Here is a 72,089-nt window from a genome sequence, read left to right as displayed (position 1 = left end):
TCTTTTTGTCAAAGGTTAGTATATTTTAGGCAATGGTGCCCTTGTGGGTAGTCAGAACCTCTTGGCATTCCTCCATCTCATCACTAAGAACTGGGTGATCAGTATGATTCACCCATCGATATAAAATAGCTTGATAGAGCTCGTTGTATGCTGACGTACACACGACCTTGAGGCCAAAGAAAAAGTCATCCATGACACAATCAACAGTATATGGGGCAATACCAATACGCAAGAATCACACACACACCCTCTCACACACGCGCACACGAAACAGAAAAAAGTGGAACTTTGAGCGTGCTTTGCCTTTTGGAGAACTTTTAAGTGTTTCCGGTGGCCTCAAAAGAGTGCGTTGTAGCTCTTTCCAGTTTTTTAATTGTTAATTTATATCGATAGTATCACCAGGGAAGTGTGAGTTCCCTGGTTTCCATCGTGTCCATGGCGCTCGCTCATTCTCAATGCCACCTGCTATGCCTTTGCAATTTAAAATTTTCCTGGGGCCATTTTATTTTACACACGACTGGTGACATGTTCTTGGGCAAAATGATACATCCCTATCATGTAGCTCACATAGCACATATTCCAGTCTCGCATGAAATCCCGCGTAACATTAAGAACAGCTTAATCAAACACCACCCCCATTGCTTAGGAGGGACATTACAACAGAATCATCAAACACAATTTCAAATACATGTTTTGTTTGTTAAATAGACTTGATTGTGACCTCCATTCATATCGATGGCCACCTATATGTGAATCACGTAATTCAATCTCAGATCGGAGACGAATTTGTAATAACTGATCATGTTTATCTCGAAAAAAGATTTTGTTTTCATTTTACCTCTTCCGGCAAAAGCGCAAAGAAATTTTATTTTCTATTTGAAAACATAACTTAACATAAAAACGGGCAGTGATTCATTGATCTGAAGGTTAAAATCTAAATAATCACTCAGATGATATGATCTGCCTATTTAATGTTTCTCAATATTGAGAGATATCATTTTAATAGTATGTATCATTATGTGTAACTTTTTATGCGATTTGTTTATAACCTGTAGAATAAATATGTAAATAGTGTCAAAATAATAAATCAAATTCAAATTAAAAAATCCCGGACCGAATGGGGCAAGATAACATTCAAAGTATGAACCTTTCCAAACTCCTTCATTAATCTGCAGAGTAATTTCAAATATTGATGAGATCTACAAGTTTGCTGCTATAGTGAATGGATCCAAACATAAATGCTTAATAAGAATGTCTCGAGATCCAGCCGGATGCCGCCGCATTAAAAGTCTTGAGGGTACTAGCGTAATGGTGATGAGTTAAGTGGGAGAGGCTAGGCCTACTGCCCCCTAGGAATTTTTTCAAATTTTCATGAACAATCTTAAAGCTCTGACTGATTTGAATGTTTTACGTACCAATTTTATTACAGCATTAATGAATTGATTTAAATATCATAGACTGTTTGGCTCGTTTGCATATTAGGTGAAATTTCATCTCAATTGTTATTATTCATCTTCAACCTGATTATTCTTCAGCTTTCTTCCTCTTTATCTTCTTCTTCTTCTTCTATCTAATTCTTCTTCTTTTTCTTCCTCGTCTTCTTCTTCTTTGTCTTCTTTTTCTTCCTTTTTTCCTCATCCTTCTTCCACTGAGCTAGCTCCATGATTCTTCTTCATCTTCTGATACTTCTTCTTCTTCTCTTTTCTAATTCTTCTTCTTTTTCTTCCTCGTTTTCTTCTTTCTCTTCTTCATCTTCTTCTTTTTTCCTCATTCTTTCTTCCATGGAGCTAGCACCATGCTTTTTCTTCTTCATCTTCTTTTCCTTCTTCTCAATCCTTATATCTTAACCGACTTTATACTTTTTCGTCTATTCTTATCATCTTATCCCATTTTCTTTTTCAACCCAATGAAAGGGTCACGTAACACAAAGGTTTAGCGATTAATCGTACGCTTGATTTTCACGATTAATTGTACATTGTAGTCAATGCAATCAGTCGTAAAAAAGTTCTACGACGATTGCTTAGCTTTGAGTAACGGGCCCTCGCTTTCATCTCTTCTTCCCTTCTCACTCTCGACGTCTTCTCCTTTTATATTAGCAATTTAAAGAGAAATTCCAGTAGTTGCAGTAAACACTGATTTCATGAGAAAGTCTGTAAAACCAGGCTTAATTGTCAGTATATCATCGAGGATCTAGATCTGGTACAGTTACATAAACTGAACTTTGTGAAATCTTGAAATCTACGCTGAAAAATGTTCAGACTGAACTTCCCCAACACAGATAAGCGCACGTGGGACAGTGTATAATTATTGCTTTGAGCGTCGGGCCCGACGCTCTACCCGAATCCTGTACTTATTTGCTGATTTCTCAGCAATTACACAATTTCTTCCAGAATCCTTTGGCACATGCGTTTTATTTATACAAACGGACACTTTGGTGGTCATTTCATTGGATTCTGTACGAACTCATTTTGATATCGTTACCAAAACTAGCATTTACCTTTAATCTTTGCTTTAATTCTGTACATGTTCTACATTATACTTTTATTCGTAAACATATGGCATAATAATTATACACGTGCAGTAGTAGCCGGAGTAGAAGGTTATTCATTGCGTTCAGTATTTGTGATATATACGTGTACCTATTAATTATGTGCACAATACCACTGCTAAGATACAGTACAATTTTTACTATGGTATTTTTATATTCATGTGCAATTCAGCATAGGTAACTACGATGCCAGATCTGATGAATACCATACCATTTCAAGAATGCTTCTGTTACTGAAAGGGACATAGTTTTCTTATCGGTTGAGTTACTCTTAATTTCCAACTAAAGCATAACTATGTTAATAAAAAATGCTGTGCAAACCCTTCACTCGAGTTTAGGGTCTGAATGTGCAGCCTATCAATACCTTGCGTACTGAAGGACCTCTCGTTCAGCAAGTTTTGTATGTGCTAGTCTTTGCGTGGAGACCCAATTGTTGATCAAAGATTCAATCAGGGTCTGTGCCTGCAGACTAAGCATATGCGGTGATGACATGTATTCTCAACGGATGTTAATGCTTCCACGATAAATTTCGATTTTGAAGATTAGACTAATTGAAAAAGGGAGAAAACTGCATCAATCACATCTTCTTCGTTTCTTTGCTATCTTGCTTCCATATACTCTTAAACAAAATCATACTAATTCAACCGAACGATGTATCACATATTATCATTTCAAATTGCCAGTAGCTATTGAAAAAAAAAACATTTATAACCCCCCCCCCCGCCCCCCCCCAAAAAAAAAAAAATAACCCCAACTAAAAACAGAATTGTGCTTGCAGCATAGAAGCATAGTTAGTTCGGAAATTATCTTAAAATGTAAATCCATCCACATTTTATTAGAATTTGTTTAATCTCGACTGATAATTTTAGGTCTACGTGAGACCCTAATAGTGTTTTTCCATCACGAATAAATAGGATTTTAACGCCAGGGGGTGTACCAATTTCTCCCAGAACGGCCATTCTTATATATGCAGAGATAGACATTCGGCAATGGCATCGTTTAAAATTGTTTGCCTGTGATTCACGAGTACGAATAAAATCTCATTTCTTGTTCTTTTAGAGGAAGTATTTGATTTGATTTGATTTGATTTGATTTGATTTGATTTATTGTTTTCGTCTGCATCCATGGAACATTCGTATAATACATTTTCCATAACATAATAAACATAATATGTTAGCATTTTTGGCATGAATCATAAATAAAGTGTACTAAAAAAATAAAAATAATTCTAGACAAAAATGAATAACTACCAAATCATTATATGATATTCACAATTTGCAGAAAAAGGATTGTCATCATAAGCAGATTGCTTGAAGAAAAATGACAATCCCAAACTAAAACTAATTAAATTAATTAATACGTTTATAAAGCAGAATGGGCATATATTTTCTTTCCTTAACAATGATTTAAATGAAGAAAAGTAAGAAGAGTCAGGAGGCATCTCGGTTTGAAAATGATAAAAGGCAAACTAAATGCATTCGACTGTACAAAATGGACAAAGAGCCATGAGAAAATGTAGAATTATAAATAGAGAAGATTTATCTTAATCAATTTTGCTACCAACCCCAGGCAGTCGAAAAATCTAGTTTGGCTCTCCATTAAACTTACAATGTTATAAGAACAACATCCTATAAAGATTAATCGATAAATAGATGTCACCAATCATGTTGCCTGCATTGAGCGAAAGGAAATTTATCTCCTCCTCTTTCTTCTTCTCCTTTTTTTAGTTTGGGTTTGGCTGGCAACCAGTCAAAAAATTGCTATGTTTGCCACTGCTTTTTGGAGCTTTTTGTTTTTTTCTTCCTTTTTTATAGAAGCTAGGCTCAAAGCAAGTTTTCTCTTCGGTTTTATTTCATACAGCAGGTTTAGAAAAAGGCATTTGAATTACCTTTCCGGGATATATCTCTGGATCTTTAGTAGGAAGGACCTATTCAAATAATAAATATGTAAGACAATTCAAACTATTCAAAAAAGGAGAAGATGAATTGTTAAAATAAAACTTATCAAACATTTAAGAACTAGAGGTACTCACATGGCAAGGGCGCGTGACCAGTAATGGTGGCGCCAGAATTATTAGTTGGGTTGTGTTGAGGGAGAATACATTCGATTTGAAATGAGAAAGAAATAATACGATATCTAAACAAATTATCCCGGCCAATTATATATCAGAGGGACACACTAAATGTATGGAAGCAAATCTTATCAAATCACTTTATTGGCGCCGCAATAGCACGTGACGGAATGAGTCTGCGGCTCTTATGAAAATGAAGGCTACTTACCTTGTAACGTAGGCAGCCATGGCCAGTGACATCACACCAAGTATATCAAGAAGCGACATGACAACAAGCTGAGCCTCTGAAAGCTTATCGATGTAACTGCTCGAAGACTCTTTGCTCAATGCATACTCATGCGTTTATATAGCGACCGAGTAGAAGAGCATAAAGCATGTTAGATCACACTTATCGATACCTGAGAGGTATAAGCTAACTCCACGGGGCGCCATACGGCCGCGCTGGTATCAAGGGACAAGTGCGTGTGCTTTTCCATCATCAGGGATCCTATCTATTTGTAGAGTACGTGTGAAGCACGGTTTGCTTTCCAGAGGAAAAGTGGGACCGGGACAGTAGCGGGAGTTAAAGGGGAAGTTCACCCTGACAAAAAGTTTATTGTAAAAATAGCAGAAAAAAATAATAAAAAATATTGCCGAAGGTTTGAGAAAAATTCATCAAATAATTAAAAAGTTATTAGAATTTCAATTATTTTATTTGTGACGTCATATGCGAGCAGCATTCCTACATAGCGAATGGTAAAAAAAATCAATGAAATGTCATTTTCTCAGAAAATTGAAAATAACTTTCACTGTACCTTTTGTACATCAATAGACAAATAATTCCACACCCGATCATGAATAGAAAACCAAATTAAATCAGGAACCATACAAAATTTGAAATTCGTGCATTTTATATTACATAACATATGAGGCAGCTGCTCGTTTATGACGTCACAAATCCAAAACTTTGACGGATTTTCCTCAAACCTTCACCAATATTTTTTACTATTTTTTCTGCTATTTTTACAACAAAGTTTTCTTCAGGGTGAGCTTCCCCTTTAAAAAGAATGAGATGACAGAGATTAGAGCTGGGTACAAACATGGGATACAGGCACACAATGTAGTCTACATATTACAGTGTGGAATAGAGACTATATTAAAGGGTGTATATTATGTGAGCTAAAATGTACCTTCTTGATCTTATCAAGCAGCGCATTGGGTGGCAAACATTGCAATTGTTTTCTTTTTTCCAATAGTATGATAATGTCGGTTAAAAAAAACAGTCATCGTTTATTTCAAGTTTAGCATGAATTTCAACCAAGGATGTGTCACTATTCCCATTCATTATTAGGCCTACTAAGTGGAGAGATGTATACATGGATTAGTTATGATCTGAATGATATGAAATACGAGTGTCGCTTATTGGATAATTTTTTTTAATTTCACGTGAAAGTTTATTTCAATCGAGAGCCCGCTCAAAATAAATATCTGGCTATATTCACATTATACACTGCAAAAATACCGGTGTTAATTTAACACCAGCTTGGTATCTAAATAGGAGAACACCAGAGAGGTGTTGAAACACGCACCACTTCGGCTTTAGGCTAACACCAGATAGGCGTTTAAACAACACTAATCAGTGTTAAACCAACATCGGTTTGATTCTTAACTGGTGTTATTTTCAACACTTCCCTGGTGTTTTCCGATATAAATACCGGGCTGGTGTTAAAACAACACCGGTGTTTTTTGCAGTGTACACACATAAATTATACATGTATAGTGTTTTTGAGCGGCACAGCGACTTCAACATGCGGCGTACGTGGGTAATACGAGAGAGGGTGAAACCGAAAGCAGTAGACGTTTCTTTAAGCCTACTTAATATGAAGAAATACAAATCAATGAGAATCCAAAATGATTAATGTACTTGCATGCTTTGTAATATTCATAACACGAGTATATCCATAGCATTAAGAAAGAATTAAACGTTGAAAATTATGATTAATTGATTGGTTTAAGCTGTTTTTTGCGGTTTAAACCTATTTAAACTGGTTATGGATGGGGTTCATACCTCGTCAAACTGGTGCTGGACGGTTTAAACCGCCCAAAAGCGTAAAATATAGTTTTAACCCCTTCCAAACCATTCAGAACCGATTTGAATCAATTTGAACCAGTTTAAAATCCCAACAGTTTAAACCGTCGCGAATTAAGACGATAAAATCTGAAATGCATTTTGACCATGACCTTGTAACCTTTATTCGTATTAGATTGAAAAGATATTCATCAGTCCTTGATAACTTATAATTTCGATATTATATATTGAAAGTTTAAATTTCAACCATGGTCACTTTTTTTTAAGTTGAAGTCAGTTTGTTGACCCCAAATTACTTTTTTACCTTGACCACGTTTCTAGATTTGCCGATACCTGATAACAATAATTATGTAAGCTGATCGGAATGTGACTTTAACATTCGATATAGTATTATCTTGAAAATTCGAAATATCTATCTTAGTTAAGTATTTTAAGGTGACACCACAGCATGGTCAACTTGAGTTCACGGGCGTCGATCCGAAGTTGAGAGTGAGGGGATATAACTGCTTGTCACGTGTCCAGCCCACTTTTTACTTTTAAAGTTATATACTGGTTGTATTGCTGTATCCCCCCTCTCTCTTTCTCTCTTGTTATGCTTGATACATTTAATTACATACCGCATCAAATTCTAATACATAACATTCAAATACAACAGGTAACTACAACAACATTTTTAGGTATTGATGGCCAACTTTCCTGGAAACATCACATTGACAATATAACCCCTCAAAAAAAGTTTGGAAATCTGAGTTTGGCCATTAATTTCCCCCAACTCCAAATGTTACACAATGCATACTTGACATCATATAAAAGATAATTTAATTCTCTTTAAAATGATACCATGCTTGTTATGATCGGTTACACTTCGTAATTCCGAAGGTTTTTTATTCCGAAGGTTCGTAATTCCGAAACACGTAAATTGCCTATACCTCCATGTTCGTTAATCCGAAAACGTAAAAGGGTTCGTTAATCCGAACATTTGTGGCGTTATTCCGAAGGTTCGTTATTCCGAAGGTTCGATAATCCGAAAACGAAATAAGGTTCGATGTTCCGAAGGTTCGTTAATCCGAAAACGAAATAAGGTTCGTTGTTCCGAAGGTTCGTTAGTCCGAAAACGAAATAAGGTTCGTTAATCATTTCGTTTTCGGACTAACGAACCTTCGGAATTACGAACCTCATTTCGTTTTCGGATTAACGAACCTTCGGAATTACGAACCTTCGGAAATACGAACCTTTGGAATAACGAACCTTCGGAATACCCGAACCTTCGGAATAACGAAGCTTCGGAATTACGAATGTATGCGGTTATGGTTATGCCATCACAAAAAGAGCAGGATTCAAAAGTGTTGGATGAGGTCTGAATTGAAAAGCTGCAAAACGAGCAATTTTTTGTTGGAAATCTGAGTTTGGCCGTTAATTTCTCCCAACTCCAAATTTTACACAATGCATATTTGATATTTTTCAAAAGATCATTTAATTTTCTTTAAAATGATACCATGCTTGTTATGATCATGCCATCACGAAAAGAGCAGGATTCAAAAGTGTTGGATGAGGTCTGAATTGAAAAGCTGCAAAACGAGCAGAAATAGTCATGAAGGGTCAATACAGAACATGATTCTTTTGTCTGTGTCAATATAGATGAAATCCATTCAAATCAAGCCCCTGCTTCTTCATATTCAATATTGTGTCATTTTGCAACTTTTGAATTTTGACCTTGCCCCACATTTCAAGGCACTGCACCTCCATGTGAACCATAATCATATCATGTAAAGTATAATTTTAAATAAAATTAAATGATCTATTCATTGATATTAATTACACATTGATATTTACTAAAAACCGACGAGGGATAATCGATCAAAGTAAAAAAAAAACGCTTAGAAACTCACACTCATCACCACGGAAAAAGAACAGTGACTTTTGATATTGTGTCATTTTGCAACTTTTGAATTTTGACCTTGCCCCACATTTCAAGGAACTGCAAATCCATGTGAACCATAATCATAACATGTATAGGGTATCATTTTAAAGAGAATTAAATTATCTATTTATTGATATTAATTACACATTGATATTTACTAAAACCGATGAGGGATTATCGATCAAAGTCCGATTTCCAAACTTTTTTTGAGGACTTTATATGATATTTATAAACGTTGGTATAATGAACAAACTCTAATGGATATTTCCCCTAACATTCTTAAATCGTTATCATTCAACGTTAGTTCTATCCCACTTAAAATATGGATTACTAGCCTGCATGGGGTAATAGTGCATCATATTACGTTAAATAAAGTATTACTGTTACAAAAAAAGCTATGCTGATTGTAAGTAAGGTTAATTTTAGACACCATACAGACGGCCTCTTTTTTACAAACAATATCCTAAAAATTAATGATATTTATCGATTAAATCTTGCGATGCTAATGTACCAGTATAAAAACCACGAAATACTTGCCGTTTTTAACGATTTCGAGCAAATGATTCACAATTACCCAATGAGACATATTAATTTGTACACCTGCCAAGGACTCGTACACCACTTTCACAGAAAGTCCCCTCTTTAACCGTTTCAAGACTTTAAAAATTTATGACATACATACATTTCAAACTGCTTTGTTTATGTTTAGGTTTCACTGTCGCCAATTACCAATATCATTTGAGCATATGTTCCTTTTGAATTCATTTATTCATAATTATCCTACGAGAACCTCAACAAATTTACATTTATCAAACCCGCTAACTGCCTTAGCCCATATAGGTCAATAAGACATACTGGTCCAGATACCTGGAATGATATACCTTTAACAATACGTGGTGCTCCTACATTGTACAAATTTAAGTTTGAGTTTAAGCATTCCATTATTAGCACTTATTTGAGTTGAGATATTGTTCTATTATTATTTCATCATACTGCTTACTGTATTTTTTTATTGTATTTATACGAATTATCTATGTTAAACATAGTAATATGAATCGATACGCGGCTGGTGTGTTATTATCATTAGAGTATTCTTGACATGCTTGATGTGTTTTCCTTTTGGCCCTAAATATGACTTATATTGATTTTATTCAGGGCCGTAGTCTTTCATGAGGGGCATCCCTTTTCAAGCCTTTGTGCTTATGACTGTCCCCTCGATCCCATGCAATGATTGTTTATTGTTATATACCGTGTAATATTGTCAATATATTTCATGTTGTATGATTAATTTTTTGCATGGAAATAAAGAATCAATCAATCAATCAATACTTCCATATTCACTGCCCCAAAATTTTGGAATTCTCTTCCTTTAAATATAAGAGAGAGTTTAAGCTTAAATACATTTAAACATAAAGTAAAAAAAAAATCATTTTTTGCCTCTTACTCCCAACAAACCTAGAATATTTAAAAATTACACAGATCTCACCTCTGATCTTTCCCCCCACTCCCCTTTTTCCTCTTTACGTTTTTATTATTTCTCCCCATTCCCCCGTAATATTCTGTTGTATCTTGTTCTTTCTTTTTCAGTTCAGTTTGCAGATGATACTACAATTTTCGCCGATTCTGTCAACTCTGTTAAAGAAATAATGAGAGAAGTAGAAAACTTTGGAAAAAATGCCGGTCCCAAAATTAATTGGTCAAAATCTAAGTTCATGAGATTATATATCAATGTCCAAAACACTGGGGAATTGAAATTTACAAAAAATGCTATAAAATGTCTCGGGGTTTATGTTGGAAAATTTCACAGAGAAGTTGAAAACTTAAATTAGAAAGGTAAAGTGAAGAAAATAAAAAGTACTTAAGATTTATGGAAAATGCGAAAACTAACTTTGTATGGGAAGGTGACTGTCATAAAGCATTTAGTCACTTCTCAATTATTATATACAGCCATAGCAGTCCCAGTACCCTTAAAATAATTAAATTGGTAAATAGATTAATATACTCTTTTTTATGGAATTCCAAAGCTGAAAAGGTCAAACGAAATGTATGCTGTAATTCTGAAATAGAAGGAGGCCTTAGAATGGTCAATTTACTTTACAAATGTTTTTCTCTTCATTTATCATGGATTCAAAAATATATCTCAAGTGAAAAAACACCATGGAAAATTTTATTCAATCATTGGATCACTAAAATTTCTGACATTCCTATGTGTAACTGCCAAAAAATGATATAATAAGAATATGCAAAAGAAAACAATTACCTGTGTTTTACATTGACCTTTTTAGATCGTGGTCTGAAATGAAGTATACACACATGTTTAATGTTTGCGATATAAACCAAGAAATTATATTGTATAATAGTAATATAAAACATGAGAAAGAAACGTTATTTGTTCAAAACTGGATCAAAGAGGGGATTTATACAGTGGGACAGATTATAGAAGGTGGGAATTGGAAAGATTTTTATGTATTAGCAACTATTTTAACCGCAGACAATTGCTTACTTCTTTCGAATTGTCAAAACTCAAAAAGGCATTCCCACACTTCTGGTTAGAGAAATTACGTAATACAAGAACCCCACAACGGCTACAAACAGAAGAAACCCAATGTGATTGAGTTAGCAACATGCGACTCAATAAATGCCGTGAAAATATCAGCTAAACACTATTATAGTTTGTTCGTGGATAAATATAAAGAAGAACCCGTTTGTTTACATTTTTGGCAAGATCGTTTAGACTTATCAAACGAAATTAATTGGAGTGAAGTATTTAAATTCAAATTTCAGCAAATTAATGACAATAAAATAAAACAATTTAATTTTAAACTTTTTCACAGAATATTGCGCAGTAAAGACAATTTATGCAAATGGGGAATTTCGAATGATAATTTATGTCGTACTTGCAATTGCAAAGAAACTATATGTCATTTTTTTATTGACATGCAAAAAAGTCAGGATATTTTGGAAAATAGTTTCGTGTCTTATTCGGAATATTTTTTACCTTGATATTGACATTAATGAAAAAACGATTATTATAGAATATGATATATAGGCAACCGAAAAACAAAACTCGTCAATTTCATCCTTAATTATGCCCAATATACTGTATATAAAAATTATGTCAAAGAATGTAATGATAAAAAGAAACACGTGTTACATGGAAACTATTTATTGAAAGATTTGAAAGCAGAAATAAGATTTTACATAAGTTTGAAGTATAATCAGAAAAGATTTAATGAAACTTAGTTGCAGAAGATGCGTTTTTACTTTGAGTGAATACACTACCGGTCATTTTTTTTTTTTGGTTCGCTGTTGGAGCCAGAGAACAATGGATTCAGTCCACTGAATTTATTGTTCTCTGGTTCTCGACGTGTGACAGCGGGCCGAGAAATTGTGACTGGTAGTGTAAGTAACATATTTTATTGTATTTGTGGTATTTTTTGTAAAATATTGTTGTGTGATATATGATATGAATTTTGTTGATGTAAAAACTTCTATCTTTTGACATTTTTATGGACAATAAAGTACCTCAATTGAGGATAAATAGAAAAAAATCTTATTCTTTCTTCGTGGATCCCCCACCCCATTCATCCTGTTCAGTCATATTTTTAAATCCCGGTTTAAATCACCCATGACCATGCATTTTACCTGCTTATACACTCCCTATAATCTCCTATTTACCATGTTTACGTTTTGCTTTCTGAGCCGCACAAGCATCGCTTTTCAGCTGGTCTCTTCTTTCATTTCTTTCCTTTTTTGTAGCACACAAAGACAACCATTTATATACTTTAATTATTTTTTAGAAGGTTTTGATTTATCAATGATATTTGTCATTGTTTGTATTGTTACTTTCAATTTGAAAGTGTAAGCTTGATTGATTTGTATATTGTTTTATGTAAGTTTATTGTATTTATATTTTGTATTTTTGATTTGTATGTTAAAAAAGTGAAGATATGAAATGAAATTAATGAATTCAATTCAATTAATTTCAAAACCGGTTCATTTGTTGACTATTATCATTATACAAGCATTTATAAATTTATCAATAATTTGATCACCTCTGCGAAACTTATCATGTTTATTTATCTCTTCTTCCAACTTAGTAGCATTTTTGCTATCAAGATAATTTGATAGTAATTCACGTACTGCCATTAGAATAGGCTCTAATTAATTTTCTTCACCCCAAGTAAGGTTTGAATTGGTTTGGTTTTTGTTCGATAGCGACGTTAAAAGTATTTGCATGAATGGAAACATATATCAAAATTTCTTTATAAATGAATAGGCCTAGCGCATATACCGGTATCAAAACTTCTTTATAAATGAATAGTTCTTTATAAATGAAACATATATTAAATGTTCTTTATAAATGAATAGGCCTAGCGCATATACCGGTATCAAAACTTCTTTATAAATGAATAGTTCTTTATAAATTAAACATATATCAAAAGTTCTTTATAAATGAATAGTGCAAACGCGAAGGCGAGCTGAACATTTGGTAGGCCAAATATTTTTTAGATTCTGTGTAGACCTACATTTTACATAGAATAGACACTTTTAATTTCATGTGGCCATGAATGCATTATAACTCTACTAAAGGGTACACTTTTGGTCGGCTTGCCAAAATGGCCTGAGGGGATTTGCTTATTTGGTTTTAAGTTTAATTGATCTGCCTTTTAGAATTCCATATAAAATGAATCGTTTATAAAGATGTAAGTGGGGAATAGTGTTTGGTAATCATACGTATATCATTCCTTTCCATCTTTATAAATTAGATAAACTAAGAATTTTTTTTTTCTTGCAATTGGACATTTCGGCGACACTATTGGTAGATTGCAAGGAGACGTAGCACAGTGCGGAAAAAAGAGAGAAAGATGACGACACTTACTTGTCTTGTAGCATGGTTATTTCTGTATCTTTTTGCAGTTTCGTCGTAAGTATAATTTCTTTGAGTTGAATTTGATAAACTGTTCTGTAAATTATGTCGTATACAATCATATATTTGGCTGAACATGGCATTTACACATCAAATACTAAGTTTAGTCCCACATGTTGTTAAATATGTGTGTGGTTGTACTCACTCTAGGCGACACCCCAATACTTACCCGTGTTAATAAACTGGGACTCCACTCACGCGCATTTGGGCCGCCCTAGCTTAGAACTAAGCAATATTATCTAGAAATTGTTAAACTGTAGTCATAAAATATGTTCTATTAAATAAATTGATAACGTTTAATCGGTACTCACCGGTTCTTGTTTTGTTGCATTTTCAGACCATTTCTCACAATTCTTCGTAAATATTTGCGGCAAATTTTGTCGCCATAGACAGCTATACTTCCATCTTTATTAATAAATGGAGCGCCCTTTACGATAGTTGTTAATGCCGCGGAGAAATCGTTAGGCATTTTAGCCTGTGTTCAAGGCGTTCTTTCTGTTTTATTTTTTATATTGAAGATTGTGCATTTGTTGAATAGCGCCGTCTACGTCAGGTATGAGATCGAGTGTATAAATACACTCTTCCAAAATAATTATGATTCCGACCTGGCGCTGTTTAACTTCAATCTCTTTCACCTAAATTAGCGATGAATGCTAGCATTATAAAATATATATTATTAACGTCTGACGAAAAGAATAATCAACCGATCAGCTGACGAGAACGCGAATCACGTGATCTTCATATCAGCTTCGATCGCAAGTCAGAAGTGAAGAGCAACTGCCCAGAAAATCAGGAAAAAGCCGTGAAAATGTAAGTTCGCCTTCATTTCTTTCATTTTTTTGTTGTTGCTAACGATGCATTTACACTATAAAATTATAATTTAAATAAGAGAAAGGAATATACATTGTAGCTTGTACTTGTGATATAATATAGAAATATCCTGTTCTCAGAGATTTCTAACCAAAAATACTACTGATGTCGCCTATGAGGTCCATACATGTAATGTTTGGACCTCATTGGTACTAGGAGTGGTTGTACTTCTTCGTTGCGCCTAACTTAAGCCAAGGCCCTAACCACTTGTTCACTGCAACCATCCTGCCTGTGGGGAATCTACAGGTAGGACTATGGCATGCCAATGCTGTACAGAGCACACACTTTAAAAAATCATTTAAATATCACTTTTATGACCAAAATTACTAATTTCCATACAGTTGCAATTTATTTTTCATTAAAAAGTCTTGGGAATAATTTTGTATTCACTAGAGCGCTCAAAAACTTGAATTTGGGCATATTTTTTAGTACGCCCTCTATTGGTGGAAAGTAATATGGCAAGAAAATTTTCATTTTTTATCTCTAGTTTTAAATAAGAAAAAAATAATTAAAAAAATCAAATATACTTAGGGCCAAGTTGTATGGCGAATAGGTGTAATGGAAACTGTCAGTGTAAAAAAATCAAGCATTTGTCCGAAAGAAAAAGAGAAAATAAGCCAAACTTTGCCACCCTTATTTTGCCACACATGGTCATGGAGATATTACTGAGAACAAGGTTATATCATAACCTTGTTCATTGAATGAGTGGGCCTAACCCAGGCCAGGGAGCTCCGGCCCGCTCGTCAATGTAATATGAGGCAGACATGGGAACTCTTCAAAATGGGGTCGCAAGAGCACTCCAAATAAAAGGGGGAAAAATAAATTATGGACTTACCTCGATTATGGATGAAGGTTTATCATTAGATAGACCACAACAAGCTTCAGTCTCTGTATTTTGGTTCCACTGAACTGCGTTGGCTCCACTCACCAATACATAGCCATAGACTGAAGAGTTGTTGGCCCGTACGTACAGCCAACATATTAGCATTAACGTTAGATGCAACATTCGGCGGAAACCCAATTTTTTTGTACTTAAAATGTCACATTATAAAAAAGAAATTACATCAAATTTACGAAAAATATATAAAATTCAGAAATATCGTACCCTAGATTGGAGTTACCGCTAATTACATTCATATGATGATGAAAACATAGTCATCTTCAATCCTTTCGTTGGTTAACGTAAGTTGCCATCTTGGATGACGTCATCATCCTTACAGACGTATTTACCAGTCGCTATATATATCGCGATTTGTGCCGCTGCTTTGCGCTTGTAGATGTGCGTGCGTTCGGAACTTGTCGCTCGCATTGATTGGCCAGGATATCGAAAATTCTAATCGGAAAGCCTTGATAAAAGCACAACTCGTTGAACGTAGAGGGCAGCAACACACGGCTGCCATTTTTTCCTCTCCGGCAGAAAAGTTCAAAAAATAAGGAATGAATCATCGGTAACAAATATTTTCGATATTTTCTTGCAATATGTATAGTATCAACAAAAAAAAAGAGTCTAACAAAAATAGTGGGCCTTCGTTTAAGATAATATAATGTCATTTAGAATTTAAAAAAATTAAAATCTAGACAAAACCCGGTCGCCCGAATTGGTGGTCCTGATTACACATGCAGGCTCGCACTAACACACTTCCGTCGGTGAATGGGGATGATAGTAAAATGTCAGAAATTGTTAAATAAATCCCCAGAAACGATGGTTTTCCTGTCTAATCGTTAGACAGCTGGCAGCCGTCTGTTTCGAGGAGTTTTTAAAACATTTTCAATTTTTTTTTTCTCGTACACAGACGGCTCGCTATCGTGCAGCCGCCATTAGGGGGGGTACAATGCAAAATAACCCCCGACAGGGGTCATCGATTTTTGTCTTTATTTTATAAAAATAAAGATTATTATTCCATTTTGGCCTGAAATGCACCAAAACGGGAAAAAATAAACTTAAAAGGGGGAAAAACAGTGACTTACTTCGGTTGTCGCACAACTCCAACTTCCTGGCCTGGTTTATCCGAACTTAATACATAAACATATATGGCCATTGAGTCCCTGTACAGATCGAGTTAGAACTTCGGTCTCTGTAATTGGTGAGTAGAGCCAACGTAGTTCAGCGGAACAACCAATATAACAGAGACCAAAGCTTTTGGTCTAGTTTATCTTGACACAGAATCCTGACATCGAGGCACAAACTGGACCCTCAAAAAAAGGAAAAGTTAGACCTCTATGTCGTGTTCGTTCTCGGTATCGATTGGCCATTTTGTTTTCAATTTTGAAAGAAGGAGAAGGAAGAGACAGAACTTTTCCTTTTTTGAGGGTCCAGTTTGTGCCTCGATGTCAGGATTCTGTGTCAAGATTAAAAACCCAAAAATATCAGAGCTGTGCACAGGTCAAGGAAGCTTAATAGCGAAGGTTGATTTAGTGTCTTGATTTAATAGTGACTTGAATAACTGATAAGTTTGTTATAAAATCATATTCATTAGAGACAGGATGACATGACATTTTTATACTGTTCATTCAGTTTATTAAGCTCTACCTATTCTAATTATCTACAGGTTATCACTGTGCAGTATTAACAGAGATTTGAGAGAGGATGCCAAGGATGGATTTGAAATTGGAGAGTCGGACCAGCCTCCTGCTAATATTAAGGTATCTTTGAAATGTGAAATGATTGAAATTAGATTTTAAGGAATAGGTATTGCTTGGTTGTTTTGCAGCATTGGTTCAGCTAGTCCTCTGCTAATTTAAATGCTAGTTGTGACGATTCCATAATGAGTTCAAAGAGAGTCCAATAAAGAAACCCAATTGTTTGTATAAATGAATTCAAATAATATGAGCCAGATGATTCTGTTAGAAAATGGGTAATTGCAGAGAAATGAATAGATTTTCCAATCAATTATAATTCATCGTCATACATGTGCCTATTTATTTTGTTGACGTACAGTGAAACCATTATTCATCTTGGATTTCATGATATCACGAAGTAAAATTTATGTTACTGTACCAAATCTAGATCTACAAAGATGTGGTGACAGTGAAACTTAATTATAAAGACTTTCATGAAATTATCGTTGGCAGCATGTAGGTTCCTTTACCTTCAATGGAGTACCCGTTGGAAAAAAATAAACATTAGGTACTGATTTCTTATTCAGTTGTGATAGGTTGGTGTAATTTTCCCCTCATTGTCATGTGATGCAAAGTTTTATTCCTCACTGAACATGTGGTATTACCATTGCTTAAACATTTTATGGTTCAGTCAAGATGGTCCTTAGTGTCAAATCTGTAAAAGTTGAAATATTGAATAGTTCAAACAATAAAAACAAAAGAAATAGTGAGGGACATCCTTGACTCTCTCATTTGCATCTCACTGAGTTGTGCGTATAACTGTTTTGTGAAAAATAAGCGAAACATTGAAATGTCCTAACTTTCTTACTTTACATCTGATTTGATTTTAAAAAATTCAGCATTATCCTTATTCTTTTTTTCTCTATTGATTCAAATCAACATATTTCTTGGGGGAATTGATCTTTAGGCATTCAGATGTGGATCACCTGCCTTGGGCATGATCAAACTGATGAATTAGCTGTGATCAAAAGTGTATGATGGGATTGATGATTAGAAAATTCAAGCCAATTGCCAAACTTTGTCTCACAAATTTCTTTCACTGTCTAGAACCCTAATGGTGAAATAGAAATGCATTTAAGCACTGATGAGGGCATGAAGGAAGAGAAGGATGGAGGCATAGCAGAGAATCAACATCAACAAGACTCCACTAAAGAAAAGGTACAATACAATATAAATGCCATTCAGTGTTAAAATACAGATCATTGTGATTACCTTGAAATTATCTTGTTAAATGCCCAGCCACATTAAAACAACACACACTGTACAGCCCATTTATTGTATGATTTGAAAATTATACTGATGAGGTCCTTTTTTATTTATTTTTTATTTCAGAATTCAGGTGTTTTGTCATCAGAAACCATTTATCAAGATTTGCAGAATGAACCATCAATAGAACCTAAACCATCACCGAGAGAGCAGAAACAGGATCAGGATGAGCGCAGGTATGTCACTTTTTTTTTCAAATTGGTCTCTATTTATAGAAAACTGCAGTATTAACATAATCTTATGGTAAGCTTTTTTCAGTGCTGCACTCAACACGAGTAAGGTGTATGTGTACCTGGCATAATGTTATCCATGAATGCATTGAGCATTGGCAATAGTAGTTCGAGCTAAAGCCGATGTAATAACAATATTACATAATATGTTAATTTACTTTTTATTTTTTCAAAAAGGTGCTGTACAAATCAAGTTTTATCATTATGAAAGGACAAGTCCACCCCAACAAAAAGTTGATTTGAATAAAAAGAGAAAAATCCAACAAGCATAACACTGAAAATTTCATCAAAATCGGATGTAAGATAAGAAAGTTATAACATTTTAAAGTCTCGCTTAATTTTACAAAAAAGTTATATTCACATCCTGGTCGGTATGCAAATAAGGAGACTGGTGACGTCATCCACTCACAATTTCTGTTGTATTATATGAAATATTGTAATTTTCTCATTGTCAAGTGAAACAACAATTAATTCCTCTATGAACATGTAGAATTAGCATTGTTTAATATTATATGGTTCAGTCAAGTTGGTCCTTATTGTCAAATCTGTAAAATAAGAAATATTGTATGATTCAAACAATAGAAAACAAAAGAAATAATGAGTTACATGTAGGAACATCATCGACCGTCTCATTTGCATGTCACTGAGTTGTGCATATCACTGTTTTGTGAAAAATAATCGAAACTTTAAAACGTCATAACTTTCTTATTTTACATTCGATTTTGATGAAATTTTCAGCATTATGCTAGTTTGATTTTTCTCTATTTATTCAAATAAACATTATTTTGGGATGGACTTGACCATTGATAAATTGCGTCGGCCAAATATTGCTTCTGATATTGTATGTGCAAAACCATTTTTTGTTAAGAAATTTCTGTTGCCCATCTTGAAGTTTAATTTCTCGAGAAAAATATATTAAAATCAACTTATGTGTATGGGTGGATGTAACCTTGGTTTCATGTTTCTACTCTTTTCCTCAGTCATCTTCCTATGAATGTTCTTATGTACTCCCGTATTTTATGTGCTATGGTATTTTTTGCATTTGAAAATATTCATCATCATATTTATTATTGTTGTTATTATTGTTATTTTTATTAATGTATTTTTCTTATTGTTGTTGTTATTATTATTATCATTATTAATATTGTTATTACAATTATTACATATTTTTAATCATCATTATTGTCATTATCATTAGTGTTATTGTTGTTGTTATTACTTTTACATGTATTTATATTTTGGTGTCGTAGAGAAAAAGACGTCATTCCAGATGATGATGACAGCCCCACCGATAATGACTCTTTGCCTGTTAACAATGATATGGATGGTTCGTCTAAGGATGGATTGATTAAACAGGATATATCTGGGTAAGATTTTGAGTGTTTTGGGGTCTTCACAACAAAGTACAACCAAGAAGTCTCGGTGAATCAAAATGGCAGTTTCATCCTGGACTCTGAACATAAGACACATTTGAAATTTCTTGTCAGCTCTGAGAATTGGGACGAAACTGTTGTTCTGGTTCACCAAGTTTTGACAGATCTTCCCAGCTGTTCTTTATCATTTGACAGGCATTTTCAATACAATTACTGTATTCTTGTGTCTTGGCTGAATCAAACCCTGGATACATGTGTTTTATAGTTAGTTCTTGAGACCATTTGGTCACAGTACTTCAGCTTGCTTTACATAGGGTGATATTTTGTTGGATACACTAAACATTGTATAGTGATTGCTTCAAATAGCATTGTATGGTCTGTTAGCACATGTAGTAAAAAGTGCAGAGCTACATGTAGATCTAGATTTTGGTCCAGATTTATTTATCAACTAGGACTAGCTTATTCGGGATCTGTCATTCTATCTTTAAAAAAAGGGTATAAAGCAAATGTACCAGAATTTGAGAAGTATGGAGTAAATTATATTTATTGGATGCAATTACTATTTTTCTTAGGGGCAAATTTCAAAAGAAATGTCTGGTATATTTGTTTTATGTCTATTCCTTAAGTTAGAACGATGGATCTTGGCAATCTACATCTAGATAATAAATCCCAGATCTGGACCAAAATATAGATATCGCTGCCCTTGCTGGGCTGATGTGTGTGCCAATTGACCTACTTCTTTGTTCAGTTGTAAGCGATTGGGTTAGCGTCTCTGCTGTCACATCTTGAGAGAGTGCACAAAAGATTGCATGATCTGTAACATTGATGATGGAATAGTGCACTTTTCCAATCAACAACGTAACAGCATCGCAAATTTTCATCATATATGCGTTTTGTTCTCACATCATAGCCAGAATATACTGGCTCACACAAACCAATCACTATACAGGAATTAATTTATGTAGAATATCAGGTGATATGTTACCCTGTGTAAAATTAACTTAAATGCTGTAACCAAAAATTCTAAAGCATTAATTGACTAGACAAATGAGAGTTCAGGGTACGACACCCAGCCAAGGCACTTGTGTCCCTGAGCAAGGCATTTTATCTGCATTGCTCTTTCTTGTATTTTCAGTTGATGACTTTGGGAATTATTAATCCTCAGTTGGACTGGCAATGTTACTATTTTTCTGGGCTTTACCCCTCAGATATAGTGATGCATTTTTGTTTAAAGTAAATGATAGAATCAGTTGCAAACAGCTTTTACCATGTATATACAATTAATTCATCTTCTGCACATTTCCAATATTCCTTATCCATATTCGTAGGGATAATGGAATCACAGAAGATGTCAAAGAGGACAGTCAACAAATGGAGCTTGCACAAGCAGAAGCAGAGGAAGAAGAAATAGACAAAAGTGAAGAAAAACATTTAGATGGAGATCCAAACCAGGATCAAGAATCGAGTGCGGAAGATATATCAACAGATGCCACAAAAGAGCTGGACCCTGGTGAGAAATCAGTTGATGCCAAGACAGAGGTAGTGGATGAAAAGACAGAGAAAGAAGGAGGATTAACCAATGACTCTGACTTAGCTGAACATCTGGAAGAAATAAGGGCTGATGATAAGAAAGATATTGTAAAAGAACAGCCCAGCACAGAAGCCATTGAAGAAACAGATGATAGCAAAATACAAGGGATTGGAGAAGACAAAGAAGAAGATACAGTGATTGATCAGCAGATAGATAAAGCAGAGGAAATTGCGGGGGATAATGTAGTGGAACAAAGAGACGAGGAGGAGAAAAAGACAAAGGAAAGGGGGAAGGAAGAGGAGACAATAACGGAAGAAAAAGGAGGTGCAAAAGCACTGGATATAAAGCGAGGCTCAGATGAGAAAGACAAAGGAACAATGGATGACAAAGATGAAGAAATAAAACAAGATCAAGAGGATAAGGCAGAAGAGAGGACAAAGCCTGAAACTGTTTCTGAAGCGGGGATCAAACCGACCGAGGAAGAGACCAAATCTAACGCGACAGATCACGATGTGATTAAAACTGATGAAATGCCATCCTATGATGAGTGGAGGGAAAAGAAATTACAACAAGCAAAGGAAGATTTTGATAGAGAATTAGGTGAGTATACCGTATGTATTCACTCTTTCTTGACTGAAAATAATGTTGCTATAGATAAATGAAATAGATTGTGTAATGAACCAAAAAATCTACCTCCAATGTTGAATGGATATTGTGGGTGAAGCAATTCAGTTTTAATCAACAACTATGTATGATAATCAGCTTTCAAGAAATTTTTAACAATAGTTCAGCTGAGATTTTCAAGATTACCATTTTTAGAACCAGGGCAGTTATACATTGACTTGAATGGGGCTAATTAGGTATTATTAGGGGCGGATCCAGGATTTTTCAAAGGGGGGGCACATTTTTCTGATGAAAATTTGACAAGCAAAAAAAAAAAAGAAGTTTTCACCTAAATTCGGAGGTCATTTCTTTCGTCCGAGAAAAATTTGAAAAGCAAAAAAGGTCTTCACTTTCAAAAGGGGGAGGGCACACTTGGGTAAAAATTTTAACTATGGCTCTCAAAAGGGGGGGGGGCATGGGCCGGTTGTGCCCCCCCCCCCCTGGATCCGCCAGTGGGTATTATCCATGTGATCATACAGTGAGAATTGTGAATAATTTATCATAACTTAATCACAAGTACAGTAGACAAACAAGTAATGGTGATGGGTGATGGTGATGCTATTGGTGATGATGATGATGGTGATAATTTAGATAATTGCAAATTATGGGTCTTTTTTTTACAATTGATTGCATTTTTTATCGTGTATGATCAATCATACAAATATCCCCATAATCAGTCGGTAAGCTTTGTACAGGGCCAAGGATGGTTAACATAATAAAATTCTTACTATGATCCTTTACAGGCCAAGGTGAGAGAAATCCTGCGCCCACTCCAAAGTTCAACTTGAATGAAAACAGTAAGAACCATGCATCGGCCGACTGCGGATCAAAGATACTCGGAACCAATCCGGAAGCCCAGAGCCCTTCGGCTATTCTCAACAGCAATAGGGACATCTATATGATCAACCCTTGCTCAGCCAAAAGTATATGGTAAGTATCTGTACTATACTGTATCCTAGGTGTGCCCTGTCTTCTCGTCTAGGCTTTTCTTTGTGACCGAATCACCTTCATAGATTGCTTGTTCCCATTCCTATTTTTTTTTAATCTAAGATTGCACTTAGCATGCTTTATCTTTGTATGTGTATATGTAAAATTCTTATGATTTGTTACAATATTTTGTTAATTAATTTTGGAAAATTAATTTCATGATGTGTTCATGCATTTCCAAAAAAATGGAATTTCAGCAATGGAAAATAAAACAATTAAAATCAAATTTTTATATTCTTATAACACAAAATAAAAGCAAATATAGTGCCACTATGATATTAAAGCTCTTATTATTATTTAAATTATTTATATAATCTATTCCTACTACATGTAATAAAAGGACATCTATTGTGGTATGGGTTTAGAAGAACATTAAGTTAAAAGAGGGAACATTTTCAAAGTTATATACATATAAATATCAATGAAAACTAATTATCTTCATGGATTTTTTTTGGTTTTGTTCCACAATATTGTCCCCTGTCGTTCTCGCTCTTTTTCTTTCTGTCTCTCTATCTATCTCCCTTGTTCTCTCTCTTTTTCACACACTCACACATCAGGTTTACTGTAGAGTTATGTGAGCCTATCCAGGTAAAGCTGATAGAGCTTGCCAACTATGAACTCTTTTCTTGTGTTCCTGAAAGCTTCAAAGTCTCAATAAGTGACAGGTAAGGCTTAGAAATTGAAATTGGAATTAGAAATTGGGAAAATGTGCTTTTATCCAGTTTTCCAAGGAAATGATGCTTTGAAAGTAAAATTCTCTTTTTAACTTTTTTACGTTCTTCAAACATGTCTTTCTTCAACTAAAACACAATAAGTATGTCATTCATTATTTTTATAAGTACATATTATATTCTGAAAACCATTTCTGTAAAATATTTTTCCAAAAATATATAAAAGTATTTGTGGTTGTCTTGAACTTTTATCCATCTTTGACCAGGTACCCAAGTGGCATCAACTATATTCTTTGGATAAAAAGAATAAACTGAAAAGGATAATGAAAATGATAAAAAAATTATGATTTTCCTAATTTACTTTATCAATCCGTATGACCAGGTACCTAGTGAGAGAGTGGCATCAACTCGGTAATTTTCAATAAAAAGAAATAAAGAATGAAAAAAATGCTAGTAAAAATTGTGGTTTTACTAATTTTCTTTTATCCATCCCTATGATCAGGTACCCAGTGAGAGAGTGGCACCAGCTTGGTACGTTCGTAGCTCGTGATGAACGATCTCTTCAGAACTTCCCACTCAACGAAGAAACCATGTTTGCCAAGTACATGAGGATTGAGATGCTTACTTTCTTTGGCTCGGAGCACTTCTGTCCTCTCAGTGTACTCAGGTGGGTGTCTCTATCCTTTTGTTTGTAAGTTATGAATGAATGTACTCACGACTGGTGACCTTTTCTTGTGCTAGATGATATATCCCTTTGTAGCTGAGTTAGCATCAAAGAACATGTTCCAGTCATGTGTAGTAAAGTCATTCGTAAAGTAATGCGTAATGTCTTGCATAACTTTACAAACAGTTTCCTCTCATTGAAGATATTCCATTACTTTCTTTGGCTCAGAACACTTTTGCCCTCTAAGTGTACTTAGTGTACTCGGGTGGGTGTTTCCGATAGCTGTTTGTAAGTTCTTGGTTTTTGTAAAGCTGACATAAAAACATAAATCTTGATCAATCATGATAAATCTTCAAATTTCAAAAGTAAAAAAACTATCATTCTTTTCAATTTCCATTCAAATGAAATGATTTTATTATAAAATAAACAATGAACATTCTAGGACCATTTCAAAGATGTGGGACATGAATTTTGTGATTATTTGGGTAATTTTAAGTCATTTTCTCATTCAAGTTTTCCCTATTTTATCATACGAGTTAATGGAACTGCCCGATTTTTAAAAACGCTTAAATATTTCGTGAAATAAACTTGAGTGCAGCCCTATTTGCAACGTATGCATGCAAATTTTCAATTGTAATGACCTCTTATTCAAGTTTATGTAAATGCCTTTTGGAGAATCTGGCATTCACCATGATATGCAAATTCCAGGGTCACATTGCATGAAAGATGATATTATGGCACCTTAAAAATCCAATGGTAACTTGCTTAGAATCCTTGATTTTGATTGGCTATCCAGCATTGTTACCATGGTACTTACCATTATGTAACTTTTATGCAACAGGACCCAGGTCTAGATTCTCATGCCCTATGGACTATATAAATATTAAAGCTTTCTTGCATCACATCCAAATGGGCCTTTATAAAATCAACATCACTTTTAGAATGTTTTGTGACCAGACCTTCACCTTATTCTTACAGAGTATTTGGTACAAGCATGGTGGAGGAAATTGACGATGCAGAAGGAGTCGACTCGGCATCTTCAACAGAACAAGGTCAGAATCTCAACTAAACCTGACCCCTGACCCTCTTATTTTAATCTAAGATTAATCAGTAGAACTATACGTTAGATAATTTGAAGACTGCAAAGTTGAAATGTGGTTTGTAATTACTTTGAAAGACAGACATTTTGATGACCTCATCTGTTTATAAGTGCGCTGTGGTTGACCAATCTCTCATGATTAATGCACATAAGTGACATCACAATGAGGGCATATCTTGAGCATTTTCTTCTGGGCATCATCGTTTATTTTTTCAATAAGCATTTTCCATCTTATAAAGGGTTACTTTCTCTCGCACCATGATGACACTCCCTCCTTCCACTTCTTTCTGTCTTGAGCATCCTCCTCATTCAGACCAGCCTTACCGCTTCCCTTCTCTCTTCTTCACATGGATTATGAAATGCATAAATTGTGCACAGTATGAAGGAAATATTGTTTGATTGACTTTCTTTTCTAATAGATGTGCTTCCCGTACATCCGACACCGTTACCTGAAGATCTCAAGGGTAATGGTATTCTGGACCACGCCAAGGATGCGGTCTTCAAGCTGGTAGAGAAAGCTGCTAAAGTTCTAACAGGCTCTAAGTCAGACGGGGAGGCGGACACTGATAAGAGTGCTGATGATATTGGGGAAGAGATGCTAATGGATAGGTATGTGCATGTTGATCGAAGATTTCTTTCCACTTAATGACATAGAGGGGACACACTACACATCATCAAAGGCATTAGTGAGATTTATACCCGCAAGGTATGTTTGGAACAGTCCAGACACACCTGTGGCTTTGCCGAGGTGATTGGACCATTTCTTAGGTGACCTTACCTTACTGCTGTTCCTTTTCTTTAAAGAGGTTGGATGTCATGGTTTTCCATCTTTTTCTCTCCAGTGCAATCTCACAACATTCATTTATCTTTCTGCCCATCATCTCCTTGATATTCCCAAGCCAGCTTTTTTTGTTTTCAACCTCTTCCTCTCCTTCCTTCAGTTTTTCTCTCCAGAATAGGTTACAAGTGTGGGTAATTATTCTAATGCCCATGCAACATTATGTGTATCATATTTTATTCAACAGTGATAAACCATCCTCATCTCAAAACCAAGCCATTACTGTATACTTTACTTATAACCGCTCGCTCACCACTGGTCATTAGTAAATCCACACGTTAGGCCAAATAGATGAATTTAATTAGGGGATGAAATCACTGACTCTATTCAGTTTGATTCTGGTCCTCCTCCCCCCACACTCCCCTGGTTGTGATAAGAAATCCCCCCCCCCCCCACCGAAACTCACAATATGGACACTCAAACATTCGGCGGTACCTATAACCTGAAAAAACAACTATTTGTAAGAGAGATTACTTCGATATCATATCCCCATCATGAGTTTGATATTTTTCATATTCATTGATCATTAACAGAAACTTTTCTGATGGCAAAGTGAAAGAAGATGGCACTCACGGCTCTGACAAGGAGAATGAAACTCATAATGACAGGTGTAACGGACAAGAAGTTTGTTTTCAAGAGAACTATGCCACAGCATCACAGCATTGCTGCTTCAGTCTCCTCGCCCAGGCTGCTGGATCAATTCTTTTATGTTGCAAGGCACTGAAACGAGGACCTAAACCTATCAAACCAGGAGGAGAGACTGTTGAGGAGACTAGCAATCTTCTTCTGCCTAGTCAGTTACCGATGGAAGTGATTCAGACCAAGATTGAAGATACGAGAGACAAGATAGAGGCCAGTATTCAGACGTCGATAGTCTTAGAACCAACCCCACCTGACATTTACCATGGAGAAGACAAGAAAATAGAATCCAGCTCTCCCCCTTTGATTGTCTTCCCTTCAACGGATGTTGCACAGCCTGTCAAAAGTTCACGTTCGGAGATATTAGCCACGAAGACCAAGACTAAACAGGTACTCCATACATCATTAGACCAAACACACAATATGATGGATGTTGGAGGTGAGATTAATAGGTTGCCGAGTGAAGATAAGGAGAATAAATCTGAGATAAGTGTTGAACCGAAACCAGTCCCTCTCCTTGGTGATTCTGTCACAGAGGAAAAAACAAAAGCGAAAAACAAGAGCATGGATGTCGACGTTGCAAGTGCTTCTGAGTCAAATAAATCAACTAATATCAGTCATGATGTTCCACCCATTGAAACCATCACAAGACCTGAATCGGAAGAAAAGGAACAGCCTCCAGTACAAACTTCTGACAAAGACGCCATCAAGGTGAATGCTGCAGTAGGAAGTACAAAATCATCCAGCCAGCGAATAGAGTCAGAAATCAATAGCAATGTCTCAGAAGAACTTGAGGATAAAAGTTCCCCACCTGTAGCTGATACCATCAAAGAAGAGAATGGTGCTAATACGACAAATAAACTTCAAAAATCGAAACAGGAAGTGAATGAATCAACAAAGGTAACCCAACCCAGCGCGCTTGGCGAGAAACCGTCTTTGGCTAATAACAGTAAGTCTACAGCACCGGCGGCAGATGTGGGAAATGGGTCGTTCTCTCCAAGTGCTTCAAGTTTAGGTTCCCTTCCCCATGGTGTTCAGAAGGAGTCCGTACTGATGAGGCTGAATAACCGTATCAAGACACTTGAGATCAATATGTCACTGAGTGGATTGTATCTCGAGGAACTCAGTCAGAGGTAAGCATTGAGCTAGATTTGCTTTTACAATACCTAAAATTATTGTCATTTTCCGTTATTAGGCAATTCCATAAAATATGAATCCTTTGGACATCCTACTTCAATTTTTGTCCAATCTTCAATTTGATAACTGCTCAAGCTATGATAGTTTAAGAAGATTACAACATTTGATATGAAGGAGAAAAATAGACAAATCATTTTCAAAAGTACCATAAATATGGGATCGGATATACATACTTTATGGAATTGCCCACTAGTAAAGATGATAACTACATTTCTACTGTACATATACAATGCATGAATTAGGATTGCATGAAATTACACTACACACCATCATATTTAAAATGTTGCCTTGATTGAACATTATCATCAAATGAAAGAGAACTAAAAAAAAAACAGAGGCCTAGTTATTGGCACAGTCACACCAACGAAACCGATACCAGACCGATCAAAGCAATTGCTGCAAGATGAATGGCAAACCATTTGTCTGCTTGGGTTTGATTCATTCGTATGACTGCACTATGAGAGTAGAATATTATTGTTAAGACATTGAGCTCGTACTATATGTTAAAATGAAATCATGAATGAGATTATCATTATTATTATTTGATGAAGGTATCGCAAGCAGATGGATGAAATGCAGAAGGCTTTTAATACGAAGATCAAAAATGTACAAGATAATGCCCAGAAAGCTCAGGAGCTTGTAAGTATAGTAAATATGACATCTGGTATACTTCTTCTGTTGTAATATTTAGAGGGCTCAGCATCTTGAGTATTAAATTCTATTTGCGTGCTTGTAGTGAGGAGTTAAGGGAATTATCTAAATGGATTCACAAGAGATTTTGGAAACCCTCAAGTGAAACTGCAATGACTGCTTGGTTTAGGAGCTTGTCCTAATCATGGACAGATCGTTGGGCATGCCCAAGTTTGGTAAAGACACCACTCCAAGAACTTTGACCCAACCCTCTGATATCTTTAGGCAGGAACTTATTAGACATTGCAAAAATCAGTCTTCCATCAGTCAAATAATCATTTAACTCGAAGCATTATTTAAGACCAGAATATGCACAACCTCTATTATTTACATTTCAATTTGAATTGATTTCTTTGGTCCCAAGATATTCAACTTTAGGCAACAAGTTTTGGAATGTGGCAATTTTTCTTGATTTTGATTGGCTGGGAAGCAATGTTACTATGGTAACTGTCAGATAAAACAGGACTTGTCGTATAAAACAACTTGATGAGTCCATTTATGAATTGCTTCCCAGTCTGGAGCCAACAAATGTTGACAGTCAATGTTCTCTCTGTCTCCACGTGATATCCATTTTCAGTAGCAAGCATAATGGAGTGTCTCAGACAAAGCCAGAAAATGAAGTTTAGAAAAAAGAAAAGGGATAGCATCCATATTTTGACATGTGACCTGCCCATAAGCAGCTCAAATATTTGAAAAGATTCCCCTTATCACTAGAGCTCCTCATTGATATGATGTCATATTGTTAAATGAAGTGAAATGGGATGAGTATATATGTAGTTTCATCTTTCAAAGTCTGAAGCAAAGTTCTTTCTATAATAATAATAATAATAGGCATTTATATAGCGCCATCTATCTAGAAATATTCTATTCTGAGGCGCCTTGTTTATTATTATTATTACCCCGGCTTTAGCTCGAGCTGCCTTTCAGCGCTCAGTGCATTCAAGGAATTAATCCTGCCGGGTACCCATTCACCTCACCTGGGTTGACTGCAGCACAATGTAGATAAATTTCTTGCTGAAGGAAATTACGCAATGGCTGGGATTCGAACCCACGACCCTCTGTTTCAAAGTCAGAAGACTAATCCACTGGGTCACAATGCTCTATCTTTGTATCTTTACAGAGACAACAGCAAGTAGAATACATTCAGCAGCTTGAGAAGAAATTGGAGAAGGTGACAACAGACCTCGAGAATGTGACTCACAGAATGGATGGAATCCTGAGAGAGGTTTGTCCACTTTTCGTTTTCCTTCATCCTTTGTCCTTCTCCCCGTCCCTTCCTAGGAATGTACTTATTGACCACATTACCTCCATGATATTGCTTGATTTGAGCATATTTGACCATTCAAAAAATATTATTATTAATGGCAAAGATTTTTTTGTGTGTGTAAGTGATATGCTTAAGGTATCAAATTCTAGCTAGATATTAACTACCCCAGGGTTGTTATCATTATTATTTATTTGGCCGTAAAAAAACATACAAAGTTGTACGAAAAAAAATTGAAATAGAATAATTAGATATGGATAAGTAGAAATGAAAGAAAAGAGTAAGAAAATGTTTATTCCATGGTCCAGGGCTCGCAATGGAAGATATGTTCATTTTAGACTCTTATTTTCTTGGGGCCCATTTCATAAAGGCTTACAATTAATGGTAACTTTGCTCTTATGGCAACTGCCATGGAAGCCTTGATAGTGATTTGCTTCTTCGTCCCTGTTACAGTGGTAGTTAACATATTGGCAAGGTTACCAAAATTGTAAGTCTTTTTGAAACAAGCACATCATCAGAGGTCAGTGAGGGTTTATTTTATGTTACCTTATTCTAACCTCATCTTACCAGGTTGTTGAGCGTCATCTCTTTTTGATGCTGTGTGAGGTAGTTGTCATGGTGATCGTCTTCAGCTACTGTCTACGAAGTTCTTCCTCACAATCGTCTCACAGCATCAACACATCTGTTGGCATGGCAACCAAGTCAAGTGGTAAGAAGCCTGTCAAGGAGACTGGGAGAAGGAACTCAGATGGTCTGCTCCATGTGCCTATGAGGGACAAGATCTCCTTGAGTCCTGGACTGGGACCAGGACTTGGCTTCATGAAAGATGTTGGAAAAACTGGTAACAAATTATTTCATGGAAATCACTTCTAGTTTAAAGAGTCAGGTTACTGGGCATTCTTCAATTCAGATTCAGATTTTCAGATCTAGAAGTCTTTTATTATGACAATATTTACAAAATGATACAAATGCAGATAATGTAGCTTCATGAAATAATGACTTAATAACTTGTAATGCATATAAATTGATAAAATTACATGGTAAACAACATAAAGTAACTAGGACACGTGTTTAAAAGAACATGAGATGAGAGGAACTTATAAGAATTTGGACCTTTGTAACATTTAGACTTACTCGTATTTGTCAACTGAACTCTCCTTTTTTAAACATTTTAAATTGCAATATCTGTTTCTGTTTATGGTAACTCCCGCAGGAACTCGGCAGGACAGCATTTTTTGCTGGTAAACGCCAAGCTGGTATATAACCAATTACATATAGGAAACATTTTACGTCTAGGTTAATCAGTCATAGTGGCTGACCTTATAGACGACAGATATTACTCTCGGGCTTTTTTTTATCAAAGTAGAGACAATGGCAGAGTAGGGATTCGAACTCACAACCTTGCGATTATGAGTCCAATGCTCTAACCACTGGACCACACGACCCGTGTACATTGCACATTGGATTTTACATTGTACATTGGATTTTATGTATGCATTGCTTGATGTCGCTCCTCACTACAGCATTGTATTTGTGTTTTGTGTACTAAGCTGAAACTGAATTAAATAATTGATATTTTATCCAATTTACAGGCAGCCTGGATGATTTGTTGATCATAGGACCCACCACCCCTCTCAGGGAGGCTCTTAGACAGGTATGAATGAGACCAAAGGAATTGACTGAAGCTAATCCCATTTTGAGGGCTAATTTTTGGAGATTAATGAATGTTATAGCTTAAATTTGCCTAAAAAATGAGTGGGAAACTCTTGAAATTTTATTGATAACCTACTTGTATCTCGTACACCACTCATGGCTTGACCAATTCATGCTGAAGACATCAGCTGCGAATCCTATTTTTCCAAATTTTGGGAAGTAGGGTCAAGATGAAATTTTCACTGATGACTCAGTTGAGTAAAAGAACTTAGTTAATGGACATGATCTGTTTGAATGTTAAAGATTAGGTATGAAAATAATTTTTGAAAAAAGACAACTTTACTTATACCTGTGTTGGACAAAATAATTGAGAATCCCAGTTTCCCTTTTTCCTCGGACACACTGTACTATCATTATAATTGCTCTCTCGATATCATTTTCCATAACAGGCATCTGAGCCATCCAAACAGAGAAACCGTCACAAGAACAAAGGGCGGAATAAAAACAGCCAGAGACCAGCTTCAGCAGCCTCTGCAACCTCCACGGAGAGTGTTCCTCAGGATCTTGTCTCCTCGTCTTCAAACTCCTCTATAGCCTCCAGCTTTTCATTGTCCTCGACATCAAGCACCAAGGGACTATCATCAACGGCAACCTCTAAGCAATCATCCTCAGGACCGTCCTCGACATTCGGCAACAAGGGATTGCCGTCGGCAGCAAACTCTAGGCATTCCACTGCGGGACTTCTATTTCGGGGTTCTGCTCCGGTGAAAAAGGGATCACAGGGGGGGATGGGTGGACACCAACAGCCACAGAGGGGTGTGCCCGAAAACGTTGGACAGATGAATGGAGAGTATCAGGGTCATGCAGGTGGAGGAGGAGGGGGTAAGAAAAACAACCAGTGCATTAATGGCTATAGCAAAAGGTGATGATTGAAAGAATTTACCAAAAAAATGTCCATGCCTGTCCTTAAACGGCTGTTATTCCTGGACGTTTCAGCCACCGTATGCCGACATACTGTATGTGCGGTCAGCCTTTTTCTCCTTGAAACCCATTTTTTTAATGTCAAGAATCGCATTTTATTGACAACATAAAATGTCAAGTAGTCAAGTGATTTCTTAGAAGAATCACTTGTTTTAACAAAAGGCAATTCTCTATATCAAGAAATGGCTTGCCGCAACCTGTGTATGTCGGCACACACTGGCTAAAACATTCGGGTGTGATGACCCTTTACCTGAGTTTTAGCGAGAGCAGTAAGCTAAGACCTTGCTAGTTCAATTTATTAGACAAGCTTTCAACAAATGCCTGCTTTCCATGGGTGTTACTTTGTGATTGGATCGAAATATAAAGCTGAAACATCGACAGTAAATGGAAAACTATTACATTTTTGTCTTATTAATTTAATAAATTTTTAAGGTACTGGGAAGCTATGTTCTTATTTGTACTTGTTCCGTTCCTGTAAACTAACAGCTGAAAAGATAACTAAACGTTCGGTGTGGAAATATAAAGCAAAAGTACTGTTAGGATCTCCAGATATTAGATTCTTTGAGCAACATTACTCTGGACAAAAATTAAATGTTAATGAGGTAATAATTCAGATGAAAGAGCTTGATAAAGTGTTTTATTTTGTACTAAAGTACTTGTGGTATCAAAAATATTTCTTAAGATTTTAGAATTTAGGTAAATGGGTCATGTTGCATCTGTCAAATTTTAACAATGCTCAACATCACCTAATGGCCAAACCAGAGTATGTTTCAGGTCATTTCAAGCATGTGTACCAAGGTCATAAACATAGAATCACCTTTTGTCTGTATCATGGCATTATAATTATTTTGCCGAGCAATTTCTACCTTGTTCAGCTCTCTTTGACCCTTCATTATGGAATAAGCGTCATGAATGAGCACGTATCATATGAGCACAAAATACATATATGTATATCTAGTGGAGCCAGTAGAGTGTATAGCCAGTCCTAGTGGAGTGTTTTGTAATTACAAGGAAAAGGTGGTTTACTCAATTGACTGGATTGGATACATACCTATTGCAGAATGGACAGTAACACTCAATTTTCTTTCATAATTGTATAGCGTATACATTGTAGATGCAATTTTATGTTTCATTTGACCCTTAACTGTGTATGGTGATGTCATCATAATGGCGTCTAAACTGAAAATTACCATTGTGAATTACATGATGCCTTTGAATTAATGAAATTTGCCTGTAACTCGGTGCATATTAAAATGTAGCATTTTCTGCAGAGTATTTTTTCTTTATACTAGGATGATAATTTCCTTTAACTTTATTTTTTTGCTCTATTTATCCAAAAGCATCAAAATTATTATTTATACTTCAACTGCAATACAAAGGTAGAAAAATATATATTTTGCAGACAGAATTGATCATTCATTAGTACAAACTTCACAAAGAATATATGGATCTCTTCATATCCTATGTTTATTAGTAATTTGCTATACAATATGTACTAAGCACATAATGTTATGTATATCTGCTTACATGGATGATAGCAGTCTTTTTATCTTTACCTTATTATATTTCTCAAAACAGTATTCATATAATATTATGCCTGTGCTTCAATGGTCCATGAAAACAATCAGTCATATATTTTTCTATTTATTTATGTTTTTTGTATTTATGTATGAGGTTTTGCTTTTTACATGCATACATCATGGAATTGTCATCTATGGGTTTTCTCGTACATGTAATTTGTTTTCCATGATGATATTTGGTATTGATATTGGTGGTGAATTTTTTTACCCGACTGCTAAGAAAGCATGAATGCTTGTAAGCAAGCAACCAGAGGACCGACGGCTTAAGGTCCTCTCCGAAGGACCTGGTACTGAGGATTAATGCCTTACCAAAGGGCACTAGCGCACCAAGTGGGAATCAAACCCAGGTCACCGGAATACGAATCCCCGCTCTACCGACTGATGGGGGATGTATTATCAATGTTATTTTGCATTCACAAAGGGGTTTGAAAACTTGTGCTCATGAAAATTTGAACTAGCACAAATTTGTTTATTGGCAATTTATGAACAGTGAAAATATTATACACATAGTACATGCCATTGAGGGCATTATTAAGAATTGTATGCACTTTGTACCTTTGGAATAGTTTTAACTATGCCTGAGGCATAGCCAAGGGCGTTTGGACTGTTTCAAAGGTAACAAGGGTGGGTGATTACTGTTGTGGCTGAGCTGAATGGTGTGTCTTCTGTTTTATAAGATGGTGAGCTGGATCCTTGTTATTTTGTTAAAATTAAAAACCCTTCTCATTCTCTGGGTTCGAATCCTAGCCGTGGTGTGTTTTCCTTCAGCAAGAAATTTATCCTCACTGTGCTGCACTCAACCCAGGTGAGGTAAATTGGTACCGGCAGGAAATAATTCCTCAAATTATTCCTTATTTCAAAACATTGACCGGTAAAAAGAACTAGTCATTAGCACCAGTCATCAAGACATTTTCCTATTAGCCAACATCAATTACAGGTCATGTGATAGATCTCAGCCAATCATTTGATTAGGATCCATATCACTATTTTATACAGGAAAAAAGGATGTCTTATTGTAGATGGTAGTTGATGCAGTTTTACCATTTAGTTAAAGGTCAAGTCCACCCCAGAAAAATGTTGATTTGAATCAATAGAGAAAAATCAAACTAGCAGAATGCTGAAAATTTCATCAAAATTGGATGTAAAATAAGAAAGTTATGACATTTTAAAGTTTTGCTTATTTTTCACAAAACAGTGATATGCACAACTCAAATGAGACAGTCGATGATGTCCCTCACTCACTATTTCTTTTGTTTTTTATCGTTTGAATTATACAATATTTCATTTTTTATAGATTTGACAATAAGGGCCAACTTGACTGAATCATATAGTATAAGCAATGCTCATTCCACATGTTCAGGGAGGAATTAATTATTGTTTTACTTGACAATGAGGAGAAAAACAGAATATTCCCTATTTCATATAATAAAATACATAAGAAATAGTAAGTGGATGATGTCACCAGTCTCCTCATTTGCATACCCAACAGGATGTGCATATACTGTTTTGTGAAATTAAGCAAAACTTTAAAATGTCATAGCTTTCTTATTTTACATCCGATTTTGATGAAATTTTCAGTGTTCTGCTGGTTGGATTTTTCTCTTTTTATTCAAATCAACTTTTTGTTTGGGTGGACTTGTCCTTTAAATACTGTATTCAGATTTTCTTTATCTGATTTGAAAAATGAATTTCCATTTCATGTACCACTTTGAATTTGCCACTCTGTACTCAGGTGAAGTAAATTTGTATCCACTGATATGCCCTGAAGATAATAATACTAATTCTTATTTATCCAAGGAAGCCACTTCAATGTTCAAATAGTCTAATGTGTCAAGGTTGGATGAAGTCTCGAATTCTAGTAATTTTAACCCTCACGTTGCACTCACACCAATGAAAACTAATTCCAACTATCGATTATAACCAAAAGTTCCTGGATGTAGCTCACAACGCTTACTTGTGTGACCTAATAACTTCTGAGACCTTGAAGATACCAACGATATACAGCAAGAGGGGTAACACAAGTAGCAAGCTTTACGATGATTCCTCCTCGAAATGTAAGAAGGAATTGAGCCCACGGTGTAAAGGCGGACCGAACTAGACTAGCGCTAGCTATGGTACGAGCAGACCGGAAGTTGTCGGGTCACGCATCTCTGAACAAGAAGTAGAATGTCTAGTTAAGTCCACAAAGGGAATGGTAAATTCATGCCATGCGCTTCATCCTGGAACTTTTGGTTATTGTCAAAAACAAGAAATTTCAATGACCTACCAATTACCATCCGTTGGTTTGGAATTGGATTACCTTGGTGCGACAGTGGCATCACCATTCTGTGCCAAAATTTTGCCAAATTTTTTTGCTACAATCAAAACTGTTTCCTGATTCTCAGTATATTCACATAGTGAGAGGATGGCTAAGTTGAAAAATATTCAAGCCTTTATGGTCATGATTATACATGTTATATCTTTTAATAGTTCATGATGGTTTGGGCCTGGACCCTACTGGGATAGGATTTTTACAAACAGGGTAGTGTTTATTGATATATGTTGATGTTATTTAGTAAGGTTTTGTTTTTATTATTGTATGCTATTTATACCGTCCTTCATAAAACATGGCAGAACAACTCCCCACAATAGTGCTTGTGCCAAGTGTCTACTTCTGTTAGAGTTCATACAATGCTACTCTCAGCAGAGTTTTGTGCATAATGGAAGTGTCAATGTGGGTTCTAATCCCAATTCCTTCAACAAGAATTTTACCATATTGTGCTGCACCCAACCCAGGTGAGGTAAACAGGTACTTGCAAAGAATTGCGTTCCTTGAAAAGCAGCGCATGTAACAGCTGCTTTGCCAAAGCCAGGGTAATTACGCTGTATTTATTGTAGAGCACTTCGGATAAAGTAAGCATTAGGCATTTTATTGCAAATTATGACAATATATAGAAATGGTTGTATTTGAAGCACAATTTATATAGTTATCAATATTTATTCTTTTAAACTTATCCATGCCAATGATAAAAAAAAAAGAATCGTAATAATCCTGAATTTCAAATTTCATATTTGTCATTTCACCTTGCTTAGTTAATATATGTATATTGTGTACTTCATATCCATTACAGTATGTGTTTGATATTATTAATTGTAAGTGATTTACCTGGACCTGTTTTTAAAAAACTCTAGGTTTCCAGTTGATGTGTCAGTGTGTTTAAATTTCACTCATGATTGTTATACTGTATGAAGAGTATTATGAACTAATAAAACGCTTTCAATTATATCTTTGATATCTTATAGAAAAATATTAACTGCTTTTGTGGACTATTATTATTTTTGTTTTGACATATGATTATACTTCAATTGCAATCAATCATAAATATTCATATATATATATATATATGTGTGTGTGTGTGTGTGGGTGCATCGGGGTCTAGTGGTTCTGACTCTCGCCTTTCAAACAGAGGGTTGTGGGTTTGAATCCTAGCCATGGCGTGTTTTCCTTCAGCAAGAAATTTATCCACACTGTGCTGCACTCGACCCAGGTGAGGTAAATGGGTACCGGCAGGAAGTAATTCCTCAAAAAGCTGTGTGCACCAGAATCAGTAGACTAGCTTAGCCGGGGTAATATAGGAGTGCCTTGAGCACCTAGCAAGGTGGATATGTGCGCTATACAAATCCTATATTATTTATATATATAACTAGCTTATTACAAAACTGACACTGACATGAACTATCAATATGATGCAACTTCTGATATAGTTGAAATAAGGGAAATCTCTTTCTTGATGGTTTGTATTTTCTTCCATAAAAAACACAAATTTATATGTTCAAATTAAAGGGAAAGTCCACTCCAATTAAAAGTTTATTTCAATAGAAAAATAAAATAAACGCTGAACTATTCGTCAAATTTGATATGTATTGAGAAAACTATGACATTAATTCTTTGGTATTTCATTACATGTAATATGACACATCTTGATTTCTTCCTTATAATATGAAGTGAGGTTTAATATCCCTTTGACTCTGTGGGATTGCCATTGTTGCTACTTATAGTAATTTAGTGAAGATGCTACCTTATTTATTGTCAAACTTGCAAAAATAAAAATGTGCTATATTTCATAAGAAATAGTGAGTGTGAGACATCATGGACCCTCTTATTTGCATATCACTCATGGTGTGCATATAACTGTTATGTGAAAATAAGCAAAACTTAAATTTCCCAATGCTCTTATTTACTTCTGCTTTTGATGAACTTTTCAATGTTATGAATCTTTGATTTTTCTCGTTATATTCAAACCAACTATTTCTTGGGGTAGACTTCTTCTTTAACAATCAATACATACATGTAATATGATGAATAGCCCCTTTCAGTGGCAATAATATTACATGTATGTCACTTTTCTTCCATGGGGTCCTTTGACATACACGCAATCACATGCACAATAAAACAATACATCGTTACAATGAATGAAAACCATACTTCATCAAATACATTACAACCCTAGGCACACCAAAGTAGAAATACAATGACCCCACCCCTAACTAAAAAATATTGTTAGTATGTAAGGGATGTCAGTGTTTGATTTTATGATAACCACCCAATTGATAGTCAGTTTATCTGACCCAATTTCCTCCTCATCTGATTCTGATAAGAGCCATCATTTTCTTTTAAGATTGAATTGAACTAATTACCAAATTTTACCAATATGAATTAATTTCTTATAATTTTGATATCACATATATTATGTGCCAATTTGAGCAAACAAATTAGCAACATACTAATAGAATTACGCTCCAAGCAAATCATCTAGATTAACAATTAATGAACATCAATAGTTAATATCAATTCTACTTGTGAAACATTACTTCATCGTTGTAAGAAACATATGCACACTATAGAAACAAACAACATTAATATATTTAAAAAAAACCACACATTTACAATGACGTTGAAGATGCATATCAACTTTATCAAACCTGGGGCCCGGTTCAAAAAGAGTTACAACTGTTGTAACTTTGCCATTATGGCAACTACCATGGTAACATGACTCAGCAGCCAATCACAATCAAGGTTTCCCTGGTAGTTGCCATAATGGCAAAGTTACAACAATTGCAACTCTTAATGAAACGGGTCCCAGGTAACCTTGGTAACCTGTAACTTTTTTTTCAAATGCTCTGACGTGGGTCCGCATTATACAAATCTTGGACTGTACAATGTTTATTAAAACAAATACAGATTTATAAAACAGGTCACTATATAATTTCTAATTTAATCAGTTAATAATGGTAAAGAAATGCCGTGTATTTACCTAGCTCATGAGAGACATGGCAAAACTTGCGCCAACCCATGGGAATACCCAAACAATAAATGTGGATAAAATATCTTACCACAGGTTTGCTATATCCTGTATTTAAGGAAGGAGGTGAAACATAATTATGACAGGCCATCAGCTTGGTTATACTAAAAAGAAGACAAAAAAGATCAAATTCACATCATTTATCTCTTACTTCAGAATGGATGAATATGTGCATTGTATTTAGGTGTCCTCCAAAGTGAAATAAACAGACAGTGCAGTCAGTAGGCCGACCCCGCAATAAATACATATACATAAATAATTCACATTTTTCTACAATATTGAGTTAAGCTTTCTTTTTGAGCATGGAACCAAGAAAATTGAATGCTTTGAAACATTTATTTGTCGTGCATCCGATGAGGTTCTAAAATGTCACGTTTTGAACGTGTTTTATTTGGTTTCAATTAACCATAATTATTATAGAATACATCTCTTATCAGAGATCCCTTTGGTTTCAACTTTCAAACTGTGTTTATTGATGACGAGCATTAATGGCTTTAATGCCTTACACAATCAAACTCTTTTGAGAAAAAGGTTTTAATACGCCGAGGCATAACAGGTACTCAAAATGTCTTGTGAAACAGTCATTTTGTTGTAGTGCAAAGGGGTTTATCTCACAAATTGGTCTGCGAGCAATGGAGGCAGGTGGGGGCACATAATCCTCAAAATATTTTTGTTTTCTCTCTCTCTTTCAATTTCTGAATTTTTAGAGTTCTGGAATTTCTGCGGCTCCACAAAATTGTGGTATTCCGCTAAAAACATTTGAAAAAAAAAAATTCTGATCCATTTTGACATGCGTATTATAAAGTTTCTAATTTTTCTTCATTTTCCCATTGTTCTCTCTATTGTGAGAAAGGTCTGAGCGCCCCCTCAAATTATTTCTACAAATGCCATGTATTATGGATCCGATAATGCCTCTAAAAAGTAGTTTCAGAACTATGCAAACATCAGAAGAATCTAGCGAGGAACCAAAGCAATCGAGCTTTACAACCAAGTCCGTCTTTTGATGCCTCTAAATATTTGTTTCGATGCACTTTTGGCAATTGGCATGGACGCAAAATCCTCAAAATTCATATATTTTGTTTTTCCTCCTCTTTTTTTTCTTTTGCGTTGATTTTGTGCCTCTCAAAGTGCCACCTGGTGGCACGGGTCACGTACACCAACCTCCCTTAGATGGTCCACATTATGTATCGTTACAAAATGAAATGTTTCGAATACTATAAGTGGAAATAGGAACCATGAAAGATATCACTAATTAATTGGTTTCAATGCGAGATCTTCCCAGGAGAAAAAAAGAAGGGGGAGGCAAATAGAAGAATGGAAAGAGAGGTATTGGTTGTGTCTCTTCAAATTGCCCCTGTAATTCAATCGAGAGCTGTCTTATACCCCTCTTAGTTTCTGACATAAGCGATTAATCTACACATTTAAAAAAAAGATTGGTAAAAAATTTCCATTCTCTTGGTAAATATGTGTCCAACTGAACCCCCCCCCCCCAAAAAAAAAAAAAAAAAAAAAAAAAAAAAAAAAATCAATATTCATCGGTCGGACAGAGAATGATCATTTTGAAAAATCCTTTTATGGCATTTTCTTTCTTTTTTTAAAGTATTTCTTCTTGTCATTAGCCATAAGGTAGATCAAATCGATTAATTCCATGTCATATAATACCAATGTGGGGGGGGGGGGCTCCGATTTGAGCCATGTTGAGTTCAAAATTTCGATTCTGTTTTGAATTTCAGATCATCTTCCGAAAACTGATTTATAAACCGAAACAAGTTATATCGAAGATAAACTGAATCATTAAGGTCACCAAGTTAAAAATCATTCGACAGTGAAAAGGCATCGGATTGCATATAGCACCAATCCGGGCACCAATCCCGAGCTCATGAATGGTAGTCCACAAAATTATTGAGAGGTAAAGGAAATCCCCGGAGGAAATCTCAAACATACGATAATAAGAGTACATCAACCAAGTATAAAAACAGACAGTTGTTGAAGAGAAACAATGTAAACATGTGAGTATGGAAGTTTAAAGGAATTAGCGCCAGAAGAGGGGAGAAAATCCCTGAGAAAAAAATTAACACAAATAACAGGTATAACCTCGGTATATAAGAAGTTGGAAGATGGGGTCTTTAAACCAGTCTTTAACATCAAGTTCAATTTAAAGTGATCTGATGATGTCGTGGGTCAATGTGGTCATTGGACAAGAAAGGTGAATAAAGCAGATTGGTATAGCAAAATAGGAAACTTTGAAAGCATTCAAAGATGAACTTGTAGGCCCATAGGTCTTAAATGAGGAAATCAATGAATCCCGAATAGCATAAAAGGATAAGGGTCAAGAACATGAAGTTCGATGTCCTGGCCACTTATAAAGCTGGAAAGTAACATGAATGGAGTGGAACACTTGAACAGGGAATAACTTTTTAAATCCTTTGTTAGGTTTTCTTTTCTAAGGTTCTTTTGAATTGAGTTACGAAAAGCCTGTTCTGCAGTCAAAGTAATCGATGGGAAATAAATACAATTTTTAGGAAAGCAAAATTGAAATAAAGTTTCCGGCTTCAAAATAGTAATTGTCATGTTTTATTCATAAGGGAATCAAAATACATTTATATTATATTTTCATTCATCAACTGCTTACAAACCCCATTCAAACCCTGCTTTGCTATAATTATTTCAACCAGTGAAAAAAAATCTTCAGTGTCACATTTGTATCCTTTTCCAAAGAGTTTCTTTTTACCTCCATGCCTTTTCTTATGAAGGTTTACGTACTTAATTGACATCCCCATCACACTGACTGAACTCATGATGAGGCCCTCTATTGACAACTTGACAACCCTGTGAATTTGCCGCATGCCTTGACAGAGAGCAGACGACAGGACTGGTTTTGGGCCAGCACAAGCGCTCAGCAAGGGTGAACATATTATGACTCACTCAGGTGTACAGGTGGTGGGGGAAAATTCAGCCAAGGTTCGGTAAAAGTTAGCAGAACTGCAGTTTCTGCACCGTCAGTGCTTGGCTGTGTAGCGATGCATCCAAGTTCGCCTCTACGCATGCTGACTGTGACTAAAAACTAGGCTCGGAGCTCGGAGAGCTGGTGGGCGATACCGTACCGGTACTTGGTTTTGGAGGGCCCTTTTGCAGTACCGACTTTAGAAGCAGGTCTTCTTGAGGGAGCCAGCCATCTGGTTCTCTGGATTCTTAATGTGGAGTTCCTCCCTCGACCCTGACTGCAAGGTGGTGATCAGATCAAGTTATTTAATCCTTTCTTTAATTGTCTTTTATCTTGTGACTTGGTCTTAAGTTAATAAGAGGAGGTCATTTTTTTTTTGTGGTGCTGCTTATCCATGTGCCGTCTTTGGCCGGATGTTAAGTCTGTTAGCGGAATACTCTTGATTTGCATGTACTGATTATCCAGAGAGATGGTTCCATTATTTAGATTTTTTTAGATGGAAGTAGTTTTCCTTGACAGTCTGTAGCTCTTCTTGTAGACTGCTTTCACTCTTCAGCTGACTTTCTATAAATCTTTATGGAGGTTATATATTAATTTCATTGCTTATAATTGTATAATGTCCTATAAGTTCAAATACTATTAACATTGTTCTTCAATTTAGGTTTGTTATTTTCTTTTCCTTTTGATTACTAGTTATGTAATTCTCTGCTTGAAAAATATTGATAAAGCTGACTTTACTGCATTTCCTCTTATCTTGTGTACATTCTGTTTTCAGAGGCATTTAGATGGATTAAAAAAAAAATATATATATAGACAAATATTCTGAGAGATTGCCAATGGAAAACAAATATTGAATCAACTTATTGTTTTCTGCTCTTTCCCTCCAGACATCAACACCTTGTCTAAATGTTAGGAACCATACCAGTCATGGATGATGAGCCTGTTGTTGGATTACCGTGTGGTGCTACGTCAGGAGAGTGCACCGTAGTGGATGCTACCCCAGAGAGAGATAAGATACCCACCCTGGAACATTCTAAGGAGCAGGGCGGTGAGAGTCAAAAGGAAATGGGAAATGTGATGAATGATGTTGATGATGTTTCATCCGCTGGACCTAATAGGGATCGGATTGATACGGCATCTAGTGGTACAAGCGAAGGATCGTTGGGTAGTGGGTGGTGTGTCATGTCGGAGGCATCCATCAATCGGGAGATTTTTCAAGATCTTCAATCTCATGATGAGGTGAGGGAAATTTGTGTTTTAAAAATGTTTCAAGTTAAGTTCTAAATGTTTCAAGTTACTTGTGAGTTGTTCAAGAATCATATCATAATGCACAGAAATAGCCTCAGGTTTGATTGTGATGGAAATTTTCTTCTGAAAATTTTTAGTTTTAAGGTTTTTCTTGTAGCCTGCCTATACCTACCACACAATCATTTTGGAAACATTTTTGTTGTTTGATAATATTGAGCAAATATAGGGGTAGTAAGTGGTATCAGATGTGCCCTTTTCAAAAAGAGGGATTTCAAAGTTTAATTGGGCATCCTAATGGTGTTGTATGTGTAAGAGGAATACAGGACAATATACTCTAATGGAATAGCGAGCAAAGAAAAATGATGTTGTAGAGACATTTATATTCACAAACTGATGATTAAAAAAGACGCCTTTTACAGATTTCATAGATCTATTCTGAAACTAGAAAAGTAGTTAATATATTTCAAGTTTATTCAAATTTCTATACCTTTTCAAATTTTAAGTTATTCTGCAGAAGGTCATTTTGAAATATTTTAAGTATTATTTTCATTTACTCAAGTTGCAGTTATGGTTGTTGAAGATTGATCAATATTCAATAGAATACCCATGATAGTTTTTCTTTTTGTATTTGTTTGTTTGTGTATTTTTTTCAATGATTGATAATCTGAAGTGCTGTCAAGAAGTCATATCGTCTTGTTGAAGAGAATTCCAAGCTCTTTTTTTTTTTACTTAAATGAAACAGTTGGATGGAATTATATGACTCTGTTGGGTCCCATTATGTTAAAGACAGGTGCTTCATCTTCACACTTTGTAACAGCAGGTCTAATTAGTGACAGCGTTTGAACAGGAGATGCTTGGTAGCTTGCTCACAGGAGGGGTGAAATCATTAACATAAGGATTTTCAAGGGGGGCTAACAAGACTGACGAGGAGACAATATCATTAATCAGAAATTAACGTCATGGGTGTTGGCACTGTGACTCACTGAATTTGACACTGGTTGGAATTGTAAGAAGAGCCTTAGAAGTTCTTTCAGAGTGTTCTCTATATATCTCAAGTCTAGATCAAACAACATCTTAAAATGGAAGACCAATTTCATTTGTGTGGACAACTTAGGAATGTTTTAATTATGCACATTCTTTAAAGAAAAAATTAAGATTGTTTTTGGCATTTCATAATATTCATTTATTGAAGTTCTAAAGTGATATTAAGTTGTAAATTTTTATTCTTTTGAAGTATTTGGAAAAAAAAAGGTTTTACCCCCAGGTAGAGGAGGAAAAGGACATCCTAGTTGATTAAAAATTGCAATATGCAACATTGATATAGTGCTATGTTTCTTAGTGCTGTACATACTATTACTCCAGCTTTAGATTAGACAGATGATTTTGATTTGAGAGCCCATTTTCTTTATGTAAATTTTTGATAGATGAATTCCAGATTAGTCACCTACTTTCCAGAGGTGACTAATTCCCATAGTAAAGGTGTAAACTTGAACTATTGTAGTTTTGTTAATACCTAAACACGACCCAATGCAGCTACTGCAGCGGCAACAGCAGCAACACAGCATGGGTTGGAGTATGGCACGGCAAGGGCAGAGTTTCAAAAGCGAACGGCGGGGGATTAAAAGCTGTAATGGGATATTTCCTCTGAGTGTGATTACGGGGACTTACGCTGCAAAAATAGCCAATGTCAAGGCACATCTGACTGAAACAGAGACACATGAGCAAAACATGACTTCTTGTGTTTCAATCTGGTGCTGCCAGATTGTCAGAGTATCGGTAGAAACATACACAGCCCGCTGCTTTATGCATGTTCCGATACTTTGATTGCAGTTGTAGAAGAATCGCTTTGGAAAGTCTTAATTTCCTTGATTTCCAGAGTGATCCTGCTTATCCCACTTTAATTCAAGGAAAGGTCTTTACAGTAAATGCGTAGGCTATACCCTTTTTGACCTGGCCTTGAGTGTGTACACAGTATGAATTTGAAGAAAAAAACACAACGTAGCTGGTTATTTTTTATGTTCTGTACACAGTAAAAATGAAGAAAAAAAATATACAACCTGGGCCCTTTACTTTAAAAAGTGCAATCAATTTTGCAATTAAATGTAACTGTAAGTGTATGGCAATCCCTGCACCATAGTTAGAATCAATTGTGAATTATCAGTCATATTTCTTTATATTACACCCCATTTGTTTGCACAAATGTTTTAACAAAACTTTTTAAAAGTTTGAACAACTGAGTTTAACTTTTAAGCAATAGGAACAACTTGAGCACTTAACAAGGTTGATATATGATATACCCTATATTTTTATTTGTTAAATATTATTATGAATATTCTAAAAATTGAACATTGCTCTTTGAATTTTAAACTTTTTTTTTAATTCATACAATACCTAATGATCAATTCATAATTTCATGTAGTAAAGTTAGTTGTATACCGAAAGCATTGTTGTGTATGGAAGAGCTTTATGGAGATTTTCTTTTGTTGACAATTAAAATGATAGTTTTGGGGAAATGTCTTTTGCAGGAAGCTCAAATTTTGACAATAACATTTTGTTATTCATCCTTCACATAAAACTGCTTCAATCAAAAGCATGAAAAGGTTGTGGGGAATTTCTGCATTAATCATCAGATTTCCACATTTGACAGGACATTCTTTCACTTTCATTTTTTATGAATAAAGCTGCCATATTACCCTTGATACTATTTAACTGGTTAGAACATGGTTTCACTCTATTTTATATTCATATATGATTGTAATTTGTCTAGTGTTAGATATTTTTTAATTATTAAATGCCTTTAGCATTCACATAGTGAATATATGCACAATTAAAGAATTATCATCAATTTTGATATCATCATCATTATTGAAATCATAATTGTCATTATCATCATCATCATCATCATCATCATTATCATCATCATCATTAACAACAACAACATCATCATAAATTTATCAATATCATCATCATTATTATTATAATAATCATATATCATTATATCAATTTTTTTTCTTCAAATCATTTCATTGTTCAAATATACTAGTAAATTGTCATGCAGGCTTTAAGTAAGGAAATTGAAAATATTGCTTTTAATCTTTTACTAGTAAGCTTCTTTCATTATTCATGATCACTTTTCATTGAAAGGAGTATTGACCTCTAATGTTTCAACTCTAGTTTGTTTACATTTGCAAATTATACAACATGTCAATCCCCATAAATTGAATATGAAAAGATGAAGAAGATTTTTTTTTTTGTATTGATTAAAAGCATGTGTATCTTCCAAAAAATATCTGATAAATAGTTGGTGGAACAAGATTTCTGCCTTATTTATGGGGCGGGGTAGACTGTTGAATGAAAGAGGACAGGACGTTTCAAAAGTAGGGTAATATGGATCAGGTGTTTCTATCAGGATTCTGATATGGGTGTATAAGTTACATCTGGTGAAATCATGATACAGAGAATGAGCTTTAGACATAGAAATCTGTTATTTCATAGGCTGAATTGTTTGTAACCCCATTTGCATACTGACCAGAATGTGCATAGAAGGTTTTGAGAAATGAGGTTAAGTGTCATAACTTTCTTAAGCACTGCAAATCCAATTCTGATGAAATTTGGAGCATTATTTTTATATGAATTTTCCATTTTATTTATAAACTTTTTATTGGGGTGGTCTTGACATTTAATAGTGATTAAGAATGACCAGTGGTTTCAAGTGACTTGAAATGCTTTTGGAACATGAAAAATTTATCAGATTTAATTCCATCATTTTGATCTGCCGTGCTCTATGCATTTCACATTTGGATATTTTCATGTGATGATGGACCGAGAAGAAGCACGCAGGTTTGGTCTATTAAAGTGTGTGTTCAAAATAAGATTTAATCGTTTGAAGAAAAAAATTGGGGGGAGTTTAATACCCCTTTCATAAACCCAATAAAACCCAATTATGCGGCTAATAGCAGCATAATTTGGTCGTAAAATCAGAGGAGGACAAGAGTTATCCGCATTATTCTGATGCTGCTATTATCCGCATAATAGCGGCATCGGGACAAGATTTTGAGTTTATGAACGTATTTCCAAATAATGCGGATAATTGCCATGGTGCGGTCACAAGGTCACCCTTTTCCAACACAATAGGGGGCGTGTCCAGTTGTCATGATGATTATCCGCCTTTTTCAGGACGGGCGCTCGTAAAAATAATGCGGATAATTTTCGGAGTTTGTGAACGCAATTTTTATTGAATTATCCGCATTACTCTTAGGCGGCTAATTGGAGGATAGGTTTTATTGGGTTTATGAAAGGGGTATAAGAAGCACACATGTTGAATCTGTGAAAGAAATGAGGAGGGTACACGACCTGGCTAGAAGGCTTTGATGGGATGTAGAGTTAAGAGGTGAAAAGAAGTGCTCCTGCAGTGAAAAAAGGAAACAGGATGTTTAGTAAGGGAGGATAGAGGATCACCAAAGGGCCTTGAAAGAGGACCTAGGGTGTTCCATTTTGAAAGAAAAAAAAAAATCATCTGTCTCCTTGGAAGTTGAATTTGAAACTTGTACTTGGCTGAAGACTTAAGTGTAGTATTGCTTTTGCTGTGGGTAGGCTATTATCACTTGATATGGTTAAATATTTTCATCAGGTTGAGTTTTGAATGATTAGAATAAAAATGAAATTCAGATGTATGTACATAATTTTTTTTTGAGACATTCAGTTCTATTTAATTCAAGACTCCAATCAAGACTTAACTGCATAATTCAGCAGCCCATAGCAAGTTTACAAAACATGAAGTAACAAACAACCTGTCAAAACATATGAAAAAAAAAGAAAAGCTAAAAAGTTATAGTAAACAATCTAAATAACATGAAGGTATTGTAAGTTACATTTTAAGAAAAGAAATTGATCACATTTATGTTCATGGTTCTGATCATGAACAGTATATGATTTCGTATTGGGCATGATATTCCATCATAAAGTCAATATGTATAGGCTACATGTAAGCTACTGCGCTGTATTGCATAAAAACAAACACTGGATACAAAGTCCAACAAGGGTATATTTGCTTACAAATAAAATATTGTCCTTCGAATACAGTCTTTGGTATTTTCCATCAACCAACATCCTCTGTGTGTACATGTATTTGGTCATGTGTCTTCATGATGCAATATCTATTTTTAACTTTGATAGAAATGTTGGGATTTACCATATTGTTTTCTTGTCAAGATATGTGGTTTATTTTTATTTTGTGGGATTTTTCATGTTTGTATGGTAGTGGTAACAGAGTATTTCCTTTTTTACCTCAGAGTTTCCGATTATTTTTGTATTATTTCCTGTTCAGGGAAAGAAAAAAAGAAAGCTAAATAAAAGCTAATGTGATCCATTAGTTTTTGGCTGGGGTAAAAAATTCCATATTAACCTACATACCTATACTTGTATAGCCTACATATAAATATTTATTGACAAATCTGTAGTTTTTGTCTCGCCTGCATAGCAGAGCGAGACTATAGGCGCCGCTTTTCCGACGGCGACGGCGGCGGCGGCGGCGGCGTCAACATCAAATCTTAACCTAAGGTTAAGTTTTTGAAATGACATCATAACTTAGAAAGTATATGGACCTAGTTCATGAAACTTGGACATAAGGTTAATCAAGTATTACTGAACATCCTGCCTGAGTTTCAGGTCACGTGACCAAGGTCAAAGGTCATTTAGGGTCAATGAACTTTGGTCAAGTTGGGGGTATTTGTTGAATTACTATCATAACCAAAGGTTAAGTTTTTGAAATGACATCATAACTTAGAAAGTATGTGGACCTAGTTCATGAAACTTGGGCATAAGGTTAATCAAGTATTAGTGAACATCCTGCTCGAGTTTCAGGTCACGTGACCAAGGTCAAAGGTCATTTAGGGTCAATGAACTTTGGTCAAGTTGGGGGTATTTGTTGAATTACTATCATAACTTTGAAAATATATGGATCTAGTCCATGAAACTTGGACATAAGGTTAATCAAGTATTAGTGAACATCCTGCTTGAGTTTCAGGTCACATGACCAAGGTCAAAGGTCATTTAGGGTCAATGAACTTTGGCCAAGTTGGGGGTATTTGTTGAATTACCATCATAACTTTGAAAATTTATGGATCTAGTTTATGAAACTTGGACATTAGGTTAATCAAGTACCACTGAATATCCTGTGCGAGTTTCAGGTCACATGACCATGATCAATGGTCATTTAAGGTAAATGAACTTTGGCCGTGTTGGGGGTATTTGTTAAATTACCATCCTAACTCTGAAAGTTTATGGATTTAGTTCATAAAACTTGGACATAAGAGTAATCAAGTATCACTGAACATCCTGTACGAGTTTCAGGTCACATGACCATGGTCAAAGGTCATTAAAGGTCAATGAACTATGGCCGTGTTGGGGGTATTTGTTGAATTACCATCCTAACTCTGAAAGTTTATGGATCTAGTTCATAAAACTTGGGATATAAGAGTAATCAAGCATCACTGAACATCCCCTGTGAGTTTCAGGTCACAAAACCAAGTCAAAGGTCAGTTAAGGTCAATAAACTTAGGCCATGTTGGGGTAATTGTTGAAGTGCCATCATAACTTTGAAAGTTTATGGATAGAGTGAATGAAATGTGGACATGGGTGTAGTTGACAGTCTTAAGTCTCCGTTCAAATGTCATTTATGGTCAATGAACGTGGTATTATGTCATTATATGAATAATGTTTTTGTAAATGATTATTTTATAGTAGTTTTCAAAGTTAGCACTGCTGCTATATTAAATTGCGTAATGCAGGCGAGACTGCCAGAGGCGTTCCACTTGTTGAGAGAAATCTTTCAATTTGCATTCTGAGATCAGCAAAGTAATGATTCTGTCATCTACATGAATTTTGGATTCATTTCCTAATGAAAAAAATTGTATGAATTAATAAATGAATTATGTATTCATTTTATAAATACATTTTGTATTCATTTTATAATTATTCTCACTCTATTTGTAACACAATTACATATAAGGAATCATATTGTAACATAATTTGATCAGTTTTAATTTGTTTGGTTCCCTTGAAGTAAAAACCTGAAACTTATTAATCCATTTTCTTCCTGAAATTGTAATAAGTATCAAATTCTAAATAGTTGTTGATATTAGCAAGAAGTTACAAGCTCTGCCTTATGTTTGATCACTGTAAAAAGTTTTTTAATTAATCTGAAAACCATAATTATATAGTACTAGTAAAAAACAATTTAAAATCACTCACCCTTACATACCTCTCAGATATAATAGCCAGCCAGGTTTTGATTCAAACAATAGGCATGTGTAAGTTGGGAATATCTCACTCTTTAATATTGGCTTGAAGTATCCAGTCATACATTTTGATCTGAGATTATTGATTGTGATTAAATAGTAAGATCTACAGGGAGTGAGCTACATTGAATGTGGGTATGTGAAGTGTTTCAATTTTCCTTTTTAAATGAATTTTTAAAACTCTGTAAGTGTTCATTTTATTTCTGTAGAGAATAGCCTACTACAGATAAATAATTAACTATTAAATGTAATAAGAATTTTGCATGATCATTGTTACTAATTCTCTTACAATATTTCAAATTAGAATAATTTTTTGATGTAATTTGGTCTAAATGCTATGCTATCATTTCACATGGATTAAATAAAGCGGTTTAGATGTTCATGAAGGGCAAGTCAGATATTCTTCAATGGGACAGTTTGCTAAATATTATAAATGACTGCGATAAAGACATGACATGGTATAAGCTATGAAGTAAAATCACTTTACATTACAAAAATTATTGAGATGTATACACAAAAATTCGAAAGTGCAAAGTTCCTATTGACCTTCACCACAACAATATTTGATTTTCAAGTCATGAGTGTGGCTTATGGTGCTAAAGTTGATTCCAGCAATGATATGTATGAATGATTTGAAAAAAAAATTCTTTGAAGAAAAAAAATTAAATCTTTTTTACATCTGTTATGCCAGTGTTACAACTTAATACCTTGATTAATTCATGTGGGATTTGCTACTAAAATGTAAAAATGCTGTTTAAAATTTCAAGCATGTTGCTTAAGTCCATCACTCTAACAATCATTGTTTACAGTTTTAAGCAAATTGTTTAAAGTTATAAACAATTGTTTTAAAATCTTTAACAACTTGATGTTAGAGTGATAGGCTTAAACAATGTGCTTAAAACTTGAAACAGTGTTTTTACCATGTAGTGTAGAGGCCAAATGTGAGATACATGCAGCACCCCATGGCTGGGACTAGTTCCTATAAACAACGGGTTAACTGTCATTTTGCCTGCTGTCTTCATGTAGTCATTCATTATAACGTAATTAAGATTATTTCCTGGTCAGGAAGAACAGGAATTTCACACCCGTCACTCAATCACATGCAGAGTTACTGGCCGGAGAGCATGCCTTTTACCTCAACTCATACAATAAACATGAAGTGGACATAACTCAGTGACTGATGGTCATTGGTGAATAGATGGGGGCCTAAGGGGGTCCTGGACTCCCCACCTGAGGAAAAATTAAGAGATCAAGAAAGGAAAGAAAAGATGTATTTTATTATTAAATAATGTGTTGAAATCTATTCCCAAATTAGATTTTTTATTTGAGAAAGGTAAATATCTGCACTTGCTTGCCATTTAAAAAAAATAATAATTACCCCATATGAATGTTGCATCCCCCAATACATTTGGCTCATTATGCCTCTGCTGGTGGTCAACATCGTGTTAGAAAATTATTTTTGAAAATAGTTTGAACAATAATGAAAACAGAGTGTGAAATGAAATCATTGAGTTTATTTGTTTGTATTAGTTTTATTAAAGATTCAGTATATTCCCTCCTTTTCTTGAATTAATGTATGGTTCCTCTTTGGGAGTACTTGGTCATTGTTACTTTACATGTATACTAGATTAGATATAGATGATATTAAAAAAAACTTTTTATCTTGTACATGCACATGTAGGATTGTATGCCTATTACCTGCAAACAAACTGTAAAGAACAGTGTCAAACAGTGGGTTCATGTGATGGAATATGTAAAGATGTAATTCACACTGCTAAAGGGCTCAAATGTAATAGTGTGGAGAACATTCCACACTGGACACCTCAAGCAGTAGCGTGTGTTCACAGTGTGTTTATACTGTGGATTATTTGAAGATGTGATTCACTCTGTTATAAGATGTACTCTTATTCAACAGTGTGAAGACAGTTCCACACTTGTACAGTGAGAGTTCAGTGTTTTCACTGTATGTTCACATGTATACATCATTGGATTGTGTAAAAATGTGATACGCACTGTTAAATCATAGAGCTAATAGCTCCATGGTTAAATCATGTGATTTTAGATTGTGTTTTCGCTGTGAACACACTGTAAATACTCAATGGAGCACACTGTGAACACACTGTAACTCTATGGGATACACTGTGAACACACTGTGAACATAATGTGAACACACTGTGATCATGCTGAGGACACACTGCTCTTTCCAACAGGGTTATGTGTAATGAGTCTTTCAGTCAACAATGCTTTCATCCCAATCTTACAAAAGTTTAATTTTACACCAAGCTTGAATTCATGTTGACAAGAACTATCATTAACCCCCTCTCTAGCTAATTCGCCAGCCATTGTATTAAGTTTTTTCTTTTTGTTTTCTGGAGCCATTCCCAGCAGTGAGTAAGTCTTGACAACAGAAGTGTATGGCCTTCGGGGAAGCTCAAATTTGCTCAGTCATTACTGAAAATGTTGGAAATTATGATCCATATCCCACGCTGAAATGTCAGAGATCATACTGGAGATTTTAGGAGTTATAAGTATTTGAATTTTTTTTAGTGAAATCATGATTTGAAGTAAATGCTTTCATATGAAGATATTAACTTATAATTTACAATTTATTGTAGATCATCTATTGGGAAGAAGGGTGACAGTGAACAAAATTTAAACCAGAGAATATTACTTTCTTAATGAGGAAGTAGTAAAAAGTGAAATAAAATATTTAAAAAAACAGAAGGTAGGCTCTTAAAAGAATATGAAAGATTTAGAAGTTTAGCATAGAGGGGGGGGGGGGGGGTTATAAAATCGAAAAAGAAAATGGGGAGAATGAATCAATGAATTAATGAAAGGAAAAAATATATAAGTGTTATTTATAGTATACTGTCCATGGTTATGAAGTTATGATGTTTTCCTTTTCAGCATGACTCTAGTCAAACGTCTGTTAATGATAAGTGTATGCTCATTAAGTCATTATTGAAAGTGGTTTTATGAAGCTCATCGTTGCTGTCCAATGTTTTATCAATCAATTCAAGCTGAAAACAAATAAGTACGTGCGTAATCCTTTCACATACATTCATGTCATTGTGCTGCCATTTGATCGGATAATCTGATCTAATCCGAATTAACACAATTTGTGGTTTTGCAATTGAAATAAACATGGCAATAATTATGACATGATTTGCAGAAATGTTGGATGGTTACATGTATAATCTGTTTCCTGTTGCTTTAATCAGTTGATTAACATTAAAGGATCATATACAAATAACATCTGTAAATCATAAGTGCAGACATTTTATATTTATATTCTCTGATAAATTATCATGCATGCCAGTAACAGTGAATATTGATGGAATGTTTTGTTGTGGAAGTGAAAGCTATTTTGTTGGCTACTCTCCTGTCTTGCCTCTGGAAGTTTAAATCATGGATAGACTACGCTGTACTTGTTTAGAGACGGTGAGATGTATATTATTTTTTGCAGGAATTTGATATCAAAACATATTTTTATCATTTGTGATCGATCAATGTGCTGCACTCGACCCAAGTGAATTAATTTCGTACCTGGGGCCCGTAACACAATAGTTAGCAATGATCATTTTTCTACGATTGATTGCATTGACTACATTGTACAATCAATCGTGAAATCAAATGTACAATTAATCGCTAACCTTTGTGTTACGGGACCCAGGCCAGTATATTTATTCCAAATTCTTGTGCACCATGGGATGGCAAGCCAGGGTAAAGACGGGGTGATAGTATTGACAGTGCCCTTAGCACTCTTGAGAGTGCTAACAACATATATATTGTGCTTAAGGCAATATTTCTATTAAAGCGCTGCATACTATTACCCTATAGCTTTAGCAAAGCTTCCCTGATTGGGCACTCAAGCATTAAAGGAATTCCTTCCTGCTCGGTTTGTCTGGGTACCCATTTACTACACCTGGGTAGAGAGTGGAAATGTAGATGAATGCCTTGCCAAAGGACATGAGTGCTGTGGTGGGGTTATCATCATCATCTGACAGTTACAAGATTCATCCTCATATTGATAAGGATTTCATTTATCAGTCTGAAATTCAACATTTAGTACATGCATTTTCTTGTTATGATATTTCCTTCAACTTCACGATTTCTGTTCAGTCTGGTTAAAAGTCTGCTCGTGTTGAGTTTTTGCTAAACCCGATTTTTCTGTAAAAATGTGATTGTTTTAAAGGATAATTAGTCTGATTTTTTGGCGGTCAAGAGGTTGGTATCTCTGATGGACCATTTGATATTAATGTTAAATAATATACCATTTGATTTGTATTTTCTGCTGAAGATTGGGCATGAAAATTATAAATTATAACATGTTTCTCAAGAACAAAACAATATTATTTGATGTTTGTAACATACTTGGGCAGCTTGAAGCTGTCAAGGATGTAAGTCAAAGGATTTCTTTTTCCTTGAGGTGTCGGTGTCATGAGTCTTTTATTGATTGTCCTTCCTTTTTGGATTCTATTTTCAGATATCCCAGCTTGCCTCATCCCTTGTCACAAGAGATTTACTCAAGCAAGCGGAGGACCAGATCTCCACCAAACTAGTCGATCAAATCTTCAGAAGTATCCAGGTAAGGAGTGCTGACAATAAATTACTAATTTTCTTATGAAAATAACCCTGGTTATAAACACTTGATTTTACAATAAACCCAATTTTAATGTGAGAATGCCATAACCCTGAATATATTATAGCATATTACAAAAACTCTAAAATGTACAGTGGGAAAATAAAATCAAAGTGAATTTCTATCAACTTGCTTCATGACCTTCCTTCGTGATTTTAAGGGTTTCTTGCGAATTGCTAATTTTTTAATTTTTTTTTTTTGGGGGGGTCGAATTGGGTCTTTCTTGAATTTTATGCTATTTTCTCGGTCATCAAATGAAAAAACAAAGCAATCAGTCCTAAGAATTCTTTTTTTTTGTAAAAATTGGCAATGCAGCCAGTGTGAGGTCATGTAATGAAAAATATTAATCACTCATTGATACTCATTGATAGTTTGATGAAGGTTGATAGAATAGGCCCGTCTTCTACAGAAGTGCACTATCCAGATAGTCATGAAAGGGGGGGGGGGGATATGCATACATAAGCTGGATCTAAAGAATAGGATTTAAAGGGTTTTATTCCGCATGGAACTTGAAAGAGACAGGGTAAGCTGATAATGAACAGACTCTTTTATTCAACTGTAACCGACTTCAAGTTACACTCCATTCATACTGGACAAAAAGGCTTCTTTTCATTGAAGTCCTTCAAGTAAGTACCATGATAATATGTCAGAATCTCTTCAGAAAAGTTATTCAAATATGGCTATAAAAACCAGAGGCAGTATCTCCTCTTAACTTTGCAAAGTCCAAGAATCATTTACTAGTTGGCATTAGTGTGGAAAAGGTTTAATCAGTGGAAGCAAAATAACTCTTAAACGATCGTTATTGCATACAGTATATGGCTGAATCAGATGATAATTCCAAGTTCTGGGGGTGATTCACAAAGATTTATGGTGCAACTTAGAGTATGTACTACAGCACTAGCATACCTAAGGGGGGCAGACTGCCCCCCCCCCCCCCCGAGTCACAACTCATGCAGGGGACGTACCCCTGCCCCCCCTGACGAGTCACAACTGATCCAGGGGACATTCCCCCCCCCCCCTTTTGAGAAGCAAAATTAATAATTTGTAATGTAAATATGCAAAGAAAACCGACGTGTGCCCCCTCTTTTGAACTTGAAGACCTTTTTTTTTTGGCTTGTCAATATTTTTTCTGGTACGAAATGTCCTTTAAATTTTTTTGCGGACGAAATATCCTCCTAAAAATTTGCCCCCCTTTTGGAAAATCCTGGGTATGCCGTTGTACTACAGTATATCAGTCAATAAGATTACATGATAAAGAACATGCACATTGGCTTTTAAACATGATTCTAATGGGGTGTTGCAAGAAACTTGCAAATTTGCGATCAATTGCAAGTCTATTTTTTGTCCCTAAATCAATCATATGTCTTGTAGTTGCAAATTAGTGATTGATTACTAATCTGCTCCTTGAAACAACAAGTTTAATCTGATTTGCTACAGCTAACATTGATCTATCAGTTGTAAAATTGCAACAGAATATTTGCAATTGATCGCAAATATTTTCTTGCAACACCCCCTTAGTCACTCTTAAGTCTTTGTGAAACACCCCCTCCCTGGATTCATTAGGTATAAGTGGGAATAAAATTATCAACTGAAGCAAAATATGTGTAAAAACTTTCACACTAGAATATGAAGACCTTTGTCCATGATAGGTACAGGTTTAAAAAGTAACCCTGTTGAAGCATATGACCCAGCTGTGATACGGAAGTAAGATTTAATTGAATCCTCGTCAGTGATAAAGAAACATGACAGATGGTCATTAGCAAGTCACTCAAGGATGATGATATCCTCAATGAATAAAGAAACGGGAGATACTGTAAACAAAGTCATATCGCTCACCAAGAAAAGAGAGGAAAATGAGACAGAGTTTAATGACAATTACAGGAATTTTAATTTTTTCAGAAATCACTGATCTTAGGTTCTCGCTAAGGCAGTCTTTGTCTTTGTGAAAGATGCATGACCAGATCTTGTACTGGAATTGAAGTGGGGCTGTTTAGTGACCTATGTGATATTTTTTCATATGTAGACTTTTAAAGCTAGTGTGATCTTTAGATAGGTACAGCTAAGGGGCATGTGGCCAGGTGTCATTTACAGGGATGGGGGGGGGGGGGCAAAAGTATAAAAAGGGGAAATAAATAATGCCATCCGATGATGAAGAAAGTAGCTAAGTGTGGAAGGGGCATGATTTTAGAGCTTGCCTTGGTATCAAGTGTTAAAAGGGCAACAAATGTTTGTCATGCATGTAGTCTAATAAACCACTGGATAGAGATACAGAATAAGAGTAAATGCATGTACAGCAAAATATTTGAATGAAATCAAAATATGTAGCAGAATTAGCCATTCATTGCAGCCTTCTTGTTCATATGACATTTGACTTATTCATGTTTGAAAATAAATTTAATGCTTTATTTTCTTTGATACATAACACTGATTTGAATAAATTCAATGGTTTTTGTTATAGCACACTGATACAAAAACCTACAATTTTGAAAATACAGTATGCAGCTTTCGGAACATTGTTTGCCTCCAGTTCCAAAGATAGTCATTTTAATTTTAGAAGAAGCAGTGTGCAGCCAGGCATGCATGTACATTTCATTAGTGCTTACCAATGCCTGACTTCACTAGTTAGCTGCTCTTCAAGACCTTGTTGCTTTTATCTTATATTATCAAGATCTAATTCTATTTTCCCAAGGTGTCCCAGTGATACCCAGAAGTATATTAGGTTAAAATATATTTTAGGTCATTATGTATCATGTTATGTTTTATCAGAGGTAGATATTAAAACATTTTCCTAGATTTATTCAAAATTTATAAAAAGAGAATGATAGAGGTAACTGATACATAATGATATGCCTGAATATTTCCTTTTTCAAAATAGGGAAATATTTCATACACTGCAATCGATGAAAATACTTTCAAGCGTAAAAGTCTAAACTAACAAACAAACTAAATTTGCCATGATTAGATGACAGTGATTGAATACCAGTAGGGGGTCTTTTTCAGAGACTATCATGCTAAGCCCCATAACACTCACATGCGTAATCATCTGTGTGACGTCAGAGTGTGGAGGTCTACAGCAATCTGCTTTCTGTAAAAACCCTCAGCTTTTCATGGGTTTTTAAGGCAATATCATGTTTACTAAGAACAACAGCAAATTAGTTGCGTGAGACTGTGTCTCATAAATGCATTCATCCATTAAGTCTTATAAACAATATTCCGATTGTCATTTTGACCGGAAGTCTACCAGGTAGTACCAGCATGTGGTAATAATAATGAAGGTGATAATGATAATGATAGTATCAATACTCTTCTACTACTACTACTACTACTACTGCTGCTGCTGCTGCTGCTGCTGCTGCTGCTGCTGCTGCTGCTGCTACTGCTGCTGCTGCTGTTGCTACTACTACTACTACTACTACTACTACTACTACTACTACTACTACTACTACTACTGCTACTGCTACTACTACTACTACTACTACTACTACTGCTATTACTACTGCTACTACTACTACAACAACTATAAAGACAACTACAAAGACAACTACTACTACTACTACTGCTGCTGCTGCTGCTGTTGCTGCTGCTGTTGCTACTACTACTACTACTTCTACTACTACTACTACTACTACTACTACTACTACTACTACTACTACTACTACTGCTACTGCTACTGCTACTACTACTACTACTACTACTACTACTACTACTACTACTACTACTTCTACTACTACTACTACTACTACTACTACTACTACTACTACTACTACTGCTACTGCTACTGCTACTGCTACTACTACTACTACTACTACTACTACTACTACTACTACTACTACTACTTCTACTACTACTACTACTACTACTACTACTACTACTACTACTACTACTACAACTACTACTGCTGCTGCTGCTCCTGCTGTTACTGCTGCTTCTTGATAATAATAATAAAAACAGAATTGGCCACTTGAAACATCCTGATTTATCCCAACATGAACCTGATGAAACAGAAGTCTTGAAAAGAATCTGATTCACACAGCCAAAAAATGTGATTGAAAAGCATCTATCACTATCAAATAGCATCCCACTTGTATCATCCATACAAAAAAGGTAACTTTATGAAAGACATGCCAAAATTTGACAGGAGAAGAAGGAAATTGAATTAGATAGAACAACAAAGATTTGGTAATAGAGTAGCCCACTTCATATTGTAGCTATTAGGAGAGAGAGATAATGATGGGTGCTTCAATGTGTCATTTTCCTGTCGCGGATCAGATTTGGCTGTGATTTTTTTTCTTCTGAAGCCTCTTTTAGTGTAAGTGTTTAATAGGGAGAAAGAATGAGATAGAGAAGAGAGAGAGAGAGAGGGAAAGAGTAAAATTAGAGAAAGATAGAGGGAGGAAGAGCAATATCTTGTCATTAACATGTTGTGTATGTTCCTGACATAAGCGTGCGTCATCTTCGATTTCCGAGTGTTCTATGGTCCATCACCTTTCCATTTTTTGCTAGGTGCAAGTTTAATGCTTGCAGTTTCAAAGTATCTAATGTTGATTGGGTAATGTGTGAGAGAGAACATGCTGGGCATTCATGGGCCATTCTGATGTATTGATGTTTCTTCTTCTTTCCTTTCATAGGCCTTTAAGATTTTACCATCCCTATTCCCTACAATATTGAGAATGAGAGATTCTTTGTTATTTTAAGAGGTTATTTTATTGCACACCAATACACGTGAATTTAACTTGGAATTAGATTTGAACAAAATATAATTATTAAGTTGGGCTTGATTCAGAAATATGATACTGTTCACATATAAAGGAATATTGTTTCTTGTTCTCATTATTTAAGATTATTAAAAAATAATCATGACTAAGTTTCTTAATGCAGTTAATGCATATCTGTTTCTAGATTAGATTATAGTTATACTGAAATAATATTAAGGTCAATTTCATTTACTGTAGGACGTTATCTGCTTAAGATGTGAACATGGTGGCCCATGTGATGAAATATCCATTCGCATTACTTTACAAGATCACTCATATCTGTGCTTGGATTTCCTTGCAACTGGGGGTGAATCGGAAAAAAAAGTATATTGAAAACATTCAAGCAAAGCTATATTTACAGAGCTTTAGGTCTTCAGTCCCACGTATGCTCATCCAAGTTTCCTGCAGTCCACCGTTCACCTCCTTCCATCCAATCCAAAACTTCCTCAGTTGGTGCCACTATGTCTAGCCCTGCACATCTGTCCACCCTTGTACATGCTTCTTCATGATGTTGGGGTATTCTCCAACTTCCTATCGTAATTATCGCACCACCCGCGGCAACAAAGTCTCCTTTCGGCACTACGCAGGTGATAATTGGCACGATATCAGCTTGCTCGGTTACTGAACATCGCGAGCTATTTTTGACAGTTGCTCACACAATACTGCACTTGAAATTACTTGGTAAAGTGAGCCCTTTTGATGACTGAAAGTGTTCTTGATCAGATACGATGGATTTTTATGATACCTTTGCTAATTAACATTGACGCCTGATTACGCAGTTATCTGCACACTCGGTTACTGTTGAAAAGATTCCCAATCTGTTGATGATTTGGGTTGAATTAGTAATAAGCTTGGTAGTGATTGAGTGTGATGTGATGTTGTTATCCTTTTTAGTTGCCCAAAATACATGTAATAAGCAGGTTTTTAAGTGATTTTGAAGATTTTTCTTACCAGAATAATATATTTGAATAGAAAAATTAATGAAATAAAATGATATTCAAAGTCAATGCCCTTCAACGGAACAAAAGGAAACATTTGCATGTGCTATATATACTCTTGACTCTTCTGGCAAATTATTACAACTCTTCATTTTTCAAAATATTTTTTAATCCAGGAGGCAATTGTAATGAAATATCTGTCTCCTACATGATACATCATCAATACATATCTCTTAAAGAACTTGGTTATGCCTGCCTCTAACTTATGTCAGCTGTTTATTATTTTTGTATATTTATCCAATCTGTGAAATTTGAAATCCCAAAATGTTGATAAACAGGAACGTGTTTCTTAATAATGAATGACTCAGGGAAGCATCTGTACACTGGTGACTCCTCGCTTTAAGTCCTCAAGGGTAAAGTGATGTAATTTGGTGCAATTAATTGCCAGACAGTCGGAATGGGGCTCCCCATCTTACATTTCCTCCTCCCTTTGCCCCCCAATCACTCGATTATTCTAAACCTATAGAGGTTTTCAACAACTTAAATAACAATCAGAGGGAGATAACTATGTCAAGTTTAGGTAGCAGTGTGCAAGGTGTCATTACTCAATCAAATTATCTATTTTTTGTTGGCACCAGAAGTTCACACTCTAAATGAGTAAGCCAGATTTGATTAGGGTAAGAGAAACCTCTTAATCTAACCCTTGATGATGAATCAGGGGGTTTAAAGGGTCTCAAATCACCTGTAGAACATTTTTTTATTTGTTTGGGATTCATTAGTTGTCATCCTCTTTTTATCCAAAGATAGTTTATGCAGATGAATAGGAGATAATCCTATATTTTTTATTATTTTTTTTAAATTTTTATCAGATTGTGGAAATGAGTCAATCTAATCTACTTTATTGAGAACGAAAAGTTGTACTTTAAAAAAAATTTTCATCCCTGGGCCACTCTATCTTTTTCTGTAAATAATCTTTCTTGAAATGCAGTTGAAGTTCTATTGTTTTTATTGATTCATATGTTAAATAAAGCAGATGTTTGCTATTATCTTCATTATCAGTAAGAGAAATTGATAGGTATGAGTTGTCTAGTTTGATATGAATAAAATAAAATTTCAGCCACTGATGAATTTTCAGTAAATCTTAGAATTGCTTCACCGATAGCTATTAATTACTTTGGTATTATCAAGCACTCAACTGTCTCTGTAGGTATACTTCATGTACTATAACCTTCTCAAATTTTCATTTTACAAAATGTATGACATAAGATCAATTTCTCTTGTGGCTTGGTAAATGTACAAAGGTTTTTAACATCACTATATTTATTGTAAATTTGGACAGCATTTTATTTAACTCTGGACCCTACAATGTCAGTGAATTGTAATACACATTTTGGCCTATTGCATTCAGCAAATATTGTGTTTTCATCAGTAGATCGCTATGATGGTGATACTTGAAACGAAATTGATAGCACATGATACCTCTTTCCATGGACCTTGAAACACCTTAATACAAGCCAAAAGAATTTTATCAGATATGACAAGTTCTGTGCCAACATCACATTAGTGTCTTGGAAACATTCAACCACATTGCGCAGCAGGATTTATTGGAACACTCTCTAAATCATTATCACCTTCAAAGGAACATTGCCAGTGACATTTTTGAGCCAAAAATACGAGATTTAGGAAACTCTTGTGTAAGAAAATTCCATTAAAATCTGTAGGAAGAGTTACATAGGTGATTTAGAGAGAAAGTTGTATGATAAACCTGAACAGCTGATGATATATGTGTGAAATTCAAGATGTGGATAGATTTTGTTTCAAGATAGAAATGTTCAGACCTTATTTATGACTCATTTTCATGTTGGGTCAATAATAGTCATGCTCAATATTTTCATCAATTAGTAATGGATGGATCAGGTTGTTGATGTGGTTCGAAGACAGCAACTTCCAATATTGTCCAAGTTGGTGGACAAAAGCAGGTTTAGCAAATCATGTAGCTTTCCAGATTTTATACTGTGTGTATTTCAAATACAATGAATTTTTAGGTGAATTTTATGACATTTAACCAAGTCATGATACAATAATAAGGATGGTGGAGGTGATGGTTATAACGATGATGATGATGGTGGTGATGATGACGATGAGGATGATGATGACAATGATGATGATACTGATTATGTTGATGTTGATGTTGGTGGTGAATAATAATGATGAATTTCATCACAAAAAAAACATTCATTCAAATTCTTAACTACTTTGAAATGTACGTTTACTCTACATATTTTATTTTAGTGATAGGGGTGATAAATTATAATTTAGGACTATTCACGTGCCATATTTGCATTGTAAAGATATTCACCATGAACGGAAGGTGCTATAATAAGTATCGTTGTGCATGTGATGCACAACAATTAATTTTGTTTCTATTGATATAATTCTTGATGATATTATGATACTTGGTCTATGACTGACCAATAGAGGAGGAATCATAATGTGGATTGACATTGATTGGGCAATGTTGATGGTTGGGATTGGAAATTAATGGTAATAGGCCATAATAGAAGCAACTTGGCACAAACCTGCTAAAGATCATAAAATCTCATTGTGTGTCATTATTATGTCAAGAAATTTTGACCAATGGATCTTTGACCGGGAGTGGACCCAACAGATTGTTCCCTGTATTTAGAGTTTTTAGGTTGTGTTTAACTTCATGTTAATCTTGGGCTTGAAAACACTCTCTAGAAAGGATTTTTTCTCATATCTGAAAGAAACTTTACTCTCCTTTTATACCAGGATAAAATGTTGATATTTTTAGGGCAAGGCCGGCAAGGCTACTTTTCAAAAGGGCGCATTTTTACATTACAGAACAAATGAGGAAAATTTTAAATGTTTCACAAAATATCAAAGTCCAGTGAAAGGGGATTGAGGCCAATCCAAAGGGCATTCAAGGCCATGATCTTTGATGGCATTGGACGCTGTAAGCCCTGCAAATTTATAAATGAATACCCCAATTTGTTCAAAGTCCAGACATGTTTCTTTGCATTGATGATTTGTATAAGCATTTATGACTTCTCTTACATGTTTAGTTGTTGGTGATATTTATTCAATCTCACACTTCACTGAAAATGAAATCAGCCAATAAAATGTTTACAACAATCCATCTCTGATTTTATGACCATCCATCAGGTTATGAACTTGGAAAAGTTTACTTCGGAGAATAATCAATGTCAGCGGATATTTCCACGACTTTCGTTTCAGTAAATCTTTCAGACTTTAATGGGGGGCTTGCACCTTAGTGGTTTTTAAGCCAGGATAGTTTGTGTTTCTCCTTTGAGGCTGGGACCTTTGTGGGTAACAAGCCATGTTAGTTTGTGTTTCTCTTGGTTACCCATTCCTACCCTTCCAGGGTTTTAAGACTGACTCGAAAAATGAAAACGAAACAAAGTATTTTCTGAGCTGGAAAATTTTTGGCAGTCGAAAGCGAAGTACTTGTAATATTTCTGAAAGAAGATCCCTGTTAAATATTCAGTACTGATCAAAATTACAAGAACTTTTTCAGGGATTCTTTAAAGGTTGCAGATATTCTCATGACGTGAATGTAAATGACAAGAATTTCCCATGGTGCATTTGCCGTAAGGATCTTGGTTTTTTTTTTAACTACCGATTTTGAATCGTGCAGCTAATCTACTCAGACCATATTGTGCATGCTCATAATTTTGAGAACTTAGTCCAAAAGGGCTGATCTGTTTCGGGTAGGTATGAATGCAAAAAATAATCAGGTATTTTGAGGCCTGGATAAGTTCTAAATAACTTTAAATGGGTATTTTGGTGATAGAGTCAGTTTGAAAGCATCTTTGACGATGGGGTAAGTTGGAGTGCATCCAGATACACAGGAGCTCCTTCCTCTCTAGTCAACCACAGACTCTGAATCACTGACCAGAGGCGGCCATTTATAGATGTCCACTGAGGAATAACCGGTACCTGTAGTGGATTCATATTACACATGTGATAAGGGAATGATGTGTTTTCACATGATAATAATGATATTAATTTCTTGTAAATTGCGCATATCACATTATCATCTCTGCGTCTCTCTGCACTTCCAAAGGGAGTTTGGATAGTTTTAACCATCTGAAGTTAGCCTGGTAAGCCTATTACATTTCAAGGAATGCATTCCTGCCAGGTACCCATTCACTCACCTGGGTTGAGTGCAGCTCAATGTGGATCAATTCCTTTGCTGAGGAAAATTATCTGGGATTTGAACCCAGAACCTCTGTTTCAAAGCCCATAGACTAATCCACGTGGTAACAATGTTTCATTTCTCAATACATGAGAAAATGTTTTTGTGTTATTTTCTCTTTAAATAAAGTTTTGGCAAGTTTTTTAAAGGCAATTATTTTTATAACAATATCGATATTCTTCTTTCTGACATATTTTTTTATCATGCCACTTCTTAGTGTCCCTTGGTAGCAATGTAGATTGCTGAGTAAATTTGTCATGTTGGCTGTTGAATAATGTACATAGGAACCTGCATTATAAATTGCTACACTTCTGAAAGTTGAATATCTGCTAATTCAGATCACTGACTTCAAGGATCTTTAAACTCCTACATGAATTAATTTAAGAGGGATTATTGATCTTTTCAACAACAAATAATCTTCCCTCAATACTTAGTAGTTGTATAGCCCTTCCTCATAATCGTTTTACCTTTCAAGATTTTTCCACTGCATGACAGTTATTCACCAGTATTTAGGATTCTGCCTGAATACTGAGAAATGGACTGCTCTCTGTTATATTTAGAAGAGGGTAGAATATTGTGAGTTTCTGCCAGATTTTTCACATACTTGTTAGCATCCCAATATTACGGCCATATAGCTGAAATAGAAAAAATGCTCAGTAACAGTTTTCGTACATAAGCCCTATACTTTAGTCATTAGAGTATAAATTGACAAGTATTTCAGAGTTAGGGAATTTCTATATGTCGTTGCCAGGCTCCAAAATACTACAGACTAATGAAATTCATTTTAAAAAGTTGAAGATCAAAGTAGGTTTTGTCAACACAACTTTGCACATTTTCAAAAATATTTGTTTTTCTCTCCATAGGGATTTTATTAATTGCTCAACATAATACAGTGGTGCTCAAAAGTTAGTGAACCCCACCAGTAAATGAACGTATTTAAAGTGTTGAAGTTCTGTCATGTTTTAGATATATGTAATTGTGAAGTCGGGTGATAAAATATTACACTCAATAAAATTTGTTTCTCTGGGCTCGCCACACATTGTAGTGTTGTTGCCTACATATTTGTCATTCAACACTCAGCATGAAGGAGTGCATTTTGTGACAGGGTTCACTAACTCTTGAGCGCAACTGTATATTTTCAATCACAAATCACAGTTACGGCAGTAAAATATAATACAGCTATAATTGAAACAAATATATTACTTGAAACATATGGGCATTTATAAAGGAATTTGTCATGCTCTTTCTGAGCAACATCAAAATGTTGCTCAGCTTTGATTTACTTGTACAAACGTCATTAGGACTACTTCGTAGTTCTGGCGGCCTGGTTCCCGTTTGACAAAACCTTGTGATTGATCCGATTAACCTCAACTATATGGAAATCCATAAATCCATCATTTTTGTTCCCAATAAAACATTTTCACAATGTACTTTTGTAAACAAAGAAGATCACACTGAATTGTCAACTCAATGATGAATGCATCAACATTTTGAACAAATTTGCATTTAGATGTTTGTGTTGCTGGCTTTCCATAGGTGTGGTTGATCGGATCAATCACAACTCCTTTTACTCTTTGTAAGTCGGAGCCCTGGGGCCCATTGCATAAAAGTTACTATTGCAGTAACTCTGCCATTCAATGATAACCTTCCTGAAATCCTTGATTCTGATGTTGAGCTATGTTGCTATGCTAGTTACCATTGGATGGCAAAGTTACCTTAATATTAACTTTATGCAACAGGCCCCTGATCTATCAGAGTTGTTAAACCAATGATGAAAAGGAATCAGGAAACAGCTACCCTTGCAATGTGGCAAGGAGGGTGCTGCGTCACTCCTGATTCAGCCCAAGCAGATTCAGATCAGCTGCAAATTGGTTTTTGAGTGGGTTCATGACATTGAAGTTCTTATTACCTGGGAGTTCAAGTGTAAAGAAAATACATTACTGCACAAGTATGTAATATATGGTGATGATTTTAATATGCTTTTTGAAGAGGTCTAGAGAAGAGATGTTTTAAAGAGTTGGAGATAATTTTTCCCAAAGACAGTGTTTTGTACTCTAATGTTTTCATAAAGGTGGTTACATCACCAACTTTCAAAATCTGGGGCCTGTTTCATAAAGGACTTACAACTGTTGTAACTTTGCCATTATGGCAACTACCATGGTAACAGGGCTCAGCAGCCAATTATAATCTAGTTTTCCATGATAGTTACCATAATGGCGAAGTTACAACAGTTGCAAGTCCTTTATGAATCGGGCCCCTGGTCATCACTGTTCTCCAATTTTTAATGTGAAAGTTTGGGCTATTTACCAAACAGAAGTCAACCAAACCCTTGCTGTTGTTCAGTAATTATTTGGTCCTTATATATTCTGGCCTAACTGTCATTGATTAGAAAGACTATTCGACAGGATGACTAATTGACTATTGACAAAAAGTTGGCTAAATTACTGAATTTCCACCGGGTAGGTAAAATTTCATTTAAAAATAAAGAAAGATTGTGATTAAGAAAAGAGATTAGTTGAGCCTCCTAAGGTTAAAAAAGGCAACTTGATACTACAGAAAGAGAGATGAGTTAAACCTTTAAGCAACTTAATACTGATGTGGTTTCACAGGTAGCCATGACTCACCTCCTGACCACCACCTCACCTCAGCAGAGCAGACATCTTGGGACAACCCTAACTAGGGACCAGGGTAGCAGACGACAAAACGATCACGTCAGATCGAAAATCACAGGGAAATACAGAACAGCTTTCCCACTTTCTTGAAAATACTTTATTCTTCAAGGTATTTAGATAATTGATTTTGAGGGGCTTTCCTTTGTTGTGCTTGCAAGAGTAAACTGTTTTTGCTGGGTGCATCCCTTCGATGTTCCTGTTTATGGGGGTGCAGTCTCTTGCGTGGTGCGTTCTGGAGGTTTGTAGGAGAGTCAGGAGGATATGCTCTTGAGTCTTACCAAATGTTCATATGCCACCAGAGAGAAAGGGAATCTTAATCAATTTTGGTGGGCTTGTTGAAATGATTTGCTCATAGGAAACTTAGTCAATACTACAACCTTTAAATTCTAACTACAACATTACGAGCTTCAAATACTAATAAGCATGTCCTGAGCGTCAGAGAGTGACTCACAATTATCAAACAAATATTAAATCATTTATCAGTATCATTATTATTAAATAAATATTTTAGAAAATACATATCAGTAGGTGATTTCATACTCTCTCGATCACCAAAATACCTGTGAATTCAACATTTTAATTTTATAATATTTTTTATAGTGCAAGTAAGATCTTGAACGAGAGATGCTAATAATGTTTTTGTACTATCAACAAGATTTAAAAGTGGCGTTGTCTAGAGGTACTTACAACCAATGCAATAACAAATGTGTGTAGCATCAAAGATCTTGGGCTAGAATAAAAATACAGATTTATATACACAAAACGGTTATTTTGGTATCTAGAGCGATCAGTTGCACTGTTTTCCTCCTTATTTTAAAGCCCACCCACCATACATCATATTTCAGGAAGTTTGAAGTAAATGTCAGCTTGGAGAGTATACAATACAAGTCCAAATCAGAAAGTACCATGGTTGAGGTATATTGTGTTTAATTGACTTTACTATCATTGGTTCTGCAAGTTTGCCCTTTTCAGTTTTTCATGTTTGCAATTTGAACTTTTGTTTATGACAGTCAAAAAATGATTGAATTAAACACAACGTTGGTTGGAACTAACCGTTTTTCAAAACCATGTTTCTAGGGTAAAACGTTGTCAATTAAATGCAGCCTATGGTCAGAAGTGAGATAAGTCAATGACATCCAAAAGGACATAATTGAATCGCTGAAAGACAGTCAACCTCAAATTTATTGCCTCTGATAAAATCAGTCTTAAATCATTACCCATTAGCTCAAACTGGCTGGATAGACACAAATAGCCATACTGGAAGGTAGAATGTATGTATTTAAAGTGAAACATCTGGTTCTATTACAATTGCAGCTATTTTTGTAATCATTTCTTGCCATGGTAACCACACCTGCACTTAAGGTTATTACTATTAGAAACCCTTTCCTTTGGATTAAATCTCCATTTAGCCCAAGAAATGACATTTTCTCTGATTTAAGGAAGAAGGAATTTCTAGTTGTGTTTAGGATGATGAGTTAGCATAATTCAAAGTAGTGTCAGATGTTCATTTTCGGGCTTTATGTCATGTTGCAGTTTTACGTCTCGGGGGACGGATATGTTATTACAGGAATTCTACTATTTTTGGTCTCACTAATATATTCCGTACCAATGAATGTGTAGCTATCTTGAGAATCCTTTTTGTAATTATTTTTTGGGGTACAAATTGTCATGATAATGTCACAAGCCCAATTCAGACTGACAGGAATTGTGTGTCAAATTGGGTTTTGTATGCAGTGAACTAGTGACCTTTGACCGTTTAAGGAAATAAAAAGTAAAAGAAATTATAACATACAGTTCATCTTCACAAAACTTCCAAGAAATTTGTTTTTAAAAAACATTTAAAAATGGACTACTGGTTATTTGCAGGGTTATTGAGTGCCACTGTGATGAGCTAGTCTGTACAAGCATATCTCTTCTACTTTCTTCTTCTTCTGTTCACCAACAACACTATATGTTGAGGACAAGGTCAAAACAATTATATCCCAATAATCCCTTAAAACTCATGAAGAAGTTTCATAATATTTCCAATTTCCTTCTACTTCATGGGGAAGAAATGAGAGGTTTATAGTGAAGGAGATGGGCCCAAGTGTTCTTGATTATCCATTGGTTTCCAAGACCCTGGGTTGAAGAGCCTCAATCAGATGGCTGGTGATTTATTGGCAGTGACCACTTCAGTTTAAATGTAATTGATAATATGCTCAAAATACAGTTGTACAATGGGAGGGGGCACCTGAATTACTTTCATGCCTTGGTGATGGTATATTGATTGAATTAGGTGTCTATCCAGCAATGTAGCAAAATTAGTCAACTCCCAACTTTTGACTTAAAATCAATTACATTATGCAAGATAATAGTAATTAAAATAATCATTATTCACCCAGGGCAGCCACTTCAGTTCTTATTCCCTGTTTTCCCGGCGGGTCCTGCATAATTAACCTTCTCCATTTTCATACATCAAGAAGGCAAAAGGTCCCATTTTTCAAATCTTTGGTATGACCCAGCTATGGATCGAACCCACAACCTCCCGTTCATTAGATGGGTACTCTATCATTGAGCCTGCATGTACATTCAGTCTAAATAATAAAAATGAAATAAACTTGATATAGAGATGTTTACAAGAAAGGAAGGAGTAAATAGGTCTACTAGAAATTGATAGTAAATTGGAGATCGTGAAGAAATGGATCCTGATGAAGTCTGTATAATCTGCACTCCTGATTTGGCCCTGTCCTCTGAGGAGAGTGATTCCTCTATTTCCTGATATAAAAGCAGCAATCAAAATGTCTGGGTCCGAATTAACTTATCAAACCCCTCCACTCTAATGACTTTACTTTGATTAAGTCAATGAGATTACGAAGGCTACTGATGTATGATGTCTTCATAATGTCAAATTCCCTTGAAAGGGAAAGAATTTGGATGCCTGACAAGGATCTTGAAAATCACTGGAAGGACTTACTTAAAAACCTCTCAAGGAAGGATTGTGAATGATATCAATCTATCTGAAGCTGTCTAGCATTGCTTGATTTCGGGAGATTTCATGTATATTTTATTTTCAGATAAGACAAGGACAAGTGGATGAATAAGCTTATATATAGCTCATTTGTGTTTTTTTTAGACTAGCTGTATAGCATCCTTCTTTTTAATGCCACTCTTCATTTTACCACAGTCACTTGCAGCTTGGAAAGATACCCAAGCAAGAGAAGCCTTTGAATTTTTATTTCAGCAGTGTCAAATTTGTCAAAAAATGTGTGCAAGCTTGAAGTTTGAAGTTTGGGTCATTTTAATCTATCAGAGAATTGTTAGTCTCACCATGGACCTACTCTAGTAGGTCGATGGTCTCACTAAAGATTCTCAGCTGAAATAATTATTGAATTGAGTACATTACTTTAAGAATTCAACAAAGATTTATCATGAATCTGAGAATGGAAAGTAATTGGAATCAGCTTCATATCCCAGATTGCTGAACGAGGGTTATCTTCCCTTTCACAATCAATTGAATTGACATTTGATAGGCCAATATGTAGTTCGAGTGAATTATTATACTACCGTCATTGTGTTTTAAATACTCAGGGTGTTAATATGAGTGTGATAGGATAAAATGTCAGGGACAGTTCTCTGGTTAAGTGAAAGAGATTAAATATGTTTTCACGTAAATCAAAAC

General features: G+C 35.2%; 3 protein-coding genes across 3 annotated transcripts in view; 2 read left to right on the top strand and 1 right to left on the bottom strand.

Annotated features, from left to right (window-relative positions):
- The first annotated feature begins 13,408 nt into the window (after positions 1–13,408).
- Positions 13,409–37,646, top strand: LOC129257457 (SUN domain-containing ossification factor-like). The gene is made up of 17 exons (XM_054895781.2): positions 13,409–13,535; positions 16,958–17,051; positions 18,075–18,185; positions 18,360–18,469; positions 19,774–19,890; positions 21,225–22,027; positions 22,834–23,020; positions 23,635–23,742; positions 24,251–24,415; positions 25,391–25,464; positions 25,931–26,120; positions 26,883–28,121; positions 28,737–28,824; positions 29,996–30,100; positions 30,710–30,980; positions 31,732–31,793; positions 32,242–37,646. The coding sequence occupies exons 1-17, from the start codon at positions 13,477–13,479 to the stop codon at positions 32,716–32,718; spliced, it is 4,260 nt and encodes a 1,419-aa protein (XP_054751756.2). The 5' UTR covers positions 13,409–13,476; the 3' UTR covers positions 32,719–37,646.
- A 19,795-nt stretch (positions 37,647–57,441) lies between these two features.
- Positions 57,442–68,376, bottom strand: LOC135153425 (uncharacterized protein DDB_G0271670-like). Its single transcript, XM_064095956.1, has 5 exons — positions 68,353–68,376; positions 67,043–67,130; positions 63,632–63,689; positions 59,157–59,755; positions 57,442–57,518 (listed from the first exon to the last, which is right to left on the bottom strand). Exons 1-5 carry the CDS (start codon positions 68,374–68,376, stop codon positions 57,442–57,444), a joined length of 846 nt encoding a protein of 281 aa, XP_063952026.1.
- The window catches only part of LOC129255704 (uncharacterized), an 11,448-nt gene continuing 7,733 nt past the window's right edge, over positions 68,375–72,089 (top strand). Inside the window, exon 1 of the mRNA XM_064095955.1 lies at positions 68,375–68,470. Coding sequence (XP_063952025.1) covers positions 68,375–68,470 — 96 coding nt within the window. The remainder of the gene's footprint in view (positions 68,471–72,089) is intronic.

Source organism: Lytechinus pictus, chromosome 3, assembly GCF_037042905.1.
Source record: "Lytechinus pictus isolate F3 Inbred chromosome 3, Lp3.0, whole genome shotgun sequence".
Lineage (NCBI taxonomy): Eukaryota > Metazoa > Echinodermata > Echinoidea > Temnopleuroida > Toxopneustidae > Lytechinus > Lytechinus pictus.
This window is presented reverse-complemented; position numbering and strand designations above follow the sequence as displayed.

Bases quoted from the DNA above. Each gene is read 5' to 3' on its own strand.
- LOC129257457 (XM_054895781.2), top strand. From the start codon at position 13,477: ATGACGACACTTACTTGTCTTGTAGCATGGTTATTTCTGTATCTTTTT. The intron at 23,743-24,250 runs GTAAGGCTTAGA...CCCTATGATCAG, and splicing joins AAAGTCTCAATAAGTGACAG to GTACCCAGTGAGAGAGTGGC. The intron at 26,121-26,882 runs GTATGTGCATGT...GATCATTAACAG, and splicing joins GAAGAGATGCTAATGGATAG to AAACTTTTCTGATGGCAAAG.
- LOC135153425 (XM_064095956.1), bottom strand. From the start codon at position 68,376: ATGGCTACCTGTGAAACCACATCA. The intron at 59,756-63,631 runs GTTATAACCATC...ATTATTATCAAG, and splicing joins TCACCACCATCATCATCATC to AAGCAGCAGTAACAGCAGGA. The intron at 57,519-59,156 runs GTAGTAGTAGTA...TCCGTATCACAG, and splicing joins CAGCAGCAGCAGCAGCAGCA to CTGGGTCATATGCTTCAACA.